General features: G+C 45.6%; 2 protein-coding genes across 5 annotated transcripts; both read right to left on the bottom strand.

Moving 5' to 3' along the window:
• Window positions 1-24748: 24748 nt before the first annotated feature.
• On the bottom strand, window positions 24749-38665 carry RNF122 (ring finger protein 122). The gene is made up of 6 exons (XM_047857440.1): window positions 38202-38665; window positions 33344-33500; window positions 28075-28120; window positions 27517-27558; window positions 26224-26306; window positions 24749-25948 (listed from the first exon to the last, which is right to left on the bottom strand). The coding sequence occupies exons 1-6, from the start codon at window positions 38224-38226 to the stop codon at window positions 25834-25836; spliced, it is 468 nt and encodes a 155-aa protein (XP_047713396.1). The 5' UTR covers window positions 38227-38665; the 3' UTR covers window positions 24749-25833.
• Window positions 38666-51049: 12384 nt separating this feature from the next.
• DUSP26 (dual specificity phosphatase 26) lies at window positions 51050-56715 on the bottom strand. 4 transcript variants are annotated; one of them, XM_047856198.1, is made up of 4 exons: window positions 56415-56715; window positions 54071-54368; window positions 52398-52612; window positions 51050-51896 (listed from the first exon to the last, which is right to left on the bottom strand). In XM_047856198.1, the coding sequence occupies exons 2-4, from the start codon at window positions 54289-54291 to the stop codon at window positions 51697-51699; spliced, it is 636 nt and encodes a 211-aa protein (XP_047712154.1). In that variant the 5' UTR covers window positions 54292-54368; window positions 56415-56715; the 3' UTR covers window positions 51050-51696. The 4 variants fall into 4 exon arrangements, with proteins under 4 accessions (XP_047712154.1, XP_047712155.1, XP_047712156.1 ...); XM_047856199.1 differs by having other exon boundaries at window positions 54071-54365; XM_047856200.1 differs by lacking the exon at window positions 56415-56715 and adding an exon at window positions 55742-56075.
• Window positions 56716-71167: the final 14452 nt, after the last annotated feature.

Below are 71167 nucleotides of genomic sequence, written 5' to 3'. Positions count from 1 at the left end.
ATATTACACATTATATAAAATATTATATATGAAGACATAACATGTAAGTTATTCAGTTATATTTCTGTTGTATACCTATCCTTAGGTATACAAACAACAGCGACCACAAAATACGAGGAGACAATGTAGATGCATGTTTTCACAGACAGAATGGTTTGCCCAAAGTTAGATTCTCATGCATTTTCTCTTCCTCTCTTTACCTACCCTGTGTTCTGTTTTCATCTAATCCCACAGTTTAAAAACCATATTTAGTTGCATGTCTTCTGAATCATCTATATCAGGTCTTTCTAACTCCCCTGAGCTACAGACTCTAGATGGACACTGTCACTCTTAGATCTTACTGGACAGTGCATCCTAGACATATCCTCACACCAATCCCCAAGGTCGGTGGCCCTTTTCTTTCCTCCTGATATCTCTGTAGCTCTCACAGAAAGAGATAACAATGAGATTAAAGCCCAAGTCTTCATGGAAAGCCTTCTACGCCCTTCTCTATATCCTATGACCTGCATGTGCTCCCGATGCCAGAGGTCCTGAACCAATGACAGGAAAGGAAATCATATATATACTATGAAAAATATTATATATCATATGAAATATTATAGGTGATAGAAAATATTACAGAGGTTATGAAATATTATAGATGATATGAAATATTAGAGATGACATGAAACAATATAGATGATATGAAATATTGCAGATTATATGAAATATTGTAGATGATATGAGATATTACATATAATATGAAATATTACAGATGATATGAAATATTATATATGAAGATGTAACACATAAGTTATTCAGTTATATTTCAGTTGTATACGTCCTTAAGTATACAAACAACAGCGACCACAAAATAAGAGGAGACAATGTAGATGTATGTTTTCTCAGACAGGGTGTTTTGCCCAAAGCTAGATTTTCACGCATTTTTCTTCCTCTCTTTACCTACCCTGTGTTCTGTTTTCATCTAATCCCACAGTTTAAAAACCGTATTTAGTTGCATGTCTTCTGAGTCATCTATATCAGGTCTTTCTAACTCCCCTGAGCTACAGACTCTAGACGGACACTGTCACTCTTACTTAGATCTTACTGGACACCGCATCCTAGACGTATCCTCAAACCAGTGCCCAAGACCGGTGGCCCTTTGCTTTCCTCCTGATTTCTCTGTAGCTCTCACAGAAAGAGACAACGACATTAAAGCCCAAATCTTCATGGAGAACTTTCAACGCCCTTCTCTGTATCCTATGACCTGCATGTACTCCTGATGCCAGAGGTCCTGAACCAATGCCAGGATATGAAATATTACATATCATGAAATATTATATATCATGTGAAATATTACATATAATATGAAATATTACATACAATATGAAACATTATATATCATATGAAATATTACATATAACATGATATATTATGTATAATATGAAATATTACAGATAATATGAAATATTACTTATAATATGAAATATTATAGACACTATTAATATTACATATAGTGAAATATTACAGATGATATGAAATATTATATATGATATGTAATATTATATATGATATGAAATATTATGTGTAATATGAAGTAGTGTTTTTTCTACCATGAAAAAAAAATATTACATTGATGGTAGTCCTACAATCTTTGTCATCATGAAATCCTAAGAATTAACCATGCATGAAAATGATAAAGGCAGTAGTCATAATAGGATGTTTTATTTCATGAGGAGCCCTCCTAACCTGAAAAGAATAAAGGACATAATGAGTGTTTAGTCTGGATTAAGGGTATTGAGTAAGGAAGTGGGCAGTCAGAAAAAAGTAGGCTTCCCCAGGAAGAACCTAACAAAGATTTGTCTTGTTGGAGTCAAAAACAGTATGTTTAAAATTTTTTGATATTTATTTATGTTTGAGACAGAGAGAGAGAGTAAGAGCAGGGGAGGGGCAGAGAGAGGGGGACAGTGGATCTGAAGCAGGCTCTGTGCTGATAGAGATGGTGATGCAGGGCTTCAACTCCTGAACCAAACCATGAGATCACGACCTGACTCGAAGTCGGGTGCTCAACCGACAGAAACACCCAGGTGCCCCCAAAACAGTATGTTTAGCTTAACATCACAGAGAGCAGATGTAGGAGAGTCAAGTGTACCAAGTTCAGTGACATCAAAGCTAAGTATTAAAATTGAAGTCACATAGTTAAGAATTCAGAAACTGAATTATTTAATACCAAGCAAAGCAAAACAAGAGGCACAGAGAGTGGGGTGTTTGAAGCCATGTTTTCAAATGCCAGTTAACATTTAAACTATTCCATGGATGTCCTCAGCAATAAGAAAGGGCTGGGCCAGTCCTAAATGGCTTACCTATGTTAGGGAGTAACCTCACGGGACCCCTCTTCTGAGCCTTCCTAGCTCTTGCTGGTCCCCATGAGATACTTCTAAAGCATCCGCTCTGCTCTGGGAATTATTCTATATCTGTTTCCTGCCCTTTACACTCAAACCTCTCTCTGTTGGCAGCAGGTTTTACAATCTTCATCCTTTTTCTTGGATAGAGACTAACCCTGCAAATTGACCACCTAGATAGGTCTGCTTTCTTTTTTTCCCCTCCGAAAGTGTCTGCATGTGGGGTTAGCTTAGTATTTTTTAATCAAGATTTATTTAGTCAAACACATTGGTCTTATACACAGAGTAAATTCAACCCTTGGTATCAGAGATAAATGTTGAGTTCCAATTATCATGTATGTATGTAATGTATGTAATCATCTTGTCCCAATTGTGGGACTTCCTAGTAAAACCCTTACTCAAATTCACGTTATGGGTGTTTTTCCACAGCAACAAATGAAATACAAGTCTTATACTACCTAGAAAGTAAAGGAAACAGTTTACTCATGAAATTTACTATCAAATAAATTACACTTCTAAAACACTATCTTAAGAATTATAATTCTATCCAATTTCCATCTGAGTATGATCACTTGACTGCAGCAGCAAAACCAAATGAAAGACAATTCAAAATTACTGTAGAGGAGAAACAAAAAATTGGCAGTGTTTCTGGAACAACAGAAGAGATTTGTGAAGTAGCAATGACACGTCTAGACTCCCTAGAAATCAAATTAGGAGGATATAATTTAGTAGCAGGATTCACATTTATATAAATGTACATTTATAAAACACTATCCTAGGATTTAGAATTCTTTCAGACTACCATTAGAGCTATTGTAGAGTCACTTTGAAAATAGCAATACAACCAAAGGGGAAAAAGAAATCAAAATTACTGTACCAAGTCCAAGAAGAAAGACAAAAAAAAATTCTTTGGTCATCCTGGATTATTCAAATGGGTTTGTTAACAATAACAAAAACATTAAAACAAGAGCATACTTACAAATAGAATCAAAAGAAAGCAATTTATAAGATTGACATTTAAATCATCTACAATTATAAAACATTACCCTAAAAATTATAATCCTACCAAGCTTCCAGTGAGCCAAAAGACAGCCTTCATTTTTGAATATGAATATTATATACAATATGAAATATTGTATATAATGTGAAATATTGTATATAATATGAAATTGGGGAAATTTGAACATAGACTCGTTATTAGGGTGTTCATATAAGTTGTCATATGAACAGGGCGTGTTGAAAATGAAAGGGTCCGAAGGTATAAACTGGGTCTGTCCGGCAGACTTGGTTGCCCTGGTATTACTCATTTGTGTGGAATTGTTGGTAATTTTTAGGCTGACCATGTTATTCTATTTATTTTTTTGAGCTCTGTGCTAGAAAAGCAGTTCTTTTTTTTTAACTTGTTTTATTTTTTATTTTTAAAAATTTACATCCAGGGGCGCCTGGGTGGCGCAGTCGGTTAAGCGTCCGACTTCAGCCAGGTCACGATCTCACGGTCTGTGAGTTCGAGTCCCGCGTCAGGCTCTGGGCTGATGGCTCAGAGCCTGGAGCCTGTTTCCCATTCTGTGTCTCCCTCTCTCTCTGCCCCTCCCCTGTTCATGCTCTGTCTCTCTCTGTCCCAAAAATAAATAAACGTTGAAAAAAAAATTAAAAAAAAATTTACATCCAAATTAATTAGCATATAGTGCAACAATGATTTCAGGAGTAGATTCCTTAGTGCCCCTCCCCCATTTAGCCCATCCCCCCTCCCACAACCTCTCCAGTAGCCCTCAGTTTGGTCTCCATATTTATGAGTCTCTTCTGTTTTGTCCCCCTCCCCGTTTTTATATATTTTTTGCTTCCCTTCCCTTATGTTCATCTGTTTTGTCTCTTAAAGTCCTCATATGAGTGAAGTCATATGATTTTTGTCTTTCTCTGACTAATTTCACTTAGCATAATACCCTCCAGTTCCATCCACGTAGTTGCAAATTGTAGTTTCATTCTTTTTGACGGCCGAGTAATACTCCAGTGTGTGTGTGTGTGTGTGTGTGTGTGTGTGTGTGTGTATCACATCTTCTTTATCCATTCATCCATCAATGGACATTGGGCTCTTTCCATACTTTGGCCATTGTTGATAGTGCTGCTATAAACATGGGGGTGCATGTGTCCCTTCGAAACAGCACCCCTGTATCCCTTGGATAAATGCCTAGTAGTGCAATTGCTGGGTTGCAGGGCAGTTCTATTTTTAGTTTTTTGAGGAACCTCCATACAGTTTTCCAGAATGGCTGCACCAGCTTGCATTCCCAACTAGAAAAGCAATTCTTAAAACTTTCAGTCTCGGGGCACCTGGGTGGCTCAGTCGGTTAAGTGTCTGACTTTGGCTCAGGTTATGATCTCACAGTTTGTGGGTTTGAGCCCTGCATTGGGCTCTGTGCTGATGGCTTGGAGCCTGGAGCCTTCTTTGGATTCCGTGTCTTGCTCTCTCTCTCTGTCCCACCCCTGCTTATGTTCTTTCTTTCTCTGTCTCAAAAATAAATAAAAAACATTAAAAAATTAAAAAAAATTTCAGTCTCAGGACTCTTTACAGTTCTAAAAATGAGAGTCATACTCACAAAGATGTCTAGAATCAAGAATGCTGGAAATAACAAATTTGGGGAAACCTGTGGAGAATTGGAACGCCTATACATTGGTGGTTGACACATAAAATGATGCAGCTGCTGTGGAAAGCAGTTTGACAGTTTTTCAGAAAGTTAAGTGTAGAGTTAACACAGAGTTCAACACATGACTCAGCAATCCTGTTCCTGGGTGTAGAGCCCGGAGAACTAACAACAAGGATTCTTACAAGAACTTGGACACAGATGCTCATGGTGGCATTATTATTCCTGATATCCAGAAGAGGAAACAACCCTAAAGTCCATAAACTGATAAATAAATGAACAAAATGTGGTATATACGTGCAGTGGAATATTATTCAGGTATAAAAAGGAATGAGGTTCTCACCCATGCTACAATATGGATGAACCTTGAAGACGTGCTAAGTGAAATTAGCCAGACACAAAAGATTCCATTTATATCAAATGTCTAGAAGAAACAAGTTGGAGTCAGAAAGGGGATGATGGGGAGAGGGGACAATGGAGGCTCACTGGTAACAGTTAATGGAGTTTCTTTACAGCATGGTAAGAATGTCCTAGAATTAGCTAGTGGTGACCATTGCCTAACCTCATAAATACACTAAAACCTACTGAATTATATACTTTAAAAAGGTGAATCTTTTGGTATGTGGATTAAATCTCAATTAAAACATTAAAAAAGCATTGAGGACCCCCCCCAGAGCTTTTCTTTATGTGAAATAGATGTTTCTCTATAGTAGAAATTAAAACTGAAAAGATTTTTAAATCACTTTTTTATGTTTACTTATTTTTGAGAGAGAGAGAGAGAGCACATGAGCAGAGAGAGGCAGAGAGAGGTTAGAGGATCCAAAACGGGCTCCGCGCTGACAGCAGAGAGCCCGATGTGGGGCTCAAACTCACGAACCGTGAGATCATGACCTGAGCCAAAGTCAGACACTTAACTGACTGAGCCACCCAGGTGCCCCCAAACTGACAAATTTTTAAAATATCCATTTGATTCTTTTAAGAAAGCAACAACATAAGCATACATGTTTAAATAAATATGTTTCCAAACTTATTTTTATAGAAAAGAAGTATATATTCAAAGACAAAAAAAATAGAGTGGCATTGTCTTATATTTTTATGAGCAGATTCATCAAAATTTGCAACTCTCATGTGGGTTTAGTTTAAGACAGCTGGCTTGTCAGATCTGCCACTGCGTTCAGTCTGTGTCAGAAAACTCCAATGTACCTTCGTGAGGAAACGAGAATGAAAAGACGAACAGCATATTAATATTATTATAATAATAGTTTTGACCTGGTAAGAAAACCCTCCTGATAAGAAAACCCTCAGGGGTCTCCAGATCACACTTGGAGAACTGCTATTGGGAGGATACACAAATATTCGCAGTTGACACAATACGATATCTGGGATTCACTTTAACATTCACTCCCTGGAGGGGGTGGAGAGAATGAGTGATTGAGAGATGGATGGCCAAAGGTTATCGTGGCCGTGGTGACAACGTTGAATTTTGATGGTGGACCACGGGCATTCGTTCTGTTAGTCTTCCTACTTTGGCGTGAGCCCGTAATTCTCCATAGTAACAAATTGTCATTGCTCTTACTTTTCATCAGTGCTGGTTCAACTGTGCAAAAGGCCTTGTGGTCATTGGTAGGAAGGAAAACCAAGGTAGGGGTTAGATATGTAAAGATGCAAAGGTGAGTCCAATACAGTCCCTGCTTCAGGAGGCTTTCATCCGCGGGGGCACACATGGAGAGGGGGCTGCGGGGAAGGCATTTGAGAAACAGTGTCACCTACACCGAGCATCAGGCACTCTGCTCGGGGCCTTCTAGATGTTTCCTCCTCACAGCCACCATCCGAGGCTGACACCATTATTTCCATTCTGCAGAGAGGGAACTAAAGCTGAGAAGTCGGGTAACTTGCTCAAGATCCCACAGTGGAAAGGCATAAAGTGGGGACTTGAGGTGAGGTCGGTTTGATCCCCGAGCCTGTACTCTTCACGGCTCTGACCTTCCTTTCTAAACCCCCAGGTGCACAATCATGGAGGATCATTTTGCACACCTTGTGAATAGAGTCCCTCCACAGAGGCCCAGACAGTCACCTGGGGTGCCTCCAGTCCTTAGAAGAAGTAATAATAATATAAACTGGGTTGGTCATTACCCTGTACCTGTGCTCTCATTCAATCCACACAATTTATTTTATTTTATTTTATTTTATTTTATTTTATTTTACATCCAAGTTAGTTAGCAGATAGTGCAACAATGATTTCAGAGGTAGATTCCTTAATGCCCCTTCCCCATTTAGCCCATCCAACCTCCCACATCCCCTCCAGTAACCCTGTGTTTGTTCTCCATATTTAAGAGTCTCCTGTTTTGTCCCCCTCCCTGTTTGTATATTATTTTTGCTTCCCTTCCCTTGTGTTCATCTGTTCTGTGTCTTAAAGTCCTCATGTGAGTGAAGTCATATTTGTCTGTCTCTAATTTCACTTAGCATAATACCCTCTAGTTCCATCCATGTAGTTGCCAATGGCAAGATTTCATTCTTTTTGATTGCCGAGTAATACTCCATTGTGTGTGTATACTACATCTTCTTTATCCATTCATCCATCGATGGACATTTGGGTTCTTTCCATACTTTGGCTATTGTTGATAGTGCTGCTATAAACATTGGGGTGCATGAGTCCCTTTGAAACAGCACACCTGTATCCCGTGGATAAATGCCTAGTAGTGTAATTGCTGGGTCATAGGGTAGTTCTATTTTTAATTTTTTGAGGAACCTCCATACTGTTTTCCAGAGTGGCTGTACCAGTTTGCATTCCCAACAGCAGTGCAAAAGAGATCCTCTTTCTCTGCATCCTCACCAACATCAGTTGTTGTTTGAGTTGTTAATGTTAGCCATTCTGACAGGTGTGACATGATATCTTATTGTGGTCTTGATTTGTATTTCCCTGATGATGAGTGATGTTGAGCATTTTTTTTCATGTGTCAGTTGGCCATCTGGATGTCTTCTTTGGAGAAGTGTCTATTCATGTCTTTTGCCCATTTCCTCACTGGATTATTTGTTTTTTTCGGTGTTGAGTTTGATAAGTTCTTTATAGATTTTGGATACTGGCCCTTTATCTGATATGTCGTTTGCAAATATCTTCTCCCATTCCATCAGTTGCCTTTTAGTTTTGCTGATTGTTTCCTTCACTGTGCAGAAGCTTTTTGTTTTGATGAGGTCCCAACAATCCACACAATTTAAATTCACAGGGTAAGCATCTTGTCCACACTTGCTGTCCTCTCCTTGACTCTTCCTTCCTCTTCCAGTTTTTTGGAAAGCAATCTGGCAACACCTCTTAAAAGAATGAATGAGTAGGGAAACCTGGGTGGCTCAATTAAGCATCCTACTTTGGGTTAGGTCATGATCTCACGTTTTGTGGGTTCGAGCCCCACGTCGGACTCTGTGCTGACAGCTTGGAGCCTGGAGCCTGCTTCAGATTCTGTGTCCCCCTCTCTCTCTGCCCCTCCTTTGCTTATGTTTTCTCTCTCTCTCTCTCTCTCAAAAATAAATAAACATTAAAAGAAATTAAAAAAAAAGAATGAATGAATTCACTGGTAGCTGGACTTCTGAGACCCTGTCAGGTACAGACATCCATATGTAAGGATATGGGTTCAAGACCACAAGGGTAAACAAGTAGGTTCATTGTGTGACTTCACAGGGCAAAAAGCTGAACACAAAGTGAAGGCTCATCAGTGGCACCTCTGCACTGGGGAATTCTTCCACCATTTACTAAAAGAATGAAGTGGAGCTCAACCAGACTACTGGGAGGGTTCTCCATAAGGTGTTGTGCAGTGGTGATCACAGGATGCAAGAGAGATGCTATGACCACCGTTTTATAAAACAGTGCTTTTAAAAATGCATGCTTCTGCAGGAAAAGACCTCTCTGACCTCAGGCGCAGCAATTTCTTACTTGACACATCCCCAAAGGCAAGGGAATTAAAAGCAAAAATGAACTATTGGGACCTCATGAAGATAAAAAGCTTCTGCACAGCAAAGGAAACAATCAACAAAACTAAAAGGCAACTGATGTAATGGGAAAAGATATTTGCAAATGACATATCAGACAAAGGGCTAGTATCCAAAATCTATAAAGAGCTCACCAAACTCCACACCCGAAAAACAAATAATCCAGTGAAGAAATGCGCAGAAAACATGAATAGACACTTCTCTAAAGAAGACATCCGGATGGCCAACAGGCACATGAAAAGATGCTCAATGTCGCTCCTCATCGGGGAAATACAAATCAAAACCACACTCAGATATCACCTCACGCCAGTCAGAGTGGCCAAAATGAACAAATCAGGAGAGGATGTGGAGAAATGGGAGCCCTCTTGCACTGTTGGTGGGAATGCAAACTGGTGCAGCCACTCTGGAAAACAGTGTGGAGGTTCCTCAAAAAATTAAAAATAGACCTACCCTATGACCCAGCAGTAGCACTGCTAGGAATTTACCCAAGGGATACAGGAGTACTGATGCATAGGGGCACTTGTACCCCAATGTTTATAGCTATTCAACAATAGCCAAATTGTGGAAAGAGCCTAAATGTCCATCAACTGATGAATGGATAAAGAAATTGTGGTTTATATACACAATGGAGTACTACATGGCAATGAGAAAGAATGAAATATGGCCCTTTGTAACAACATGGATGGAACTGGAGAGTGTGATGCTAAGTGAAATAAGCCATACAGAGAAAGACAGATACTATGTTTTCACTTTTATGTGGATCCTGAGAAACTTAACAGAAACCCATGGGGGAGGGGAAGGAAAAAAAAAATAGAGGTTAGAGTGGAAGAGAGCCAAAGCATAAGAGACTCTTAAAAACTGAGAACAAACTGAGGGTTGATGGGGGGTGGGAGGGAGGGGAGGGTAGGTGATAGGTATTGAAGAGGGCATCTTTTGGGATGAACACTGGGTGTTGTATGGAAACCAATTTGACAATAAATTTCATGTATTAAAAAATAAAAAATAAAAAAATAAAACTGAGTATAACCTAAAAAAAAAAAAAATGCATGCTTCTGTAAGTAAGATACATGAATATGTGTCAGGGTCAAAGAATACCCAGGTGAGGAGAAAACACAGAAGGATACATCCCAGGTTCTCAGCACAGATGGCCTTGGACATTCTGGTAGGGCAAAGGAGGAAGACAGGAAGCTGCTAGAGCAACAGCAAGCCAAAAACACGGAGAGGAAAGACTGGCCACACCGCTTCACAAAGCATATAGGTGACTTCCGGAAAATTACGTATGGATGTGGTTATATGTAAAGGGATTAAATTGTTAAATATTTCCTTTAAGGAGACATGGAAGAATGCAATAAATTCCAGAGATTTGGTGGCTGAACATTTAGCAGTGCCTCTCAGTTTCTCCGAGGCCATATAATTAACGATTTGACGAGAAGACTTCTTCCTAAGGAGAAACAAAAATGAGAGAAAGTCAAACAGACAAGGGTCCGCTCCCCTGCATGCTACGAAGAGTAAAAGCTGATGTGTTCAGAGCGTGACAGCATTGCAGCTACGCCTCTCAGGGTTCCCGCGGTCTCAGCGTGGTTAATAATAGGGTTTGGAACACACTGAAGGTCATTACTGCTCGTGGCAGAGCCACTTTTCTGATTGCCAGCCAAATGGGAAAAGGAGAGGACAATTTACAGCCCTTGAATGCCTGTGGAGAGCGAGGCGGCCACTGTATCGTTTTGCATATGAGGCTACAAAATTTTTAACCTAATGAAGGCTGGTTTGGGCGAAAAGAGTATACGAATTATTTGGAAGGTTCACACGTGCATAAGATTTGTAGGGTAAGCACCAAATGGCTTTTAATGAGCCAGAATTCTTTGAAACAGTGTCAAGAGAGCTATAAAACAAAAGAATCCCGTAAACACTGAATATCCACCAGAATAACAAAAGCCATACCTGTGTTGAAAATTTGACTACATGAGCCCACTTTGGCTGTGCTATAAATCTACTGCATCTCCACTATGCCTTTCTCCCTCCTAAATGCTAGGTTTGCTTAGCTCCTTTTTCAGATCCGTGCCGTCAGCTTAATATTTCTACACGTTTCTTATTAAGGTAGCGTAGGCTCTAAGAACACCTTACCCAGGGGCTGCTCCTTCTACGGGGGCTGGGATCCTGCTCACTTGTGTTTCCTTGAGGACTTCATTCCAATGGCATTCCCTTCCTGTGTTCTAATCATTCCCCTTAGTGCCCCAAAGGGCTCCCTCCATTCCACCGTTCAAATGTTCTTCCTGATGCCAAGCCCCTCTGCGGCCACCACCCTATTTGTCTGCTCAGCAAAACGTCTCAAAACAGAAAACAAAATAGCAAACCCACTCCCCATCTCTGTCATTCGCTTAGAAAATTTTTTTTCGAATGTTTATTTATTCTAAGAGAGAGAAAGAGGGAGAGATTTAGAGCCAGAGCAGGGGAGGGGCAGAGAGAGAGGGAGAGAGAATCCCAAGCAGGCCCCACATTGTCAGTGCAGAGCCTGATGTGGGGCTTGAACCCACAAACCTGAGCTGAAACCAAGAGTCAGATGACCAACTGACTGAGCTACCCAGGCACCCCTAGAATTTTTTTTATCATGGCAAATTTCCTCCTGGTTATCTCTCTTGAGTTTTGAAATCTGTATAATAGCTTCCCTATTTTTTAAAAAGTGCCATCGAAGGGGCGCCTGGGTGGCACCGTTGGGTTAGTGTCAGACTCTTGGTCCTAGCTCAGGTCATGATGTCGCAGTACATGAGTTCGAGCCCCAAATCGGGCTCTGTGCTGATGGTGTCCAGCCTGCTTGGGATTCTGTCTCTCCTCTCTGCCCTTCAATCTGAGAGAGTGCTTTCTCTCTCTCTCAAAATAAATAATTTTTTTTAAAAATGCCATTGAAGAAACAAGGCTATTTGTCTTGTAAAAGGACTGAAACTCTGGATTTAGCAGATTGCTGCTTCTTGGTGTCATTGACTTTTCCCCTTTATCTCCCCCATTTCCTATAGAGTGATCGTTAGATCTAGAGGCACAATTAAATGCAGGGTCAGCCTCAGGGGCAGGGTTGTGTACTTCTGATTGTATCACTGGAGGCACGTGACTTCCCCTTTACATTGATGAGAGATCTATCTGGTATAAAGTTCCCCATCAACCTTTCCCTTGATATTTCAATACAGTTTGTACAGGAAAAGCATGGTAAATGCTTGGTTCTTCTCCTTTACTTACCAAGTTTAAGGATGAGTCCAGCGTCCTACCAGCCTTCAGTGCATACCTGATATTTTGCTGTTGTTAGTTTCATATGATCTCAAGGAATTTCATATATTTGATGAGTTTTATTCCATTGTCATTATTCTCTTCATACTCAAATTATCCTATCTCTTGCCAAAGGGAGTCTTGAAAATATCTTTAAAAGTACAGTAATTTTTCGAGCAGTTTTAGATTCACACCAAAACGGAGGGAAATGTACAGATTTCCTGTATACTCCTCCCCCACCCCCCCCACCCCCACACACACTTTTAAGGCCAATGGGAGTCTTTTCATGTTGGCTCCTGTGTCTTTTTGACATGACCAGAAATCTTGGATTTCTTCCTTGCTTTCTAGAATAGTAAGATTGAATTAACCATTCAGGAGCCTGGGCTCCTTCTAAAAGGAAATGTTATTTAAAGGCTATAATCCAGGGTCTCCTGCGTGGCTTAGTCAGTTGAGTGTCTGACTCTTGATTTCAGCTCAGGTCATATCTCCCGGTTTGTGAGATCGAGCCCTGCATCAGGCTCTGCACTGACAGCGCGGAACCTGCTTGGGATTCTTTCTCTCCCCCTCTCTCTCTGCCCCTCTCCCGCTTGCACACTCTCTCCCTCAAAATAAATAAGCTTTAAAATAAATAAAGGCTACAATCCAAACAGTGGGACACCATTCCTCCTGAGTTTTTATTGATTTTAGGTTTCCAGGGGATGCCTGGGTGGCTCAGTCAGCTAAGTGTCTGACACTTATTTCAACTCAGGTTATGATCTCACGGTTAGTGAGTTCCAGCCCCACGTCAGGCTCTGTGCCAACAGTGCAGAGCCTGCTTGGGATTCTCTCTCCCTCTCTCTCTTTCCCTCCCCTGCTCACTCTCTCTCTCTCTTTCTCAAAATAAAGAAATAAACATTGACTTTAGGTTTCCAGCCTCAGCAGACACATCTAGGAAATATTTCAGCATGTCTGAAATATTTCTTCTCAGAAAAAGAAAATAAATCATGAATTCATATTGATATTCCCAATTCAAATTAAGGTATTAGGTTTATACTTTCAAAGTATAAGACATATTTCTCTTTCACTGAAAATCTTATTTTCTAAAAACATTAACAATTATTTGCTTTATCCTAAATATACACATAAAGATATTTAAAAAGTGTTATCACTAAACATAAGGTTATTGAACATGACTTAAGATTTCTTTGCTGTTCTTTTTTGTGTTTAGGATATGCCAGTGAATAATCACAATCAAATGTGTGTCAAGCCACCTGAAAAATGTTTTTCCTGTCTTTATGGCTCTGGGACCAACCTGATATACATGTACTCGATTCACTTACTTTTGTTTCTTTTCAGTTTTGTAGGAATGGCTTCTTTCTCCTCATTGACTTTTCAACACCCTCAACTCCACCTTCACTACCCACCCACCCCGAATCTAGCAAAACTGCTTTCGGGCCACCGATGGTCCCCTCGTTGCCAAAGCCAGTGGCCGCTTTCATACATCTCTTGTTTGATGGCTAAGGAACATTCGACTCTTGATCTTTCTCTCTTTAAAGCCTTCTCTTCTCCAGCTTGTGCAGAGCTCACCTCTCCTGGTTCTCCTTCCCTGGATCCTCTGCCTCCTCCTGGTCTTGAAAGGCTGTAGTGCCTCAGGGCTTGTCACAGACCCCTTCCTCATTGCCAGCCTTCTCTCCTGAGGTGAGCCCATGCTTCCTGCAGCCTTCAGTCCCACCTGTAAGTTCAATCCCCACTGTGAACATGAAGCCCACTCTCACCACTGAGCTTCGGAATTGTGCATTCAGGGGACACCTGGGGGGCTCAGTCAGTTAAGTGTCCAATTGATTTTGGCTCAGGTCATGATCTCACAGTTGTGAGATCAAGTCCCGAGTGGGGCCTGCTTGGGCTTCTCTCTCGTTTTCTCTCTCTCTGTCTCCCTCTCTCAAAATAAATAAATAAACTTTAAAAAACAAACAAACAGGAGCTCCTCAGTGGTTCAGTCAGTTAAGCTTCCGACTTCAACTCAGGTCATGATTTCACGGTTTGTGAGTTTGAACCCCGTGTCGGGCTCTGTGTTGGGCTCTGTGCTGATAGCTCAGAGCCTGGAGCCTGCTTGAGATTCTGTGTCTCTTTGTCTCTCTGCCCCTGCTCACTCTCTCTCTCCAAAAAATAAACATTAAAAAAGACATAAACAAACAAAATCATGCATTCAGATTCCTATCTAGCATTTCCATTGGTATGTCTCATGAGTAAATTTAATATTTCTAAACCGAAATTAGAATCTTCCCCTCAAAAACTTTTCTTTCTATATTCTCATTCTGATTGAATGACCCTTCCATTCACCAAGTCGTTTAGCCAGAAACCTGTCACCCTTCCTATTCCCTCCCTCCCCACATGCAATCTGTTGGCAATTCTGTTGATTTTATCTCCAAAAATGTACGTTGAATTCATCAATTTTTCTTTGCTGCTTCTAGCCCCATCTCAGTCCAGGTTTACCTCACCTGATCCATTTTGGTAGCCTTCCAGTTGGCCTCTTGCTTCCATTCTTGTCCACCATCCCATCTCCTTTAAAAACTCAACTCAAGGGGCGCCTGGGTGGCACAGTCGGTTGGGCGTCCGACTTCAGCCAGGTCACGATCTCGCGGTCAGTGAGTTCGAGCCCCGCATCGGGCTCTGGGCTGATGGCTCGGAGCCTGGAGCCTGTTTCCGATTCTGTGTCTCCCTCTCTCTCTGCCCCTCCCCGTTCATGCTCTGTCTCTCTCTGTCCCAAAAATGAATAAACGTTGAAAAAAAAAAATTAAAAAAAAAAAAACTCAACTCAAATAATGTCACTTCTCTTTAAACCCTGTTATCATAACTTAAAACCCCTTACTGTCGCTGCTTGGACCTACATGATGTGCCCCAGTGTCCCTTCAATCTCATCTTGTACCTCTCTTCTTCTCTTGCTGAGCTCCAACCACACTGGATTTGTTCCCCAATCATCCGGGCTCTGTCTTGCCACCACGTTCTCACATATGCTCTCCTGTCTGGTCTTTCCTCAGTTTTTGTCATTCTTCCGGTTTCTGCTTAAATACCTCTTGCTCCAAGAGGTCTTTCCTGCCTGCGCTAACACCCACCCCATGTTTAATTTATGTAGGCGATGCATACTTTATCACGTTTGGCACATGTATACATTATATTTAGTATCTGTCTCTCCCATAAGACCATAAACATCTTGGGTGTAGGGGCCATTTGGTTTTTGTTTATCAGTTAATATGTGTTGGCCGATGAATAAATTTAAGAGTTTGGAATACATATTCCTCAATATTTGGCTCTAAGTACAAGGACCCATATCAGACTTCTCTACAAACAGCATATTCATCATCTATCAGCTATGCCCAGTCAAGTAAAGCAAATCCTGGGTGCGGCACCTGTGACATCGTAAATGCTTGATGAAGGACTACTGGACTGTTGGAGGAAATACACAAGCTTTCTTATTTCTTGCAGACTTTTCATTTAGTCCCCTTACTTGGGGGTCTAAATCCCTATTACTTTAGAAACAAAAATAGCTTATATTTGAATCTGACTTTGAGCCTGTGTTATACATTCTTTTATGTATTCTTCTTAACCACAGTCTGGAGGCGGTATGATTATCTCCATCTTACAGAGGAGAAAAGTAATGCTTAGATTACTTAGATTAGCCAGGTCTCCCAGCTAATTAGAGACAGAGCTGGGTTTAAAACCCATTTTTTGTTCCACTACACAATGTATGTAGCCTCCTAATGAGAAGCAGCACAGAAGGTGCCCCTGATCTCCTAAAAAGCCACAGTTCATCGCTGTAAACCTTTTGCTTCTCCAATACTGAGCCCTTCCCCCACTGTAAAACTATAATGAACAAAAAGCATTCATTCAAAACTTTGCACTCTTCATTTGTGCTGACTTCATGCATTTCTCTTTGCAAACCAGACTTAAGGAAATTCTGTTGCATTCTATGGGTATTCCTTGCTTTAAGAAAACCTGATTTTACATGAACATTTTAGTGTTTCAAATTTCAGGAATTAAAAAGTGAAAAAGTCCTTAAACATCTTTTTAAAGACTTTTTTTAGTCCTCAGTAGACTCAAAGGTAGAATTCCCTTAAGTAATGAAACAGGCTTGACACATTCAAGGCAACTATTCAATCCCGTGGGCACCCTCACCAGAACATACAAGATGCCTGTCATGCATTGCCTTGTTCTGAGTCTGAATGTAGAAGCTTCTGCTCTTACAGACCTGTAATGAATTTGCTGGGGTTACTGTCTGTACTCTCTCTTCAGCATATAATAAAGGAATAATCTGCTGCTTTGCAGAATAGTTTGAGGACATTATATTCTAATTCTAACCACAAAGAAATGCAGATTTCCCCCTCTTTGGCATTTTTCTTTTCAAAAAGGTTGCTTAAAGTGGTACTTAAAAGATAATTCTAGCTTGCTAAATTTAGGGTGTGGAAAAAGTCCAAAATGAGAATATTCTGGGGGTAATTGTGCAAGAAATGTTAGTATGTGCAGTAAGAGGAGGATGTCCTACACTCTGGATGTATTTCTCCCCTCCCCTGCCCCTTTTTTTTCCCTCGACACCAGCATAACGTTGAGCAGGGTTAAAAGTTACCAGAGGCAGTGAAAAATTCTTTACTCACCCCATTTTAAATATAAAATGACCTGAGTCGTTTCTAAAACCACCCTGAAGTCAGAGCTTCCCTTCAAAATTTATCTGCAAGTTATCAAAAAGTGCATCTCTTCATATTCAAGGCAGATTTCTGGTCATTCTCCATTCAGCTGGAAACAGAGAAGCTGTCAAGTGTAATATAAGAAGGGTACTGGAATCTGAAGTTTGCTTTCAAATGCATTGAAAACAATACATGGATTGTGGATAAATGGATAGATACGGGATAAAAACAAATATAACAAAATGTTGATTGTGGAATACAGGTGGTTCACACTGTAATTCTTCAACCTGAAAAGGAAAATGGTGGCAGGTCCCAAGGTTAATGGGGGCTGGCACCTTAGCCTGAGATGGTGTCAGTGGAGGAAGTTGTGTGGGTTGGGCCCTTAACGCCTCAGCAGAGGCCTCTCAGACTGCAAACTGGGCACCGGGAATGATAGATATGGAGTCTCAGAGCCCAGAAAACAGACGGATCAGTGGTTTCTTAGGGTGTACAGGGGATGGGGTTAGAGGGTTGATCTGCATAAGACTCTAAGACTCCTGAATAATTCGGGGAGGAAGACAAGCACGGTGTGTACGGAAAGATGAGGAGAAAGTTGGTGGCTCAGGGTCGAAGGCAATTTGAAGGGAAGAAAACAACGTATTTCTGGAGTGACTGAGTTTGTCATGGAGATTCATGCTTACAACATAATTTGGAAGACCACCATTAAGTTGCTTGCCCCTATGTCTTTACCCATGCATATTTAAAATATGCCAGTTTCTTCCTCATGGGACTTTTTATAGCCTGTTTTTCCGCAGACATAAAAATCTGAATAAAATTATTCAATAGAGATTTGGTGAATACTGAATAACATTGAAGAAAGTGGAGAGGATGCTGAGTATAGACATGCTATTGCATTTTGGATTTATTGGGATTTTTACTAACTTATGCCCAACTTGACATCCACTGTGCTTCCAGATCAGTTTCTATCAGCTGAAGTAAACCTGTTGTTTCCTTCTTTTGGTTTTGGGTGTAGTGGCCCCTCTCATATTGCATCATGCCTTTATTTTTTTAATTCATTTTTTAAATTTATCTTTTTTATTTGAGAGAGAGAGAGAGAGAGGGCATGAGCAGGGGAGAGGGAGAGAGAGAATCTTAAGAGAGAGAATCTTAAGCCCCCTGATGTGGGGCTCAATCTCATGACCCTGGGATTATGACCTGAGACAAAATCAAGAGTCAGATGCTCAACAGACTAAGCCACACACACACCCCTGTATCGTACATTTAAAGTCATCATAGATTCTCTTTGTGTCTTAGAGAATATCAGCCACTCAGCCACCTTCTTCTTCTTCTTCTTTTTTTTTTTTAAAGCAGGGAAAAAACCCTTCATTTCTATCAATTTAAAAAGTAGGAAACATTCTTCAAGCAAGATAATCAAAACAGTCCATAACAATTAACAGGAGAGCAGGTACAGATTAGACTACAGATTTAGATACTTTGAATTAAGCATGTATAACCAAATCAAGAGGGCTGACAACTTTTGCACTGAGGAAAAGCAGTGATTCATCATGAACACACAACTTCTGGGAAACTGGAGCTGACTTTTCGCAGGACAGCAAACCAAAGCGACAAACTGTCACTTGCTTAGAGAACAGCTTTGAACATGAAAGGGGTCACAGTGAAACATCATCATAATGCACCAGTGTCCCCAGAGATCTGTTCATCTCTAAAACAGGGGTATATATGGGGCACCTGGGTAGCTCAGTTGGTTAAGCATCCGACTTTGGCTCAGGTCGTGGTCTCACACCTTGTGAGTTTGAGCTCCGCATCAGGATCTCTGCTGAGAGCCCACTTCAGATCCTCTGTTCCCCTCTCTCCCTGCCCCTCCTCCACTTGTTCTCTCCCTCAAAAATAAATTAATAAACTTAAAAGAAAATTAAAAAAATAATAAAACAGGGATATATGAAAATCAGTACTACAAATTCTCATAAAACTAGAAAAACCCTCTAAGCCCTAGCACTTTGGAGATTACATAAAGACTGTGTTTTTTTTTTCCTTCCCTTTACTCTTCTCTAAATTAAATACAAAACAGGGGCACCTGGGCGGCTAAGTCAGTTAAGTATCCAGCTCTTGATTTCAGCTCAGATCATGATCTCATGGTTTGTGAGTTCGAGCCTGCGTCTGGTTCTCCACTGACAGTGTGGAACCTGCTTAGGATTCTCTCTTCCTTTTCCTTTCTCTGCCCCTCCCCCACTCACACACTCTTTCTAACAATAAGTAAGCTTATGGGGTGCCTGGGTGGTTCGTTCGGTTAAGTGTCCGACTTCAGCTCAGGTCATGATCTTGCAGTTTGTGAGTTCAAGCCCCGTGTTGGGCTCTGTGCTGACAGCTCAGAGCCTGGAGCCTGTTTTGGATTCTGTGTCTTCCTGTCTCTCGGCCCCTCCCCTGCTCATGCTCTGTCTCTCAGTAATAAATAAATGTTAAAAAAAAATTTTTTTTTAATAGGTAAACTTAAAAAAAATCTTCAAAAAAATAAAAAGCAAGGGGCACCTGGGTGGCTCAGGTCATGATCTCGCAGTTCATGAGTTCAAGCCCCACGTCAGGCTCTGTGCTGACAGCTCAGAGCCTGGAACCTGTTTTGGATTCTGTGTCTCCCTCTCTCTCTGCCCCTCCCCTGTTCACACTCTGTCTCTCTCTCAAAAATAAATAAACATTTAAAAAATTAAAAAAACAAAATGAATAAATTAAATACAGTTTGCTTTTATTTAGTACATTTTTTTTTTTAAGAGAGAGAGAGAGAGCAGGGGAGGGGGCAGAGGGAGTGAGAGAGAGGTTCCCAATCCCAAGCAGGCTTCATGCTCAGCACAGAGCCCAACTTGGGACTCAGTCCCACAACCCCAGGATCATGACCTGAGCCCAAATCAAGGGTCAGATGCTCAACCAACTGAGACACCCAGGCACCCCAGTATATTTCTGACTTACAACCAAAGCTTTGAAACGAAGAAATGTTTTATGAAATGGAAATAGACCCACATCAACTCTAGGGAGAATCTCAAGGATTGCTCCTTGGAAAAGTTTTAAAACAGGAAATTTTATTTCCATGATGACACTGTATTTCCTTGAATACCTAATTATTACCAGGAAGGAATGTATATCCATGCCATCCAAGGGCTCTCATTCTTTTGGAAATGTTTCACCATCTCTCCATCCCCCACCTACTCCCTCCCTACCTCTACTCCCAACACACAGACACATAGACAAACAGACACACACACACACACACACACACACTCATCAAATTGGGAGAATTTCCTGAAGCATACAGATAATGGCATTTATTTTGGCAAGAATTCTGCAATTTGTCAAAAGAAAGATAAAGTATGGCATTTATGAGCAATTGTAATTATAGTATTTCTCAACAGATGCAGGAAGTAGATTTTTCTTCAGAGTTGAAATATGGCTTCATGGTTTTCTGCATCTGGGTCTTGCAACTTTTCATCTAGAAACCAGACCAGATCAGTTATTTGTGGAAAGAGATGATAACTTATGACTGTATTTTTTAAAAAGTCACCATTGCTAGGTTCTTCTTTTGAGACACCAAATAGACAAGGGAGTTACTAAAAATGCAGGGGAATTGAAAAGAGCAATTCCTACTAAGAACATAACTTGGCCTTATGAATTGCCTCTCTGGCAAATTAACTGTGGCAAGAAAAGATACTGTCTTTTAAATGAAAAGTAATTAATGACATTCATCAGGTGGATACAAATGTCTCCAGAGATCCTATAACCCAGTGGAGTGCAGGTGAGATACATGCCCTCTGTATATACAGTGTGCAACTACCACCAGGACCACCTGAGTGCCCATTTCTTGCCTCAGCACCAGAGCACCAAAAGCAAAGACTCCAGGTACAAGCAAATAACACTGTTTTACCTATTAATTAGAATGGGGAACTCAAAGAAGGAAAAGGTACAAAAAAGGCGCTTTTGAATTTCCTGGTTGATCCCTATAGGGACACGAAAACACACGATTAAGTAAACAGGATGATTTCAGGGTTTTTTTGTTGTTGTTTATTTATTTATTTTGAAAGAGAGCGAGAGAGAGAATGGCTGGGGAGGGACAGAAAGAGGGAGAGAGGGAGAGAAGATCTCAAGCAGGCTCCATGCCGTCGGCGTGGTGCCCAATGCGGGGCTCGATCGCATGACCCTGGGATCACCACCTGAGCCAAAATCAAGAGTCAGATGCTTAACTGACTGAACTACCCCAGGTGCCTCTGATTTCAGTTTTTATACAAAGATATCAACTACCTTACTGGGACTTAATGAGCATATATAAATATTAAACATTTAGAAATTCAGAGCTGGTCCCTGGGGGACCTCACACCATCATCTTGGTATAAATCTTTAGTAATTGGTGGTATCTTTTGAACCATTCATGACAATCATGGGCCATCAGGAGGGGTCTGCAGTGGCTTTGGTGTGCTCAGTAATATCAGAGAATAGGCTGGGATGAAGAAAAAAAGGAAGAGGGAGAAAAAAGGAATGAGAGAGGAGAGAAGAAGGATAAGAAAAATGGGCTGATGGATAGCAGTGGTGGAGAGCGACGAAGACTGAGAACACCAGGAGCCGCCAAAAACGTCTTCTTGTGTTCCTGGTGCTGGCAGCTTCCCTTTTGTCTACAGAACACATACCTTGGATCGTTGTTGAGGCTGTCACATAGAGATAAGAACAGAAGCTACTTCAAAGCACAAAGGTGACATTGGCCATATCCCCCTGTTTACATAGTATTGTCAGTTTATCAAAGGAAGAATTAAATGGGCATAATTTCTTAGAGTAGGACCAGTAGGAATCCAGTGCTGTTGATGGTCTTGGGTCTGGAGGACATTGGCTATATATCAGTCCACACGACTGGTCATCATTTGACCTTCCTGTCTCTAATTTGGTCACATCAGTTGCTCTGGATCTGTCCATATGGCTTTGACAGAAGATTCACCTGTAGTGAGTAAGTGGTGTGGTCAAGGGCATCCATGATGTTATTCTGACACCCAGAGACAGAAGAAGAGGGTAGAATGGAAGATACAGGCTGTGTGTGTGTGGGGGGGGGGGGGGATGGCAAAAATGGGGAGGCAGAAAAGGCCCTAATGAGAATGGGCAAAGCCCCAGTGGGTAGAGGGTGACTTTGAGTTGGAATAGAAGACTTGAAGGGAGAGAAACAGGAACAGTAAGCCTCCATTCTTCAAGGCAGCCATTGTCCCAATCTGTCAAAGTCTGGGATATTCAAATTCTGCTCTGAGTTTCTCTTTCCTATTTCAATTACCCATTTTGTGAATGGTGGATCGACGTATGATTCCTTAAAAGAAGTAATCTACCGTGGAGTTTAAAAAAAAATCCAGTCCTAGATAATGGTAATCACACAAATCACTTGACAGTAATCTGGGGTTTGTGTCTTCCATGAGGGCGTCTGTCCAGGAGCTCATAGCACCTGCTACTTTCAGAATCTTCATGGAGAGCAGTCTGCCTCCAAAGCTGTTGTTGGTCAGCAAATCCAATGTTGAATTTAGCTGTGCACAATCTGTGTAAGTATGAGTAGGCTACTTAGGTGCTTTTCTCGACACTCTTTTCCTAATCCCAAACTCAGAGGGGTATATACAGAAAGGAAAGCAAAATGTATTTTATAAAAGAACACACTGAGGGGTAAGTGCTCGTTATCTTTCAATTGATTGGTGTTTGCTTTGCCACAGATCATTGGAGTTGGGATCCTGGTATATATGATTATCGCTCAGCTTCCTTCAGTTTTTTACTTTGTTTTTTGTTTGTTTGGGTCCCTATGCCCAACGTGGGGCTCGAATTTATAACCCCAAAATCAAGAGTTGCATGCTCTATCAACTGAGTCAGCCAGGCGCCCCATGGTTTTTACTTTCTTTCCCTTCCTTCCTTCCTTCCCTCCCTCCCTCCCTCCTTCCTTCCTTTCTTTAGAGAGCGCAAGCCTGCTAAAATCAAGTGTCAGATGCTCAACCGACTGAGCCACCCAGGCACCCCTTTTTGCTCTTTGAAACACGCTTAAGATTCAAATTCTTTTTCAGCAGTGGGAGCAGTGCTATCTACACTGTAGTTGCCTGTGAACATTTTGTGCAAGGAAGAAAAGCATTGGCTTAGCTTCCAAATGGTGCTCTGATCTTTTAAAAGCCTGATCCAAGGAACTTTGGGATTCTTTATCAAGTCTCAGGTTCCAGTCCCACCTGGGACTGTCTCTCTCCCAGCCTTTCCCCACCTCAGCTTCACACTGACTCGCGTGCACTCTCTGACCCCCACGAGGCTGGTTAGTCCCTGGGGTGCTTTTATCCAGGATACTCCCTCAGGATTCAGCTCAGGTATTCCCTCCCCACGGGTGAGCTTGCTCACCCAAAACACACCGTTGCTTTCCCAATGCAAGGAATGTCTTGCCTTCCAGCACGTGGCAGTGTCTAGCCCAGGTGATCTGGACACATTGCACTGAGAAACAAGACCACACTAATGGGTCATGAATTTGGGGCTGGGACTGTGACTCGTTACTGCCATTCCCGTCTGATCAGTGAGAACATTGTGCCTGTTCGCCACTGTGCACCATAGTACCACCTACCTAGCTCCGAGGCATTTTTACCCCGTCATTTTGACGTCAGGACAATGCCATTCAAGTTTGTAAACACATTTTAGTCCCAACATTCTAATCAGAATATGCCAGCACTGGTAAATTCTCCCTAAGAGGAGGGGAGACGTCAAGGTAGGAGCATGTAGATGGTGAAGCCAACCTGTTAGACCACCTTTCCCCCCTCGTCCCAGACCTGCCTCCACCATAAGGCTGCAGCAGGAGCTAGAGGGAGGGTCTGTTTTGCTAAGGAAATACATTTATTCTGCACACTGAAACTGGCAGGACTCGAACGGGTGCCCGGTGAGGAAAAGACCAGACTTTGTAGGGTTGGCAACAGCAAGGAGGGGGCAGAGGCAGGGAGCAGGGGTTATGCCCAGTGTGGAGGAGGTCCTTGGGCAAAGGAGAGGTGCTGACAACCTCATGAGGACCGCCTCGGGTCTGTCAAGCACGAGCACCCGGTGTGCCGACAGCCTCCATGGCACAACTGCGGGGGAGGGAGGGGGTCATGCCTGCCCTTTAGGCCTGGCTCCTCTGGGTGCACGGGTGGCTCTTGCACATCCATGACCCACGGCTACATTAGACTTCGCTCAACAAATATTCCTACTGTGCCCAGGGCCTGCTCCCCTGGGACGACCATTGGCCACTGCCGTGTTCCACCGACAAGGGTCAACCGCAGCCCACCGGCTCCATGCTGTGATGCCCAAGAACATTGTTCCCGGCCCTCATAATCTATTTTGCATATCTGTTATTGGTTCCACGCTCCCTTAAGACACTGAGAACAAAGCTGGAGGGTGTGGGTACAAGATCTGAGCGCACAGAGGGGCATACGTTCGTTAATGCCAACACTTCTAGATGTGGGTTCAGGGGGTAGCATGTGTCCATGATGGTCAGCAAGTAGGCAAGAGAAAAGCTTAATAAGGGAAAGAGATCAAGCCTCTATGGTAGCAACCTTGACCTTTAGTTGTGCTAAGAGCACAATTGCTTGAATTAAACATGGGACGCTATTCATTTCAAGTCTTCGGAATTTCAGTATCCTGTCACACACTTGGGTGACATACATCAACTTTCTTTAAGCCCGCCTTTAGAATATTTTTAGTCTGGTCTTAAAGTACACTGATGTGAGCCCTATGTTATATGGGTAATAACCTGATATCAGTGTTTTGTTTTTTTTTTTGTTTTTTTTTTTTTTTTAAGAATTAGGAACCTTTGTGAGCATAGTGTGCCCTGAGTATGGAGAAGCGAGAGGCGGGTAGAGAACTTGTTTTCTCTGCTGGCAGAAAAGGGCCAAGAGACACAGGCCACAACCACAGGCAAAAAGAGAAACTTGTTATTAAATTTAATTTTCTTTAAATACATACCTTTCTCCCACCCTCACCTATTCTGGGGGGGGGGGGGAGGAGAGAGGAAACCCTACCCCCTCCATTCAGGGGATTCCATGTATAAAGCCTGAGATGGTGAGGATGAAGTATAAAAATACTATTTACAAAGGGGAAGAAGGTATCTGTTGCCACCTTAACCTTCAGACACCCCCATCCCCAGGCCCCTTTTGCTCCTTTAGAAAAAGCCCCTGGGAATTCATTTGAGTGTAAAATAAGCCCTTCCTCTGGAGGGGTACTATAACCCCAAAACGGAATAGGACGCTCTGAGATCAGCTGAGGAAGACAGTGAATGGATAGCACCTCAGATCCTAGCAGAGGGAAGGCATCCGCCCCCCATTACCCTGTGGTCAGCAGGCCTACAGGCCAAGCCTTTATTTCCATAGGCCCCATGTAAACATTGACTTTCCTTTTTCCATGTCCCTGTTCTTCCTGATTTCCTACAGAGCCTCCCTCGCTTGCACTGGAGGCACTTGGTTCCTTGATGGTTCCTTCCTCCCCTTCTCCCCTTCCTGTGGAAGGAGCGACGAGGGGAGGCAGGTTACAGGTGGGGCAGGGCCCATCTCCTCCCTTCTAGGTCAGGGCAGCCAGTCCTCCTAAGGGGTGAACTCCAAGTTCTCGGCCAGATAGGGGTGGATTGCCTTCCCCAGCTTCCCCCACAGGGACAGGCAGGTAGACAGTCCGAACCAGGATACAGCGTTCTTGATGGGTGACACCGCCAGTGCTGAGTAGCAGGTGCTGAGTAGCTGAAGAAGGCTTCAGGAGGCAGAAAGGTGGGGCGACTCAGGCCTCCCCCTGATTGTGGGAGCCCAGCCCTGCATTACTGCCCCTTCAGGTAAGCACATCAGTCACCACCCACCAGTCTTGTTCACCCGTAGCTGTGTGGAAGGGCCAGGCACCCATGAGGCAAGCGGTCTTCTCCAGGCCTTGGTGTAGAGGCAGCATTCACACCAGCTCGTCCAATAGGATTCCAATGCTCTGAGTGGCCTCTGAGGGCCCAGCAATGGGCTTGTTACACATAGGGCAGACACAGCGTACTTCTAGCCACTTCACCAGACACCTGTGGGTGGAAGAAGACCAGTTTTCCCCTAAGACCCCCAACCTGTTCCACCTGTCTCTCACTCAGAGAGCCCAGCTGCTCCTCCGAACAGCAACACTTCCATCCTTGCCCCGGTCCAACCCCTCCGGCTTGCCTGGTGTCCAGACAGGATGTCAGGCATCGCTGGCAAGGGGCAGATGGGAGGGGGTAGGGATTACAGGTTCTCGAAGACGCTCCCTACTTATTCCTTTCAAAAGGTATCCCCTGGACACACGTCCCCCACGGTGGATACTTACTTCCGGTGAAAGGCATGTTGGCATGGGAGCACACCTAGCTCGTCCTTCCCCTTGAAGTCTTCCAGACAGACTGCACAGGTCTGCTGTGGGAAGAAAGGGAAGGTGTGAGAGGAGATTGGGGAAGAACCGCATTCACCCATCGGCTCATCCCCATCCAAGAAAACAAAGCTCTAGCCCAGTTTCCTGATTAGCCACGGAAACTTGAGTCATAGGCTAGCCACTAACCACACCAGACTGTTCACAAGACCAAAGGAAGATGAAATTAAAGGTTTAGTTCCTCAGTTGCACTAGGTACATTTCAGCGGCTCGGTAACCACAATGTGGCCATGGTGGCTCCCATACTGGACAGGGCAGATATAGAACATTTCTATCATCACAGAAATTTCCATTGACCGTAAGTGTTCTAGAGGAGTATTTTTTAATCCTTTCTAGCCTAGTACATTTTGCAAGGAGGCATGCATCTATATCTAAAGGTAAAAATGGGGGTATAATGTTCAGTTCATATTCTTGGACTCTAGCTTTCTGTAATTCTGGACTAACTTCTTGATCACAGCTGAATTCTCCCTCTCAAAGAGGGCTCAGGGAACACTGAATTTGCTGAGATGTGATAGCATACATCAAAGAGGGATAAAATGAAGCATTCCTAGGCTGTCTCATGTCTCGCGATCCCCGTGGGTCCGCCCGGTGCCCAACCACCACAAACACCCTGTGCACAAGTGTCTGTGGTTATGGACAGAAGTCTTGAGAAAGTTAGATGATCTCATGGGCACAAGTAGGGAAGGAAGAGGCAACAGCCCACTCCTAAAGAGTCTGTGTTGATGGGACCCAAGGAGTGGCAGTATTGCTTGGGGGAGGGGACTGGAGAGCAAACAGGCGAGAATGGCAGGGCTAGATGCACTGGTCAGGTCCACAGTCTGCCAGGACTGAGTATATGTGTAAGGGTAAAAAGGGCCTTCTTTAGTGAAAAACCAAGACGGGAGACCTAGAAGCAGGGAAGGGTAGCTGGGATCTGGTGTGGAGAGGTAGACCCATCCTCCCCTTAAACATGATGCACAGCAGCCTTTCCGGGGCCACGTGTCCTCGCTCATTCCAACCCTTCCACGATCCCGTTATGTTTTCTGCCTGCGCCGGTTCCAGACATAATGAATTCCATACACGGATTACCTACTGGAATGAGTCACATTTATTTGGCCCAAGGAGATAAGTTCCTGAAAGGCCCTGGCTGAGAGCTGGAGAGGGTGCTGTCTGCCTTGCCAGCCAGGGCCCTCCTGCACCCTGGCCGAGGACACTTACCCCATATAACTGCAACTTCTTGGCATCACCTTTAAGCACCACCTGAAAAGGAGAGAGGAGGCATGGTGTCAGAAGAAGCCAAGCACAGGGGCCAGGTGCTATCATCCAGCCAAGGGAGTCCCCAGCCCCGCACAGGCGTGTCTTCCTCTTCCTCTGGTGAAGGGGGAGGGCTTGGCCACTGCCTGGGCCGGGCCAGGCCAGACTCGAGGATGGTACAAAGCACTGGCCAGGGGGAGCCAGCAGGGAGGCCGAGGGGGTTCAGCTTGCTTGCTGCCTGTCCTCTCTCTAGCAGGGCTGGTAGCAGAGAGGAAGTGTCACAGGAAGATGTAGCACTTGGGGCGCCTGGGTGGCTCAGTCGGTTAAGCGTCTGACTTCATCTCACGTCATAATCTCACGGTCCGTGGGTTCAAGCCCCGCGTTGGGCTCTATGCTGACAGCTGGGAGCCTGGAGCCTGCTTCGGATTGTGTCTCCCTCCCCCAATCACCCTCTGTCTCTGTCTCTCAAAAATAAACATTGAAAAAAATGTTTTTAAAAGAAAGAAAGATGTAGCACTTTACCTCTTTATAGCCGTATCGCTCACTCTGTGCCTGGTTCCGGAGTTTGCTAGGGGAGAGAGAAAGGAGAGGTTACCATGCCTTTGTACAAATTAGAGCCATTCAGAGTGAGAGAGGCAGGCAGGCTGCATGGGCCCTCTTCTGGGGGCGGAGAGGCTGCTCCTCAGAGGGGCGTCTTGTCCCGGAGAAGCCATGGAGTATGGTGTGGTTGGACCTGTGCAGGTCGCCCAGAGTTGATTAAGGACTCAGACTCTTACTCAGCCACAACAGCCTCAAAACTTACCGTCAGGTCCCACAGATCGGGGAATTCTGGCAGAGCACATTCTGGCAGAATTATTCATTCGTACTCCCTGCTGTTTCCTAGAAAGTCAGTCTCCTCAGGCCCCCCAAGTCGAGAGGTCAGTACTCCGCTTCCTGAGTATACAGAAGTTAGATATTCTTACAAGGGATCTTGCCATTAAGCCAGGGTAGCAGTGTAAGTGAGTCTCTGTTGACTCTGGGGAATTTTCCACCCAGGGGAACACTAATATTCTGAACCAAAGCACACTCTCCCCTTCACGGCACCCAGGCAAACACCGAGGATGCCCTCTTTGTTTTCTTCTCTTCAGTTTCCAGCTGGTGGCCTGCACACAACCTAACTCAACAGCCAAAACCCAGTGTGTTGTTACTAACAGCAATAACGCAGCCGTTATATCGAGGTTGTATCGAGGACTTGCTTGCCCCCATCCCTGTGTTACCATATTCACATACTTTGCGAGAAACCCTCCTTTTTACAGATGAGGCAAATGGAGTCCAAAGAAGTAACTCGCCCAAACCTCCCGGCTAGTCGGCAGCAAGAGGCGGATTTGAATCAGTCTATCAGAGCATAGGGCCTGAGCGCTTTAACAGTGTGGCTTGTTTTCGCCTATTAGGTGGGACACACCATCGTCCTGAGAAGGAGACCAGATCCCTTGGGAAACACCCGATCTTCATCAACAAGCCTACAGCGAACGGCTAGGATCACGATTACGCAGTATTGCTGCTTCTTTATTTGCAGGGAGAGAAACCGTCCAAATCAAGCAGGTGGCTCTGTGTCCTCCTATACTTGGGAGCCACATGGGGCTTTCTCTCCACTGAGCACTTCTGCCAGATCTGCGTTATTGGAAGGAAACATCAGAAACCCGTCAAGTTAGAATAGATGTGGCGGACGATGGCCTAAGGGCCACTTGTTCAATAGAGCCTATGAGCTAAGACTGATTTTTATTAACTTTTTAAATGTTTATTTTTGAGAGAGAGAGAGAGAGAGAGAGAGAGAGAGAGAGCGCGCATGTGTGCACATGATAATAATTAAACATTACATATTATCTGTGGCGGCTTTTGCACAGTAGAGTGGGGGTAGTTAAGAAAGAGACTGTGTGACTTCCAAAGCCCCAAATGTTTGTCCTTTTGCAGAACAAGAAGGCTGACAGGAGTCAGAGGAAGAGAATCTCAAATCAGGAACCTCAACGAGAAGGTAAGAAGGTTCCTGCACCACAGGCACTGTGGAGAAACTGAATAGAACCGCGGAAGGTGTGGAATGAGGGGCAGAGCAGAGCCATGCCCCAGGCACAGTCGGGGGGCAGATCTGGATCTAGCTCCCAGCTATCTCCACTGTTCCTAGCACAAGTCAGGGCCCTGGGAGGCCGGGTGCCTGGAGACTCTTAAGAACTCCAGTCCAGGGGCACCTGGCTGGCTCAGTGGTGGAGCATGTGACTCTTGATCTCAGGATTGGGAGTTTGAGCCCCATGTTGCATGTAGAGAGGACTTGAAAAAAATCTTAAGGGGCCTCTGGGTGGCTCAGTCCATTAAGCGTCTGACTCTTGGTTTCAGCTCAGGTCATGATCACGGTTTGGTTAGTTTGAGCCCCTCATTGGGCTCTGTGCTGACAGTGTGGAGCCTGCTTGGGATTCTCTCTCTCCCTCTCTCTCTCTGCCCCTCCCCCGCTCATGCTGTCTCTGTCTTCCTCAAAATAAATAAACTTAAAAAAAAATAATAAAATCTTAAAAAAGAACTCCAGTCCAGGTTGACTCCTGCACCATAGGGCTAAGTCCCAGGGCAGCACATCCACTGGAGGGTCTCTGGTCATTGGAGGGTTGGGCCAAAGACCTAGCCAGGACTCCCACTGTTCCGTCCTGTACTCAGAGAACGCCTCAGTCCAGGAAAGCTTTTCAGATGCATGCATCTCTGTGCCCGCTTCCAAACAAGATGGGCGGGGCAGGGTGCATGCAAGGCTTCAATGAACAACTGTCACCTGGCTGACACCGAATGAAGCTGGGGAAGCAAAAAAGTGTTCTCACAGTCAAAGCGCTCACAGCCACATTCTCAGGCAGTCACCGTCGCTGTCGCGGGGATGCCGAAGAGTAAATAAGGAAGTGGTGAGGGGCCTGCTTTTTAACTGCGAGAATGAGAGGATGCCACACATCCTTGGGGTCTCAACCACCTCACCTGCAACACGGCTCTACGCAGGTAGGGTGTGCCGTGCCTTTCTGCTCGCTGTGTCCTGGGATGCGCAGGGCGCCCCCTGCCCACCCTCACCCCCTGTGTCTGCCTGGCTCCATTTGATGGTTGCAGTCAAGGATCCTCCAGCAGCCTGGGTCTTAGAGCCCAGTACCACCAGAAGAGTGAAAGGCTGCAGACCCACCCCCTTCGCCCTGCATGCAGACTTTCCAGAACAGGAAGGTATACATTGTGATGAGACCCAAAAAGGTCGCAAGGGAAACAAAGCAGAAAAGCAAAGACCCTGGGACATCCCAGCAGAGGAGGTAGTGCCAGCTACTTTGGACAGGTGGCCCTCTCAGCTGTTGGGTGAGCAAAGCTACTAAAAATACTCCGATTTCAATGAGACCATTTCTAGCCACTGCCAGCGGGCTCTCCCTCACTGCTTTTCCCTTTTGGAGCAAACAATGCCACCAGGTCCTGAAAATAATTGCTCCTTTCCTGCCTATTTGTACTTCACTGGCCCCTCCATCCTGTGTAGGGCAGAGGTCAGCTCCTGGGGAACAGGGAAGAACGGGTGAGGGGAGCAGGGGAGAGGAGGCTGGCATTGGCCAATGAGCTCACCAGGTGGAGAGTAGGGGTCATGGGCCTATTTTGGCTATGGAGGAAACTGAGAAGCGGGGAGAGGAAGTGGCTTCTGTGCCTGTGTGTCTTTCTATATATAGACACCCACAGGCTGCCACACAGCAGCGAGCCTCTGGAACCATGAAAGTCCGGGGTCAGCTGACTCTGGGCAGGCTGTAGGACAGAAGGTGGGGGTGACAGAAGGGGCAGATTACTGCGGAAGGGACAGGTGGCGCCAAGCGGCCCGCAGTCAGGAAAGCTTTTGGTATCATGTGGTTAAGGCTCTGTTCTTCCACTCCAGCCAGACAAAAATAAATCAGCCCTATCTAGCTCCCCAGCCTGTCCTTCTGCAGGACCCCCATCTCCGGCCGTATGGGGGTGCTAAGGGATGCTGCAGCTGTTCCTTTTATTTCCATTCAAGGAATGGGAACCCGACAGGGAAGGTGAACATACGGAATCTGAAAGACTCTAGCTAATGACCACTGGGCTAGCCCACCCCTGGATCTTCCTCGATATAGGACCTTGGGCAAATTCTTAACTGCCAGAGCATGAATTTCCTCATTTACAACGTGGGCTAATATAGAAACTGGAGGGGTGTTTCACAAAATGCCAACTATAGTGTGGCAAAAGAAGGCACTTGGTAAAGAAGAACTAAAACCCAAGGTCGCACGTATTAGTGGCAGAGTTAGGAAATGAACCCTGGTCACCCACATCCTGGCCCAGAGTGATTTTCTAGATTTTTCTTCACTTGACTGCCTTTGCAGCTTGTGTGTGTGTGTGTGTGTGTGTGTGTGTGTGTGTGTGTGTACACCAGAGCTGCTTTTGCAGACCCCTCTCCCAGTATCATATATATACCTTTGGTATTTGGTATGTCTCCATCTTTAGTCCCTGGGGAACTGCATGAATTGCTCGGTATGGGGAGATGGGGGTGGCTGGTGGTCAGGAAGGCAGAATGTTTGAGGAAGAAAACGTAGGCTTGGAGAAAGGGGAAGGGGTGGGGAGATGCTAGAAAACTGCCCTCACTCCCACTTATGCAAATGTTAGGCTCGGTTGTACAAGAGGGAAAATACACCACGATCTTCTCTGCATCAACTTTTAAGTGGAAAACTCCAGTCCCAGGAACTTTTTTAAAGTTCTGAGAAAGAAGAGGTCTAAAGTAGCTGACTGGGGGCACTGAGGGCCCTTCCCCTTTTTTAGAGGAAACTCTTGCTAGCCTTAGGAATAGAGACTGAGTGTCTGCCTCCCCCTTGCCCCTTCTCTGGGCAAAGCATTCAGACCCACCAAGACATCTCAGGAGGAAGCCAGAACTCCTCTGTCCCTCCTTTTAATTTAAAGGATTTAAGACTCCAGCTGCTGGCTACCTAGGTATTTCGTAAGGTGTGGTGGGGGTAGGGGGTGGTTATCACAATGGCCCTAAAGACCATTAGCATGTTCAGGGATGCTCAACATTCCCCAGTGTGCAGGACAGTCCCATACAATGAGGAACTGGTGATCCCAACAGCATGCCCTTGCCAGAAACACTACTTTCATTTCCACTCTAAATGCCAGTCATGCCCTAAATTTTTGATAGAAAACCAGCCACCAATTCCTACGTCTTTCAACGGGAGGTGAAGAAACACCTCCCTGGCTAGCCCCGCCATGCTCAAGTCCTCCCCTGGATCTCCACGCAGTAAGAATAAGGGGCGTTTTTAGGGTTTTTCTCACTATCAAAAAAGAAGAGCTTACGAGGCAGACCAAGCGGCTCTCCAGACATCAGCTTGCTAATATTAGCATCTGGATGGCTGACGGCAGGATTTCCCAGGAGGGCAGAGGAACATGCCGTTGGTGTAACCGATGCCCACCTATCCCCGGCCACCCAGAGGTTACGCGTGGGGAGTGGAGACATGGTTAAGGGATGACCAATGATATCACTTGGTCAGATAGTAATTCTAGGCCACCCTAGAATAACTGGCCAAGAGATGCGATGTAGCCCAACGAATGGTGACCTTATATGCTCTGGGACAACTCCAGAGGCTGCTGAAAATAGAAACACCAGGCCTCAGGGGCCCAAGGAAGGACAGGCTGAGCCCTGTCCTCAAAGCAGGGGCCCCAGTGGGAAGTTAGGGACTGCTGTGCGAATCTCACTTGGCCCACCCTACCCCCCGGCCTCCTCCTCCTGGACTCCCTGCCCCAGGTCACCCAGGGTGCCACCCACCTGATAAAATAGCAGCAGAAGATGAGACTGAGCATGAAGACGAAGATGCCTGTGCCAAAGATGACCATGTAGATGTTGAGGGGAAGGTCTTGGAAACTGATGGGTGGCATTGAGCAGGACTTGTTGGTGCTAACCAGTCCCAGGCCACAAAAACACCCTGAAAAGAAAGGGAGAGGGAAAGCATTATAGTTGGAAATTGACCACTGGGGCTGATGGTACTCAGGTCAGGCAGGACGGAGAGAGAAATGGCAGGCTCCGGGGTCCTAAACCTCTCTGATGCTGACACTTAAGTTTATAACCCAGTTCTGATACTGACTAGCTACATTATCTTGGGTCACTCAGCGATCTGTGAAATGGGATACTACACACAGTACTTAAAACTGCATCCCCATCCAGGGGATCAAGGATTCAGCAAATGGGAAACTCGACTCCATCGTGTAGAAGTTCATTTAGTGCAGCAGCAGAATGAAGAGCCGTAGGTGAGAAAATGGGTACTGGGTTCCAACACTGCCTCTCCCTAGAGAGGTGACCTTTAAAAACTTACTTATCTAAGCTTCACTTTGTCATTTAAAAACAAGCAAAATGCAGAGAGGACCCAAACTGGTGTGAGACATGTACTTTGTAAATTGCCGAGGTGCAGTTGCAAAGGTCATCTGTCATTATTAAGCCACCTGCTCCAGGAGACAGGCTGCACCAGGACCAGAATAGAAACTGTTCACCCTGAGGCTGGGCCAGTGTTCCAGAAAGAGATGGGGGGGGGGGGTGCAGCTTACTTTGGGCACTCTTCCCTTTCCTACTCAAAGCAGTGCCATACTAGTACTGGCAACCCCTGGAGCTTGTTAGAAATGCAAAATCTCCGGCCCACCCTGGACAAAATGAATCAGAATCTACATTTTAACAAGGTCCTCATCAGATTCCTATACCTGCAGCGGGGGAAGCACTGACCAGCCACCAGATGCTTCCCCTTCTCACGTGACTCAGAGGGTAAATCCTGATTGGCTGACCAAGCATCCTCAGAGGGTAAATCCTGATTAGCTTATCAATCATCGTTGTCACCTGCCTCTTGCCAGAGTTTGGTGTTGAGGTAAATATGTGACAGGGTTCTGGCCAAGGAAACAAAGACAAGTTCTGCCGGAGCAGGAAAGATTGGAATGGTGGCAGCCAAGTTAGAGCTGGAAAGAAAGCAGTTCAATATAAAGCCAATGGCCGAGGGTGGCGGAAGGGAGAGGGAAAGAAATGATTTATGTCCGTGAAATTGCTGGATTAACCAGTCCTGGGGCCACTCTCTATTTTGGGAGTACTCGTTCTGAGAATTAGTAAATGTTCTGTACTGTTTAACAGTAAGAAAAAAATATAGGATAGAAACAATAAGCTGGTGGAGTGTTTAGTCCTGCAACCAAGACAAAATATTATCATGATCCAAAAGGCAAGAATAAAATTCTTAGATTTCAGAAAGTGAGGAGACGAGAAAACTAGAATCTTGCAATACCCCAAGCACATTCTCACGCTACCAATTTAATCTTTGTAATGCCACTGAGAAATTTACTTACCCCTTCTACAGGAAAAAAAAAAAAAGACTCAATCATTAAATAAATTGTCTAACATCAAACAGCTAAGAAGGCTTGTTTCCAAAGACCTCTGTACCCAAGTCTTCAACATGGGTTTTAAGTACCTGCCTGACAGCTTGGTTAGAAGCCAGGACCCATTAATATACTTGAGAATTCTAGATTAAAATTACCAGTGCTACAATTCAGCAGAAGACTGGCTGAAAGGACCGGAAGTCGATTTTGACATCCTACATCTCATGCCTCAGTCATCCCCTAGATCAATCTAGTGACCATATAATGAGCCTCCCTTCAAACCTCTTTCAGATGTCGGGACCAGTTCTATTCCAAGTCCCCACCCCAGACCCTCACTGATGTCAAGTCCTTCCTCTACTTTAGCCCATGTGTGTGACATATCCTCCCACTCAGTTTCCATTATGTATTTCCCAGGCTCATGACTGGTTTTAAGTCCTGCTAAACATGCACGCACTGGGTCGCCTCAACCTCCACTGCTCATAGTTTTCCAGCATCCCCCAACATAGACCAGTCTCCTATTTCTTGTCCAACCTGTCCTCACCTGCCTCCATACCTTTGTTCATGCAACTTTCCCTGCCTGAAACTCCCCCTCCCTTCTGGACGCCCACCAAGCCTGGTCCTCATGATATTCCAGGGACCCCTCTCTTCCCTGAATTCTACAGTACTCACAGCCTCTACCACACATTCTGGCTCTTGAATACTTAATATTGTGTTATGTTGCCCAAATATTCCAAGCATCAACTTAATTTAACTGGAACATCGATTATATGACAAGTACCATGATAGACATGTAAGATAAAAAAAATTAAAAAAGGAATCACGGGGTGATTTTACAGTGTAGGGATGAAGAGAAAACAAAGGCTTCTGCCATACAAAGGGAGGCACGGCAATAGAGATAGAACTAGAATACTGGAATCAGAAATGAAAAAGTCCTAATAAGCTCGAATACTCCCAAGTCTCAGGACAGCAACTTGGACTTTTGTAGCTCCTCCAGTGCCTAGCCTGGTGTTTGGCTTGCTTTCACTTAATTAGTTAGCAGATAAGTAACTCCTGATTCTTCAAGACAACCTGGTACCCTTGGCAAAAGCTCCCATCCCAAAGTAAGGAGAGTGATATTTGGGAAAGTTGCCCAGAAACTGCCCTCAGCTAATGAATGGCCAGCCAACCAACAAGTATTAATCGAGGGCTGATTTATGCACTGACCTAGACATTGTGGGAAAACAAAAAGGAGAAGTAGTTCTTGTCCTGAAAGACTTTGTTGAAAAAATTAAATAATTAGCTCCTACCCTTATTATTCTCAACAAGAAGCCCTTGCTTCTGGGCTCCCTACCTCACTAACAACTGATACACTAAGGTCTAACCTCCGATCTGTCTTGGCTCTCCATGCACCTTTTAGGAGATGAATCCTGGTTACCTTTAGGGTCCCAGAGAACCCCATTTGGTTTCCTGTCCTGGGAAATTGTAGAGCACTGGCTATTATAGAAGATATGTATCTGCACTCTGGTCTCAAGTGGTCCTCTGATCAGTTTACCTTGACCATCTTACCTCTCCTAACAGACTTTCCCTGGGCTTCCAGGATGGAGTCGGTGAGCTTGGAACTTTATGTGAGAAAGAGTTGTAGGTGAGAAACACTTGTAAGGGCAGAATACCAACCCCAGAAAAGAGAGCCTCCAGATATTTTTCCACAAAGGGGCTGGGGGAAGGGATGGCTTCCTCACTGGAGTCAAAACAGAGGATCTATCAGCCACTTTAAGAAGTGAAAAGAAAAAGAGCAAGTCTTCTGCTGGTCTAAAAACCCGATATGAAAATAGGAGCGCCAGAATAAAGTGCCAGCCACCTTGGTTCTTGCTAAGTCTCTGTTCCATTGTCTCAGCTGACCTATGAAAGCCCTGACATCAGAATGTCTCATCTCGGTGGTGTGCAGGCTGGGAGTTGGAATGACGTCAAGAGAAGGCTGGCCAAGGAAGATCGGTGGGTCTGGGAAATGCTTCCCCCTCCCAGCCGCCGGGAATCTTTCCCAGATGCCGGGATGCACCGTCCTTCCCCACCCCCCTGTCCCTCAATGCCTGCCTATCACACACAGCTTGGTTCATTTTCAGGAAATTAGATCCTACCAGCAAGAGGAAGAGGGGGTTGGGGGACGCTCATACACATGCTGTCCAAACCCTGCCTTAAAACAAAAGCCGCTTGAAATAATTAATCCAAGATCTGGCTGGGGTCTGCCCTCAAGAATGGATTTTTCTTTTTTCTTTTTGTAACTACCCAGCCTACCATACTCAGAGATAAGGTCCCCGGCCCCCACACACCTCCTCCAGAAACTCCAAGCCTTGGGACTTCGCAGTCAAAACACCAAAACCATTGGAACGTTAGTATCTAACACCAATACCTTTTAACTGAGTCGCTCAGAAAGACCCTCCTTTAAGATAGCTTGGGTGAGGAGTCAGAACCAACCTGTATCACCTGAAATACCAAAAAAAAAAAAAAAAAAAAAAAAAAAAAAGAAGAAGAAGAAGAAAAAAGCCTCAGGTGAGATGAATTTAGCATCATTCCAGGGCGGGTGGGTAGGGAATGGGGTGGAGGGATGATTTAGGTAAGGGGGTGCGGCCACCACCACAGCTCAGAAGCTAGTACCACAGTGTGGCCTTGGGGACAGAGCAGGACTCCTGCTGGCCTAACTCTGCACCCAAAGGTACCCGGGCGCTGAGACATCTGCAAGGCTTTATCAATCCAATAAAGGCACGCTCTTTAATCCGGCATCTTCCTCAAGCACAAAGCCCCCTAGCAGCCAGTGAGAAGCCAACAAAGGCACAGAGGAAGCCGCCTCCGCGCCCGGTCCCGCACGCTGCATTGTATACATATTTAAAATAGCCTGCAAAGTTCCAGGCCGGGAACTTGAGCTCCCTCTAGGAGATCCCAGCCCGAGCGCGGATTTAATTCTCCTCCGACAACCACAACAAAGACCAGAGTTTGAGCGCACAAAGGCAAGGGAAGGGGGTAGAAGAGCGAAGCCGCCACACAAAGGCCGCGAACCCCTCGGCTCCCACGCCCCCCGCACGTTCAGAGACGTTCCGGCCCTGGAATTAAACCTGATTTTTTTGTTTCAAATTCCGCGCTGTGCAGAGCCTCGTTGGGCGCCAGGACGCCTGCTCGCCCGTCCCATTTCATGACAAACTTAGCTGAAGAGGAAGAACGAGCTCTCCGTCTGATCTTAAGCCTTGCGCCCCTCCGCGTCTGCGGCCGGCCGGGCGTCCGCTCGCCCTCCCGCCCCGGGAACTCACCGTTACACCACTGGAATGGGTGCATCAATGAATTCTCGGCTGGCTTCCTCCGGCGAACGAACGCAGGCGGCCGGCGGGTAGGGCAGACGGGGTGGGCGCACCGGCTTTCGGGTCCGCAGGAGGGGCCGGTGCTGTCCGCGGCAGCCGCCTTTCTTCACAAGTCGAACGCCCTCCGGGGTGGTGGTGGTGGGGGGGGGGGGTTCGGCTTGAATGGTTTCGGAGCAACAAAGAGGGAAAAGGGGAAAACAAACAAACAGAAAGTCCCCAGGATCAACGCACCGCCGAGGAAATGCAGGAAGGGCCCCCGAGCTGGGGGAGATGCAGGGCGCTACAGAACAGGGTGGAGGGCCCGGTTCGCAGAGGAGGGAAAAGCTTCACCGGGAGCCTCGGCTCAGAATCCTTGGCGCGAAGGTGAGCCGCCAGGACTCCGAAACTGACACGGGCTGCGCACACCCCCCTCCCTTTTACTCCCCCCACCCCGCAAACTCCGCCCCCCGCCCGTCACCCGCCCTCGGGCCAATGAGAGTCTTCCTGCTGGCCCCGGGTATTATTTGCAGGCCCTCCCCCCCTCCAAGGGGAGATCATCTTTGCACAGTGGGCGCCTCCCCTTTCGCCTTCCCGGTCCTCGGGAAACTTAACTCTAAAGACAAGCAAGCTGCGCGGTGCGAAGCTTGGCGCAGGCGGGGGCCAGCCTCCTCCGCCGGGACCTGGAGGAAACCGAAGGATTAGTACCACATTGTTTTCCGCCTCCAGAGCTGTTACTGTTTAGTATTTCTATAGCTCTTTGAGAAGCCAGTTCTAGGGAGGGGTTACATTTCTGCTCCGAGGTCCAGGACTCGGTCCTGGGTGGTGGCTAGCAGCACGTTCCTTCGCTCACTGCTAAAGGGGGAACTGAAGCAAGAGGATAAAGCAGATGAATTGCAAAAATGAGATCTGGAAAGAGGTCAGGTTGTCCTCTCATGTTTGGTCAGCCCCTCATTTTACAAACAAGGAGCCAAAGAGTAAGCTTAAGGTAGATCTGTCAAGGCCTCCATGCTCCAGAGTAGCAGAATCAAATCCAGAAATCCACGTGGGCAATACCTTAAGGGCAGTATCTTCAGCATTTAGAACCACCTAGGTGTTGAATAGCACTTGGAAGAGAGACTGTTTTAATTCCCCGTCCAAAATAATTTCTTTTTATCTGACATTGCATCGCTTGTTTTTTTCCGTCTGTCATTCTGTCTTTCATTTATACAGAATGTGTTCACCGTGAACCTACTTCGTGCCCAGCGCTGTTTACACCGGAGACCCATCTAGGTCCCTGGCGACGGAAGGATTCTACTCTTCCTGAGATTCTTAGTGCCTGAGGAGACAGACAGCAAACACGCAAGCAAACAAATAAGAATGACTCAATCTCATCTTCCAATTAAGCTTAATCTGTTAATTGAAGGTGATAAACACTTTCCCTAACGCTTGGGAATTTGTGACACTCAAATAAGATTATGCATATGAGTGCTTTGTCATTTAAAAGCATGATGGTTAAGGTATTAAATAACTTGGCTGAGATCACACAGCAGTATGCAACAAACAGTTTAGCACTTAATTACGTAATTGTCTTATAACAATTGTTTTTCTTTAAGAGCTGGTCTGGGGGATTGGAATCATGTACCGATCCAACTCATTTCATCTCTTAATTGGGCAATTGCAAAAGCTTCCTAACTGACCTCTTTGACTCCAGTCTCTACCCCAGACTTTAGAGCCCACAGGAATCACTTATGTTAGAGATGTTACATATACAGACTCCCAGGCCTGGAGCCCAGAGATTCTGATTCAGTAGTTAAAGGGTGGGCTCCAGAATGCTTTGTCTCCACCTTCCCCCACCCCTCCTCAGCCAAATTCTCAAGCAATTATGCTGAAAGAAATAATGCTCTGATCTCACTCTCAAATCTGTCCTCTCTGCTGGGCCCAGAGTTATCTTCCTAAAATGTAAATCTGCTCCTTTACTTCTCTTGCTTGATAACCTTTATTGGTTCCCATTACTTGCTGGGTAAAGTCAAATTGTAGAGTATGGCATTCAGATGGTTTCAGTCCGGCCTTTGCCTGTCTTCCTAATGCCAAATACTCTCTTGCTCACATGCTATTCATCAGCCACAAAGCTATTGCTGTTGTCCCCTAAACATAGGACATTCTTTCTTGACTGTGATTTCGTACACGGCATCACTTATGTTTGAATGCCCTTTTTCTTTCTGTGCCTGACATTTTGTAAGATTCAGCTGAAAATACATCTCTTCGGTGGCTCACCACTGTCATTGTCCCTCTCTGCATTTCTTTCACCTCATGTAAAATGTGGTCTACTGTGGGATTATCGGGATAATTCCAGTGATTTCCTAAATTTGAGCCCTTCACAGGAGCCCTCCTTGAAAGAGATTTTTCTTTTTTTTTTTTTAATTTTTTTTAACATTTATTTATTTTTGAGACAGAGAGAGACAGAGCATGAACGGGGGAGGGGCAGAGAGAGAGGGAGACACAGAATCGGAAGCAGGCTCCAGGCTCTGAGCCATCAGCCCAAAGCCCGACGCGGGGCTCGAACTCACGGACTGTGAGATCGTGACCTGAGCCAAAGTCGGACACTTAACCGACTGAGCCACCCAGGCGCCCCGAAAGAGATTTTTCAAGGGCAGGAACCACTTTTGTAGGACCAGTGTCTGGTTCACTAAGTACTTTTGGAATAGATGTATGTGCGAGCATGTGTATCAATTACCATACAATTTAAGCTATGTTCCAGACAGTGTTGATGATTTAAAAATGTGTATAATTATTATGCAAGAATTCTTTCTATACATTGGCTCAAGGGGAAGGCGTCAATAGGTGAGCCTGATTGCATTAAGTTCCTGCTATGTGTTGGTCCCTGTAGGGCATAGATTTTCCAACTTTGACGGAAAAATTGACAAGAAGTGAGGAATGTCTCCTCTCCCCACCCTTCTTAAAGAGCCCCAAAGTGGGAAGACACCTTGAAGGTAGGAACAGCACAAGTTCTCATGGGGAAAGACCTGGTCTATCAGGACAGTGACCATCTGAGGTCACACCTATAAGGGCCATGATTACAGTCATCAGAATGTTCTATAACAACTTATGTTTTAAGCGTGATATTTTAAGCATTCAGTAAGATCTCCCGAGGCACTAAAGGACTCTAATTTGGGAAGCCCAATGCATCCCTTCCCAGTCTCCTCTCACCCTCACCCCTCCTGGGGATGGCCAGGAGGGCTGTGCCTCGGATGATGGCTTAGATTGAGAGATACAGGTTGAAAGGCTTTGGTCTTACACATCCTTGAAAAGATTAGTTCAGTCTCCCAGCATTTTCTAGACTGAAGGTCTTACCAAAGACAAGCTGATTTCCCACATCATGTGAATACAATTTAGGTAACTTACCCCCGCTTCCCCATCCAGAGCGTTCAGACCCCTAGCCTCTTGTGAGTCAGGAAGATATATATCTGGTTACTTTATGGAGGAAGACACTGAAACAGTAAAGAAGATGATGGATTATATATTCAAAGTTACTTGAGAAAGCTGAAGTAGAATTATGTTTCTAAATCTCCCGTGGAAAGAGGGAAAGGTAATACCAAGCCTCCAGGAAAACATTTAAGGAGCCGGAGATTCTCTTCATCCCTACCTCCCCACCCCAGCATCCTCTTAGACACCCCATGTGCCCCTATTTTAAGGCCTTGCAAGCATTAGAGAACCACTTCGGGGAGAGACAGCTCATTCTGTGGAGGAGCATGGGGCCAGAAAACTTGACCGTCCCATTTCGCCTTCAGTAAGGGAGTCTCTCTTCTGTGGTCCTCCTGATCCAGCCCTAAGGTCTGGAAGAGAACACTAACCATGCTGATAATTAAAAAGTGATCATTGGGTCACCTGTGTGGCTTGGTGGGTTGGGCACCTGACTCTTGATTTCGGCTCAGGTCGTGATCTCTCAGTTCATGAGATTGAGCCCTGTGTCAGGCTCTGCACTGACGATGCAAAGCCTGCTTGAGATTTTCTCTCTCCGTCTCTCTCTGCCCCTCCCCTGTGCTCTCACTCACTCTCTTTCTCTCTCAAAATACATAAATAAAAATTTAAAAAGTGATAATTCAGCCCAAATGAACATAACACACTTCAAAATTAGACAAATTTAGACATTTCCCCCAATTTTTCTTTTCTTGAGAGACAGTGGGAGAGAGAGTGGGAGAGGGAGAGAGAGAATCCTAAGCAGCCTCCATGCCTAGCTCAGAGCCTGACTCAGGGCCCCAGGCAGGGCTCCATCCCACAACTGTGAGATTATGACCTGAGTGAAAATTAAGAGTTTGTTGCTCAACCGATTGAGCCACCCAGGCACCCCACATTTCCCCAAACTTTTATTTCTTTTAAAAAATTTTGTTTAATGTTGGGGCGCCTGGGTGGCTCAGTCGGTTAAGCGCCCGACTTCGGCTCAGGTCATGATCTCGAGGTTTGGGAGTTCGAGCCCCACGTCGGGCTCTGTGCTGACAGCTCAGAGCCTGGAGCCTGCTTCGGATTCTGTGTCCCCCTCTCTCTCTGCCCTTCCCGTGCTCATGCTCTGTCTGTCTGTCTCAATAATAAACGTTACAAAAATTTAAAAATTTTTTTTTAATGTTTATTGTTGAGAGAGAGGGAGAGAGAGAGAGCAGGTTTAGCTCTCACCTCAGTTCCTCACCTTGTAGCAGAATCTACCATAGAGGGTCACATGAGGAACAACATTCGATAAATGCTTGGCATATGACAGAACAAAATAACTCCAGAGACTAGCAGGGAGAGGCCTCTTCCCTCAATTCTCAAGCCCCGGGTAAATGCTCATTCTTATCACCACCAAACTACATCATGAAGTATCATGGCTGAGGAGCAGCATTGGACCAAACAGCCAGTACGTCTCGTGTATTAATTAGGACGCACGCTGGGTCTTTGTGGTGGTTTCGAAAGTATGTCCCCAAATTCTTGAATGCTCCTCCCCGGAAGAGGTGGGGCCTGGTTACCACTCTCTTGAGACGGAGCTGGGCTTGTGGACCTTCTAACAAGTAGAATGAAGCACAAGTGACCACCCTTGACTTTGGAGATTGGGTCGTAAAAGTGTACTGCAGTTTCCTTCAAAGACACTCAGGGCGCCTGGGTGGCCCGGTCGGTTAAGTGTCCCACTTGGGCTCAGGTCATGATCTCACGGTTTGTGAGTTTGAGCCCCGTGTCTGACAGTGCAGAGTCTGCTTGGGATTCTCTCTCTTTCCCCCCCACCCCACACTTTCTTTCAAAATAAATAAACTAAAACAAACAAACAAAAAGACAGTCACCTATGCAAAAGCGGTGTGGTAAGGAATGAAGGTCTCTGATAACAACCATGGGAATGAACTTGGAAGGAGATATTTTTGCTTTAGTCAAACGTCAAGTGACTGCAGAGCTTGCCAGCACCCTGGCTGCAAACCGCAGGAGAGACCCTGGGACAAAACCACACAGTTAAACTGCTCCTGAATTCCTGACCCGCAGAAATGATGAGACAACAAACGTTTGTTGTTTGAAGCCACTGAGTTTGGGGGAGGTAACGTGCTATTTAACAAAAGATAAATCAGGCAGCTATTGTAACAATGAGACATAAAAATGCAGAGCCTCAAAAGACTCTAGTTTATTTCTGTCTTGTAAATATTCCAAGAAAAGGAGGTACAAGGCAAGGAGGTAGTTCTGCTTCACAAAGCCATCCAGAGACTCAAGCTCTTTTCTCTTGCTACTTGGCTCATCTGAGATGTGTTCCTTGTTCATACATTAGAGGCTGGCTTGCCAGCTGCGTGTCTTATGTTTCAACCCCAAGGGAAGGTATGATAGAGTGGGGGGACGCGTCTTCTCTGTAAGAAATGGAGCATTACTCTTGTTCTCATTTCATTGGTGAGAACTTAGTCACATGGTTCCAGCTATCTGCAAAGGATGTTGGGAAATGGAGTCTCTAGATGGACAGTCATGAGTCCTGCTGAAGCTCAGGATGGTTCTGTTAATAACAGGAAGAGGTGGAGAATGGTCTGTGAATAGTCTCTCCCTACCCAAGTCCTGGTGTTTGTGTCCTCTCTGAGACTTCGGTTAGTTACCTCTCCAGGGCTGCTTTCTCCTTTATAAAATGAAGAATCAGTTGGTTAAGCATCTGACTTCGACTCAGATCATGATCTCCTGGTTTGTGAATCTGAGCCTGGGGTCAGGCTCTGTGCTGACAGCTCAGAGCCTGGAGCCTGGAGCCTGGAGCCTGCTTTGGATTCTGTGTCTCCCTCTCCCTCTGCCCCTCCCCTGCTTGCACTCTGTCTCTCAAAAATAACTAGACATCAAAAAATAAAAACAAAAAATAAAGTGATTGGTGGATTACAAACCTGTTTTTTGAGCAGAATCTTTTTATTACATATATGTGTGTGTGTGTGTATATATATATATATATATATATAGTTTTTTTTTTTTTCAAGAGAGAGAGAAAGATCGTGAAAGCAGGGAAGAGGAGCAGAGAGAGAATCTTAAGCAGGCTTCATGCTCAGCATGGAGCCCCATGCAAGGCTAGATCCCGTCATCTTGGGATCATGACCCAAGCAGAAATCAAGAGTCGGACATTCAACTGATCGAGCCACCCAGACAGCTCTATTAAATAATATTTAAAAATGGAAACTGCATACATAAGGAAATAAAAACAGATCTGCTCTGTTTGAATCACCATAGGGTTTCTCTTCCTGTACCTGCTCCCCATCGGTGGCCCCATGGAAAACTATTTGAAATGCCAGGGCTCTGTGAGGCAGGGTCAGTAAAGTCACTGAATGAGAGATTCTCCTGGATTCCCGCCACTTCTGGTATTTTTGAGGTTGTGATCATTCACCTGTGTGTCCTGAGCTGGGCCGGATCGCACAGCCTTGTCTTGTTTGGCAGCTGGGAGTTTGCTGTACACGCATGTGTTTTTGGCAGAGGTTACCTGAGCCTTTGCTCCAGGTGTCCGGCCTCTCCTCACTTCCTTTTAACCCTTTCCTGATCTCGTGGTGCATCTCTCCTTTCTCCTAATGCAAGTGAGCATCCTCCCATCCCTGGGCCGGGGGCCAAGGTGCTGTGCAGCTGGGAAGGAGTGCTGTAAGTTGCCAGTACACCTTACCCTTGTGTTCAGTCCCACAGGTGGGGATGTGGAAATTCTTGAAGCTGACCCTGTCTTCCTCCCAGGTTAATATTTCTACCACCCCTCTGGCCTCGGCCTTTTTTGGGCTATTTTTGGCTTCAACTGGGATTAAGAACTCAGGCTCTGCCAAGGTCATAGGTGGTGAATGTGGACTTGCCCAGCCCTGACCGAGTTTGTGAGGGAACTCCAGAGACTAGCAGGGAGAGGCCTCTCCCCTCAATTCTCAGCTGTACAAACTGCCTCCAGGAAAGTCGCCTAGGGGGACGAGAGTCCTTTTCTTTTAGTCTGCAGACCATCAGAACGTGGCTGATAAACATTCCTCTCCTTGCTTCCCGAGGTCACTTTCCAGTTCTCCCCACTGGCTTCCAAGGGATCTTCCTGAGGGATGGGCTGTACTAGCCACGTTCTCCCAGGCTGCTTCCAGACGCTTAAAGGAGAGTTTGGCAGAGGACTTAAATGTCTGCCAAATTGAGGGAACAATCCTAGGCCATTTCGCAGGCTAGTGACCACTGCCCATGAGCAGAACAGTCCAAGAATGGCAGGGGTCGAGGTGGAGATTGGGAAAAAATGAGGCAAAATGGACTTCTCTGGGCTTCTTAGGATAAGGAATATCTTACATTTCTTGGTAAGATGTTAATACACCGTGATAGGGTTGATTTACCACAGGGACTGTAGGCAAATGATCTTTTTAAAAAAAAAATGATTTATTATCAAGTTAGCTAACGTGCTCTTGGCTTTAGGAGTAGATTCCCATGATTCATCGCTTACACACAACAGCCGGTGCCCATCCCAACAAGTGCCCTCCTCAATGCCCATCACCCGTTTTCTTCTCTCCCCCACCTGCCCCCATCAACGCTCAGTTTGTTCCCTGTATAACAGTCCCTTATGGTTTGCCTCCCTCTCTGTTTGAAACTATTTTTTCCCCTTCCCTTCCCCCATGGTCTTCTGTTAAGTTTCTCAAATTCCACATATGAGTGAAAACATATGATATCTGTGTTTCTCTGACTTATTTCACTTGGCATAACATCCTCCAGTTCCATCCACGTTGTTGCAAACAGCCAAGATTTCATTCTTTTTGATTGCCGAGTAATATACCACTTCTTCTTTATCCATTCCTCAGTTGATGGACATTTGGGCTCTTTCCATAATTTGGTTATTGTTGAAAGCGCTGCTCTAAATATTGGGGGTGCATGTGTGTAGGCAAATGATCTTGAATGAAGCAGGCTCAGTGTAAGAACATAGTGATGGGGAGTGAGGACCTGGAGAGCAGGTATTACTTCATCCCAACGGGACAGCCCCTACTCACCATTGTCATGTGAAAGTGTAGGCTCACTCTTCCTTTCAAAAGTTTAGGAGGAACTAGAAATCCACATCTTGTGGGACATTTCCCAGGCGTGGAACCATTGCACAGATCATGAGATACCCTCTGCTGGTAAATTTAGGTGTCAGGCAGCCAGTTTGCTACCCCTGATGTAAAGGCCTTCCCAAATGAATCTTTCTCCCCCTACTGTGTGTTACCAGCTCTCAGTTGAAACAAAACAAAACAACAACAAAAAAAACATGCTGGAGATTAGTCTCAGCATTTGGAACCAGTGGTTAGATGCTCACGTGGAAAGGTCTTCATGGAGATTCGAGGGGCTGATATTCGTTTCTCATTGCTGTTGTAACAAATCACCACAAAGTGAATGGCTTAACCAATGGGAATTTATTATCTTACAGTTTTGTACATCAGAAGTCTGACATGGGTCTCGCTGGGCTAAAATCAAGCCCTGTCAGCAGGGCGGTGTTCTGGAGGATCAGGGGAGAATCTGTTTTCTTGCCTTTTCCCACTTCTAGAAGCCAGCTGCCTTCCTTTGTTCACAGCCTCCTTCCTTGTCTTCTAAGCCAGCAATGAAGGTTCAGCCCCCATGTCAAATCTCTCACCACAGTGTGAAGAGGTTCTCTGATTTTCAGGGTTCATGGGGCCCACCAGACAGTCCAGTGTTATTTCCCCATGCAAGGTTATAGTTTAAAGTTTTGGGTTTTTTTTTTAATTTATTTAAGTAATTTCTACACCCGACATGGGGATCAAACTCACCACCCCAAGGGCAAGAGTTGCGTCCTCCATCAACTGAGCCAGGCACCCCAAAGTTGTATTTTAATCACCCTGCAAAATCCCTTTTGCCACATGAGGTAACATTTTCATAGGATCCAGGGATTAGGGTATGAACATGGCTCTTCCCTAAACGTTTGGATCTTTGCTCCATCTTCAAAAAAAGCTCTAGGGAGAGGAATCTATGATGAACTGGATCCTTCCTTCCTTCCTTCCTTCCTTTCCTCTCTCTTTCTCCCTTCCTTCCCTTTTGTTTTATTTATTTATTTATTTATTTATTTATTTATTTCTAAAACAATCTTTTTTAATTCCAGTATAGTTTACAGTATTGTATTAGTTTCAGGTATGCAGTATAGTGATTCAGCAATTCCAAACATCACCCGGTGCTCATCACAAGTGTACTCTTAACTCTTAATCTCCTTCACCTGTTTCACCAATCCCCTCTCCCCACCCCCGCCTGCCTCCCCCCTGGTAACCACCAGTTAGGGTTTATCTTTCTTCTTCTTCTTCTTTTTTTTAAATGTTTATTTATTTATTTATTATTATTTTTTTACCGTTTATTCAGTTTTGAGAGAGAGAGAGAGACAGAGCATGAGCAGGAGAGGGGCAGAGAGAGAGGGACAACACAGAATCCGATGCAGGCTCCAGGCTCTGAGCTATTAGCACAGAGCTCAACACGGGGCTCGAACCCACAAACTGTGAGATCATGACCTGAGCCGAAGTTGGATGCCTAAGGGACTGAGCCACCCAGGTGCCTTGGGTTTGTCTTTCTTCTCAACCAGATTCGTTCTCCCCGGCCAGGCTTCCTTCTATGTAAGACACTGTTCTGGCGGAGGCCTTTCTGCGCAGCCAGCCGGGCCCAGCCCTCTCCATGCGGCAGGCACAGTTCTCAGCCGCCTGTCTGGTTGCAGATCCATCTGCTACGTCGGGGCTCAGAGCAGCCGTTCTCTCTTAGCTCCTCTCCCTGTGGAGCTTCTCAGCTGGGATTAGTTACAGGGGTGACGGACTGGGCAAACATTCCTCCTTCTCTCCAGAGGCAGCCCAGGCTCTGGGGCTCGCCACAAGGGCTTGAGTCAACATCGCACAGGCCAAGGCTGGAGGCGGCAAGGGCAGGAGCGCAGCAGGATTACATGATTGACTGGGGCCGCAGCTCCCGAGGGGCAAGGCCCAGCCGGCTGGAAGCACAGGCTGAATCTAACAAGGGCTCACTTATTCCTGTGCATTTCCCCTTTGCTTGGGTTCAAATGGTCAACTTCTTCCAAGAAGAGGATTAGGGAGACTGGACGTTCAACATCGGTTCCGGCAGGTGGCACAAGACCCAGCTGTGACAGCAGACAACGCCAGCCCCTTGGGAAGAGAGCACTGATTCTATCTGTGTAACAGCCAGGCTGTGGCCAGCCTCTTCTCTCCCTGCAACCATATAGGCCCACACCACACACACACACACACACACACACACACACACACACACTTACAACCTTAAATGGTGGAGTTAGGGACCAAAGGCGTAGAAGCAGGACGATCACACACACAGCTTCTGGGGCCAGAGCGCCAGGTTTGAATCCTAATGCTTACATTTACTACTTGTGTGTCCTTGGGAACAGTATTTCACCTCAATTTCCCTGTTCTTCAGCAATGCCAATGACACCTTTTGCAGGGGTTTTATGGGGATTAAATGAGCTGGTGTCTTATTATCTGCAAAGGCAGAAGACTCCCTAAGCAAAGCAAAGCATGGCTTTGTTAAATGATAAAAATATGCAACCTCCTCTCTGAGGATCATCTTTGGTCAAATACGCTTTAGTAACTATCCTTTCCTACCAGAAGTTAGAAATAAATTCTCAAGTTGTTCAGCTTGAAAAAATTCCAGGGGATTTACGGGAGGCAGATTCAGCCTGCAGGAATACAGCCGAGGCTGCGGTTACCTCAAGAGTAATCTATCTACTAGACTAAAACAGGGGGGGGGGGGTGTCCCAGCTCTACCGTACTTTGTACTGGTCAGGTCACACTGACAGTCCTTCTGAGAGCCTGCGTTACTTCTGGGTTATTTGTACTTACTCTTGAGTCCTCCTGCCCCTAGTTCTGACAGGGAATCGATGCATTTGGATTAGAATCCACATTCCTAAGGAAGACCTCACTCTGCCCCTTAGAATAATTTGACCCTCAATGGTAATAGAAATTTGAGGTCCCAGCTACTAGGTCCTGCTGGTCTCCTGTCATCTAGGTGTAGCTTCACGCACAGAGACCAGTGCTGGTTGCCACAATCAGATGCCTCCGGTGGCAAGGCTGGGGAGGAAACTCATGACAAATGCACTCTTGGAAACAATCAGAGCTGCTAGGCGGAAAGTAAGAGGACACAGGAGAGCCAGAGAGCTGGCTTCAAATCACAGGGAGGGACTGAGCAAGAGAAGGAACACTTATTAAATGCTGACTGGGCTCCAAGCTTTGTATTGCATATCTAATCAAATGCCCGGAGCAACTCCGTGGAAGCAGACAGAACTATGGCATGTGAGTAGGTGGGGAAGAGACAAAGCGACTTGCCCAAAGGCCCTACGAGCCATGGAGCCCAGGCTGCCAGATCTTTTGGCTTCATCTCACTACCACTGTAGCAGGACTGTGTGATGCAGGCACAGTATCAGAGCCTTTTCATGTCGAGAGCTAGTAAAATGGGGTGGAAGCTATCAAAGGTGTCCAAGGTGTCTAAGCGAGTGCCTGATGATGATCACGAAAGACTTTAAACAGGCGATTTATTTATGCCTTGTTGGAGGCTGGAAATGGAGTATTTAGGAAGGTACCTTCCAGCTTTGAGATTCTGTTTCTATACTTTGGGGTAAGATACGCTCTTCAGGCATATTGAGCGATTTCTCTTCCCTGTATTTTTCACTTTCTCTTCTGTCTCCTTCTACTCCTGCAGATATTCTGCTCTGGGACCTTGTCTTTTTTAAAAGGAGGGACGTGGGAGCTGGCAGTTTGGCAGCTGGGAGAACAGAAAGACCATACTATTCTCTCTGGTGGGTGAGTCTAAATTTTTATCAGTTTACTAAGGAGACGTTGTTACACTCTAATGAGGCAAACCTGGAAAGATTACAAGAAGAAGCAATCACATCAAGCCTCCTTCCCTCTCCTCCAACTCCTTGGTAACCAGGCAAAACCCGAACCCCTGAATGTAGGATTTAAGGCTGGGGTTGATTTAACATGGATATTCGATCCCATCACGATGGGGACTTGATAGAGAAATGAGAAATTTTTGAAAACGAAGGTATTATTTCCTATACCCCTGAGTTTGGGAATAGAGACCTATGTTAAGCTTGGCAGACAGAGGAGGGCATGCCCGGCCAGGAGCTACACCAACTGGTCGCAAGCCTGAAGTTTTTGGTCCTCTGCTGCCCCTGTGTGGACATGGAGGGAAATAACAATTCAAGATTTTGCTTGTGGCCCACGTAAAATGGGACTTGAGAGAAAAGAAACCATCCCTAAGAACTACTGGGGGTTTATGACCACTGTGAGGGAGTCAGGAACTGTGGCTATCTCCAGCAAGACGGGGGTTCCCAGAAGGGAGGTGGGGAACACCTACGAGCTGTCAATGACTTCACAAGGCTCTTCTCTTGTCCACCGTCTTTATTTCTCCTGGAGACACCTGCAGCCAGCCAAGTGAGCGACCCTCTAAAGACTCCCAGCCATGCCCTTCTGCAGCTTCTGGCCGCAGCCAGCGCCCACGGGCACAGCGCCAATCCTCCCACACTTCCTCTTCCTGTGCTTGGAGTAACACGTCTGTGGGTTTCTCCCTCTGGTCTCACAGCTTTTCACACCCTCTCTGCACCGTCTGTCTCTACACCACCATCTACACACAAGGGGACACCATCACGTTCGTGCCTGCGGCATCCCCGATTCCCTGCGCAGGCATGGGACAGAGATGGCACTTTTGTTTCGATAAGGGAGTGAGGGGGGACACTTGGGCACAATGGGGGGAAGGGGCTCTGGGTCACTGTGAGCAGCCTGGCTGGAATCCAGGGTGTCTGAATCCCAGGACTGCCGTCTACCTACACCATAGCTGCTTCCTTCTCTGGTCAGCTCCCTCCTGGGCACCCAGCACATCACCCGACCTCAATCCCCATCCCCTCCCAGCAAATAGCAGCAGTGGTGGCAGCCTCAGCCCTGTCGCTCTCCCGCCTACGGAAGACGGTGGGACATCTGGGCCTCCTCCCTCCAGCCGGAAGCCAGGGACCCTTGCACCTGGCCTGACTTCCTTTCCTCTCCCCTCATGCCTCCAGACCCTGCCGCAGCCTGCGGTCCAGGGCCAGGAGCTGCCTCAAAAAGCCCCGGTTGGGGATGATGCCTCGGTGGTCCTTGACTTTCTTGATGGCCTCCACGAGGGTCAGGTGGTGGTACAGCATGAGGTAGGCCAGGACCAGTGTGGCGGACCGGCTCACGCCCACGGCACAGTGCACCAGGATCCTCCCTGCGAGGACAGACACACGAGGCAGCTGTGGGGCTGTTGGTGGGGGGTGGAGAAGGCTAGGGAGAGAGTTGTAGGGACAGGTGAGGAGGAAGACAGGTAAGGAGGGGTGCGGGGAGACGGGATGGGGTGCAGACTAGCGGTGGGAAGAACGAAGACCCCCCCGGGAGGCCCAGACAGAATAAGATGAACAACACAGCAGCTCAGCTCAGCAACTCACAGGGAGACACTCATCACCGACAGAAGCCTGGGTCTAGCCCAGAATGGGGACCCAGGGGATATTTCCCGAGTGCGTTATCATCGCCACTCTGTTAACATTTTGGATTATCTCCTTCCTTCCTTTTCATGCATTGCCTTTTGCAAACAGTTGAGGGCATTTTTCTTTCCTTGATACTATACGCGGAGCATTTGGTCATATCATTAAAATCTCTTCCATACTTGAACCCTCGGGCTTTCCCCTAACTTAATGTCCATTGTTTCTTTCTCCCTTCTCTTCCTTCCTACCTCCCGGCTGGTTCAGTGCCCGGTGGATGAAATCGGCAGCCGTCTGGAAGTGGATGCTCATGTCAAAGGCTGGCGAGTCGTGGGCCTCGACACCCAGGTAGCGGATGCCCAGCCCCTCGTAGGCCTCCGGCGTCCCTCGCCACCTGCTGTGCGAGGCATTGAGGACGTGGGTGATGCCCAGGCGGCGGAGCTCCCGGCGGTTGTTAGCTATGTCCCTGCATTGGGTAGAGGTTAAAGGGAGGGTGGGGAAGCGAGGCTCTGGGGCGAGGAGCCCTCGTCTCCCCCCTGGCTGCTGCCTAGCTAATGTCATTGGCTCCATGCGTCTGCCTTACTTACTGATGACCCAGAGCGGGGACCCAAGATGGGCAATGACCCGGAGTCTCGTCCTTGAGCAAGGGTTGAGAGCACTGGGGAGGTTCTGCCTGGGGAAGAGAAGACTACGGGGTGGGTGAACAACAAACATGATAAAATATTGAGCGCTCTGAGGCGGCGGGGTTTGACTTGATCTATGGGAAGAATTCACCGGATCTGTACTTTGTGTAAGGAAGTCTGTCCCAGCCATGGAATCACGCTGAAGAAAGATTGAATGGTTTTCAATCATTGGCAGAGAATGATTTTCCTGCCACCGGGGTATTCAAGCAGAGGGAGGAGGTCAGTGTGGAGGCATGGATGTGGCAGAGGGAATTTGGACATCAGGTGGGCTGTTGGGCCAGCTCACATTTAACCTCCCTGGTAACCTTGAGGTGCTGTGATTCTGGCCCTTGCTCCCACACCTAGCTCCCCTGTTACCTTACGCTCTCTTTGACACCCAGAACCTTCTCATGTTTCACCAGTTACTCCACGCCCACATTTACCGTTTTATGATGTCACCTTCAGGTGTCCGTCTGGCCCACACCCCTCAGCTCAGTGGTAGACACCTCTCAGGCACCATGGCCATATCTCAGGACAAATGCCCTGTCCAGTGCAAACTCCTCAAGTAGAAAGAGCACTGAACTTGAACCTGCAAGTCCTGGCTCTGCTACTTACGCCCCGTGTGACCTTGGGCCAGTCACCACTTCTCTGAGCTTCAGTTTCCTCATCTGTAACCTGGGGATAGTGGTACCTACCTCACAAGGCTGTTGTGAAGATCAAGAGAGAAAATGCATGTGAAAAACTCCTTGTACACTGTAACGCCCTTGAGAGAGAGAGGGGAGGACTACTCTTTCCGTGATGCTCTTCTCTCCATGGCCCCCATCTTCCAGAACCTCTGCACACATCGTGGCTTTGCCTGGTCAACCCTTCAGCTTACTACCCACTTCCTGGCTCCCACTGCCTGCCTTTTTTTTCCCCCCCAGAATCACAGCACAATAGATGGAAGGTCAGAGAAGTCATCTATTATGTCCGGTTTGTAGCACTGGCACTCAATAATTAATTTTGCTAAATCAATGACATTATTACATGAACAGAGACTTTCTGTCCAGAGTTGGGTATCTTCATAATCCTCCACTCTCTGTCCATGCACCCCTACCCCTCAGTCCTCAACCTGGAACCCACAACACGAGTCAGCGCCTCCCCTCCACCCTTCTCCTTCCTTCTTGCATGCATATGTGCGCGCGCGTGCACACACACACACACACACACACACACACACACACACACGCTCGGCAGTGACCCCGGGGCTGCCAGGTACATACTGGTCTCCGAGGTAGAGGCCTGGCCAGACCTCATCGGCATGGTTACAGGCTGTCTTGCCTGTGTAGAGGAGCCTCTCCAACTCAAAGACATTGAGGAAGGGATGTTGAACAGCCGGCATCTCTTCCAGGACTCCTCTAGTGCGAACAGGAGACCTTGAGCTACTCCGGGAGAAGCGGGCCATAAAAGTCATAGACGCCCAGAGCCAGTTACCGGGGCACATCTTAGAGGTGGCGGAAACCGTGCGGCAGCTGCAGGGGCGGCTGCCGTGAGGATGCGTCCGTCTCCAGGTGGCTGCTGCTGGAGGAGGAACGGATGGGAGGCACACCTGAGTGAGCCTAGGGCAGAGGCTCCCCTTCTTGCCAACTGGGCTGGGCCCCGGGGAGAGGATCCTCAGGGAGGGAAGGGAAGCCTGGCCCTAGCAGGGGGACCTCCACAATTATTCTCTCCTTCAAGCTGCCGCAGCTCCTTTCTGCTCTTTGGCTCAGCCGCGCAAGGAGGTGGGAGAGTCACATGTCCTTGTTTACGGGGAAAGGGAGATGCCCAGCTGCTGGCTTTCTGCTCCGCCACTCCACCCCCACGCCTGACACACGTACACAAACACACACACACACACACACACACACACACACAAACACACACACACACATTTGATATTTGGGTGGCCGTGCCCACTGCTGGAGCTCCTGCCAGCCTGAATCTGGGTCTCATCTGCCTGGGGCCACAGGCAGAGAGCTTAGGGAGCTGGGATGGGAATGAGGGGTGGCTTTGGACCCACCCAGAGAGAATTAGCAGGAAGACAGCAGCAGCTGGGGCCATGACATATGCCAAGCCTGTCTCCTCAGCGCCAGAGAGATGGGCTGCTTTAACCCACTGCTGCCCTATCACTGCCTCAGAGCTAACTAAGCGTGCTATGGGAAGTGTCTGTTGGGGGACGGGGTGAGTGGGGATTAGCAAAGAAGAGGAAGTGTACATTTTTGAAAAACACTTGCTGGATGCATGCGCTAATGGAAGAAGGCGCCGATCTATGTGCACGACAGACAAACCACCCTCCTTCGATCGGCGTACAGAAATTATTGATTAAACCTCATCTCTAATGTGAGGATTTCTGAGTCAAGCGAGGCTGGAGTAGTGTGTCTGGGTGTGTTGGGGAGAGGTGGAGGCTGGGGGGTTGAAGAAGGGGGAGGCAGGGAAAGGATGAGGGATCCTGCCAGGCCCAGGAGCTCAGAGGCTGCAGTGACCATCTGTGTTGCTGTTGGAGTCAAGTGACCCCTAGGAAGGGCATGGGATTGGCAGTGAGGGGCTTAGCATGTGTGCCTCGGGCTCTGTCCCTTCTGAAAGGGCCCTTCTGGCCAGCTGGCCCTTCTGAAAGGGGAAGCCTGCGCAGCGTGGGGGAGAGAGCCAGCCTTGGAGACTCTTTCTGGGCCCTTCAGGCAGAGAGACCACTTGGCAAAACCCCCTGTCTCCTCTTCCTCCTCCTTCTCTCCCACCGTGATGGTGGGCTGGTCCCAAGGGTCCCCCTTCCTGATCTTCTGCCCCCTACACCTCAACCAAAAGTCTGGTAGGGAGAGGCCATCTTTGACCTGCACACACTCTGGGAACCCATCCTTCATGGCCAGCCAGCCCCCCCCCCCCCAGCTCTCCTTTCCCCCAGGCCATGGAAGACCATGTACCTACAGGCCTCAAGAAGCAGGGGCATTAGGATCACGACCGCTGAGGGGAGCCTGGATCTTAGGGTGTTCAGGGAGAGAGAATTTTGCAATGGCTGGGGCTGAAGAAGCACAGAAATACGGGACTATAGCCACAACCACCGCCACCACCATCATCATCATCTGCCTTGTCTCCTTAGGCCTAAAGACCCCATCAATTTATTCCCAAACCACGGTTTCTCGGTTTCTCCAAACAGGTTCTGCTGCCTGTGTGATGCTGAATGGCAAAAAGGAAGCGGGAAGGAGACCAGGTGTAGGCAAGAGCTCGGTGGGACTCGAATTCTCCCCGGGGCTGGAGAAGCCCTGTTCCGTCCCGGGGAGGGGGGGACGCCCCTCGGCCTTCTCCAATCCCATCAGCCGCTTCCAGGGGCCCTGGCCCGCGGCACCCCTCCCCCCACGTCCGCTGTGGCGGTTGTAACAGGTTCATGGCTGTCGCCCGAGCCCCGGCCAGCCCAGACAGCCAGGCGCTGAGGGAGCAGGGAGGCAGCCCGGGGTGGGGGGTAGGGTGGGGGGTTGCTTAGCCAGCTCGGCTCCCGCGTCCCCTGCCTGGGCGCTCCCTGCCCCGCACCCCGCCCCCAGCCTCGAGCCGTTAGCCTCTCGGCGCCGGGGAGGCGACCACCCCCCCGCAGTCCGGTACCTCGGTGCGAGCGCGGCGCGGGGTCTCAGTCCCGGAGGCAGATCGCAGGCGCAGCCAGCCCCACGGCCATGACTCTCCCGCCGCCGCCGCCGCCGCCGCCCCCGCCACCGCTGCGAGACCGGCTGACGGATTAGCCTCTATTTTTAAGCCATGACACGCACGTCGAAGCAGGGCTCATATCAGCGTGTGTGTGTGTGTGTGTGTGTGTCGGTGACACGCAGAGACACAGCCTCACACCCAGCGGTCCGAGTGGACGCGCAGCGTGGGCTCGCCCGCGGGTGTTTGCAGACCAGACACGGACCACAGCCCCGCCCGGTGTGCACGCCCCAGCAGACGTGTATTTTCGGAGCTGCGCCAATTACAAGGCATTTTGCTTGAAGATGACATTATACAAGTCGTCCCAGACAGCGCCTGAAACACACCCGCTCCTCCCCTGGCAGCATTAACTAATTACACAGACATGATGGTGCACCTCGCTCGTCCATTTCGTATCAAGAGCACCATGTCATAAATGACACCGATCCGTAGCCCTTATTAGCATTTACTATAGACCTCGTGTTTCACGTAACTCCGTTTGTCCTTACCACCAGTCTGTGAGATACAGAGTATTATCAGGGTCCCCATGCTAGAGAAGAGGAGACTGAGGCTCCGGGAGGCCAAGTAATTTGCCCAGGCCACATGCTAGTTATGGGCTGAGCTGAGCTTCAAATCCTGGCAGTGGCACTCAAAGGTCATGTCCTTAACTGTTCTAGATAGTGACCCCACACCATGGAGAAGGGCAGGGTGGATTTCTATCAGCTAGCCACTCCCACCAGCTCAGTTCCTGACTCTGGAAGAAACTGACACCCAAACCGCTTCATTTGTGCTTTTAGTGAGGTTTACCTCGACTTGCTTTTCTACTCTAATCACCTCATCAGTTACAAGATTGTCAACACGTGGAAGGCAAGGGCGGTGTTGGGGTCCCCAGTCTCTAGTTCACTGTGTGATGGTGGAGATGGGGGAGGTAATGAATGGCATCAGATGATGCTGTTGAAAACCAGGTAGATGGCAGACTCCAGGAGAGCTGTCTGCAGGAGGGAGGCAGGAAGTAGATAAGATCACTCTGGACCTGGTTTTAGATGAGAAGACATTAGCAACTGTAGCTGAAATCAAGATTGACTGTGTTCCCTGTGGGGGTGGGAGATGAGGCTTTGATCTCTGGGTTAGGTCAGTTCTGTGCTAAAGGGGAAGTTCCAGCACAGACCAATTTCAGTCTTCTTGGCCTTTTCCTTCTGGAGAAGCAAACTCAATTCCTTTCCATGCCTTCTTGGCTCTGGAGTTTACGTGAAGAAATGAAATCCTCATCATTTAAAACAAAGGCTTGGCCTGGGAGCGTTGAAAATGTACTCTGTCGTTCCAGGAAAAAATCAGTAAAAAATTGCCATAAGTCAAATTGTGAAAGACCACATATTACTGGACAAATCTCATTTTAAATGACAGAGTCTTTAGGGTTGGTAGGTTGAGAAGATGTCGTAGATGAGCTTGATCTCAACCTCTGGCAAGGCCTTCATTTCAACCCTGCATTTCACTTTTCTCAAAAAGCTGGAAAAATATGTTTTAAAGCATGCTATAGACCTCATGGGCAGATGTTTATGGGCTATTATAGAGATTGTCCATGGATCAACATCTTCATGAAAACCATTAAATTACTAGGAATCAACCCACAACTCAAGGGGCTTTATGTTTTTCTTTGTAACTAGGAGGTTTATTATGTTTCCAGGTGACACCAAACTAAGGACAAGAGGGGGAGGGAGGCTGGAAGAAAGAGTTAATGGGGAGAAGGTAATGGAGAAGGTAGGACAGGAGAGGGGACGAAACTAATAGACGCAGCATGTATCGATAATTTATTATCTGTCAATTCCTTGGGCTTTCACATTTATCAGCTCATTTAATCCCACCCAATTTTTAGGTGGGTGTTATTACCTTCACTGAATACATGAGGAGACTGACGCTCGACTAGATGAGTTTACTCATCCACAGCTAGTAAATGGCAGAGCACAGGTGGAAACCCAAGGCTATCTGATTCCAAACGTGTATATTTCAAGATGAGGCTGACGAATCACTTCCTTTAAAAAGCCTTCTAGATTCACTCTCTTTTTGTCTGTTTCCTTCTTTGTGTTGATACAGACATCTATCAAAGGACCTATGAATTATATTTTACTTCTATATTTCTTTAAATCTCTGCTCTCAGTACTAGAAGTCATGAATGGACACACTATATGGGGATGAACTAAGATGGAAAAATGAGGCTACTAAAAAATAGGAATAGGTCTCCAAACGGTTTCAAAAGAAATGCCTCCCTCGCCCAAAAATATTTAAATAAGAGAGAGAGGGAGAAGAAGGAGAGTGGGGGGTGGGGAAGGAAGGAAGACCAACAACCATGTGTTAAATGGTAATTCCAACTGCTACCATTAACTGTGCGCTGGGCACTACGCTAAGTGCTCTACATAGATTAGCTAATTTAATCCCATGAAGTGGATGTTATTAATTCCATTTTACGGTTGAGGAAATGGGTTTAGAGTTGTGGTAAATCTACCCTGCAGCAGCCAAGTAGCTAATACGTGGGATTTGAGCATGGATTTAAACCCATGACTGTTTTAAACCAAAGCCTGTGCCTCAAATCACTGTAGCCAGTACGCATACCTAAAGAAAAAGAATAGCAATGGCTAAAACGTACCAAGCCCTACTGCGTGTCAGGCACGTAGTGTAAGTTACATGAAGGAAGGCATTCTCAAGCCTTGAGCCCTGGGCCCTTAGGGGGCGTGGCTCTCCCCCCCGCAGGATCCGCCAGGTGCGCGTTGACGCTGGAGCGGTTGGGGACGCCGGCTGCTGCACCGCATGGCTTTCGGCTACACAAGACAAAGCAGAAGCGGCACTTGGCTTCCCGCCAACCACGCCCAAAGTGCCGCCACGCCCACCGCTCCTGGGCTCGTCCACCGGGCTCTGCTGCCAGTTTAGATGGCCTTTTCACCCGAAGGCTGCGGTAGCAAGCAGAGGACAGACAGTGGCGACTTTATTTAGCTGTGGGCGTGTGGTGTGGTGAGGGGAGGCGGGGCAGAAGACTCGAGGCGCCCCGTGTTGATTCTGACTTACTCTTCTAGTTCTCCATTCTCCCAATTCTCCCAGTGCCCGTCCTTCGGCTTCTTCCTGGGCCCCTAGTTAGCACCTTCTCTCCCCCCAGGTCCCCACGTGGGATAGGTGGGCCTGTCCTCTCCGGCGTCAGCCAGCCGGGTGTCCGGATTTCCTCTGCTGGGCTCCTGCTGGGTCTGAATTGGGGGTAACAGTCTGGGAGGTACTGGGAGGTACGCAGTCCTTTTGGTAGAGTGACAGTCTGGTTTTTGCTTCAACTCTAACGCCATCCTTCTCCACCTCTCCATCCAATGCATTCGGTAGCCCCTTTCCTTCTGGTTTACCTCAAGGTGAGCACATCTGACCACTGTGAATATTCCTTCTCTTCTAAGAGCCACACGTTATGGCAATTAGCCTGGCTTTGGAATGAAAATAAACTCTAGAGAGGCTAGAGCTCTTCTAGCAGAAATGAACCAGGACATTATTCGCAAATAAAGCAAGAATCAAAAGGGAAAATGCAGCAAATGTCCCTATTTAAAAAAGAAGAAAATAAAAAAGAAGAGCAGCTATAAATACACATTTTGAAGAAGACTGAGAAGAAATACGCCGAATATTAAAAGAGGTAATCTCTAGCCAAAGGGGAATGACAGATAATTTCTATCTTGTGCTTTAAAAACATCTACACTTCTCAACTTTTCAGCAATCCATATGAATTAATTTTCAATGTCCGTTCTATGAAATTGGTTGAGATTTTCTTTTTAGTGGCTTCCTGTGTGGCCAATTTTAGCAAATGTCCTGCACATGCTTGCAGAGAATAGTTAATCTCTGTTTTGGAATGGAAATTTCTATTTTTATTTTCATCCTATATAACGTTTTAAAATAGTCTATATCCTTATTTCTTTAATCTTGATTTATCAGCTTTTGAGAGATGGATTAAAATCTCCCAGGTTTGGGGCGCCTGGGTGGCTCGGTTGGTTGAGCGTCTGACTTCGGCTCAGGTCATGATCTCTTGGTGGTGGGTTCAAGCCCTGTGTAGGACTTGGTGCTGACAGCTCAGAGCCTGGAGCCTGCTTCAGATTCTGTTGTCTCCCTCTCTCTCTGCCCCTCTCATGCTCTGTCTCTGTCTCTCAAAAACAAGTAAATATTTAAAAAAATTTTTTTTCCCAGGTTTATGGACTTGTTAATCCCTTGGTCTAATTCTGCCCTTTTTTGTGGTCCTATATACATAACATTCACAAGTTTACAAAAAAATGATTATTTATAACTTAAAAAAATGTTTATTTTGAGAGAGAAAGAGAGAGAGCATGCCAGGGAGGGGCAGAGAGAGAGAGAGAGAGAGAGAGAGAGAGAGAGAGAGAGATCCCCAAGAAGGCTCTGTGCTGTCCGTGCAGAGCCCAACTCGGGGCTCTATCTCATGAACTGTGAGATCATGACCTGAGTGGAAATCGAGGTCTGCTCGGTCCACTTAACCGACTGAACCACCCAGGCTCCCCTATAACTTTTTTTAGTTGGTGAGTTGTCTAAAACTTTAAAAAAAAATCTTTGGAATACATGTATATACGCTTCATTTTATTTTAAGTGTAACTCGTATAAACTATTTATAACTAGGTTTAAAAAATCGCTGTTTTAATAGTGATTCTCGTTTTGTATTTATCGTGATTACTGATGTATTGAAAGTAATTTCTGCCATCTTATTTTGTGTCTTTTTCAATTTATCATGCTTTCTCTCTCTCTCTCTCACTTTTTTCCCTCCTTTCTTTGGTTGGGTTTACCTAGGTTTTTTGTTCTCTGTCAATTTTTAAGTTAAACAAAGTCTACGTCTAATTGGTACTTTCACCCTCTACGTGAAGATTTTTATTTTAATTTCCTTCAGAAATACTTTTTCTCCCATCTTTTTTGTCATTATTATCCAGTACTTTGAGTCCAGCCTTAGAAACATTTCTTTGGTAGTAGCTTGGTTGGTTGAACACCCGAGTTTTGATTTTGGCTCAGGTCATGATCCTAGGGGTCCTGGGAGACCTGCTTAAGATTCTCTCTCTCTCCCCCACTTACCCTCTCCCCCGCTCATGCTCTCTCTCTCAAAAAAAAATTCTTTGTTTTCATGGTCATCAGTCCCATAACACGCATAAAGATTGATGTTCTCTGCAGGGGCGCCTGGGGGGCTCAGTCGGTTGAACATCCGACTTGGGCTCAGGTCATGATCTCACGGTTTGTGGGTTCAAGCCCCACCTCGGGCTCTGTGCTGCCAGCTCAGAGCCTGGAGCCTCCTTCAGATTCTGTGTCTCCCTCTTTCTCTGCCTCTCCCCCACTCATGCTCTGTCTCTGTCTCTCAAAAATAAATAAACGTTAAAAAAACTAAAAGAAAAAAAATCTATGTTTTCTGCAATACTTGTAAAACAATAGCAACCCTCTGCTTACAGCTCTCCATCTGGGTCTTCCCTCTTCACCCTTGCTTCTCATCCTGGTTCCCTACTGCCTGGAAGCAAACATATTGAAAAACGCCAGGTATTTCTTTAATCTTATCTCTCTCAATAATATGTTTATATTGCTGTTTTTTGAGTTTTCAGTTTTAGACATTCCCTACTGATTTCTCACTATGAACATTGAGGATTTTTTTCTCTTTCTTCCGTCCCCCACCAAAATAGAGACAAACATCCCTCTCTTTGCATTTGTCTTTTTTTTTTTTAATTAATTTATTTATTTTGGGGGAGGGAGGGGCAGAGGGAGAGGGAGAGGGACGAGGGAGAGGGAGAGGGAGAGGGAGAGGGAGAGAAACCCCAGCAGGGTCTGCGCTATCAGCACGAGCCCAGTGCAGGGCTTGAATGCACAAACTGTGAGATCATGACCTGAGCTGAAATCAAGAGTCAGATTCAGGGCAGGTGGGTGGCTCAGTCAGTTAAGCGTCCTACTCTGGGTTTTGGCTCAGGTCCGGATCGATCTCACAGTTTTGGGAGTTTGAGCCTCGCATCGGGCTCTGTGCTGGCAGTGCGGAATCTGCTTGGGATTCTCTCTCTCTCCCTCTCTCTCCTTCCCCCACTCATGCAGTCTCTGTCTCTCTCAAAATAAATAATAAATAAATAAACTTAAAAAAAATAAAGAGTCAGATGCTTAACCAACTGAGCCACCCAGGTGCCCTCTATGCATTTGCTTTCAACAGTTATATCATAATTTTGTTTGTAAGTAGCCAGTGTGAATATAATTGTTATTCACAGTTGAACCATGTTGTTTGCTATTACTTTTCCTCTCTTGCATAACTTTGTTTTCCGTTCAGTTAAGAATTATTGTTTGCTTAATTTCCAGCAGATGTCTCACTAATTCAGCCTCACACTTTCCCCTAATTGCCTAAATCTCCTCTTGGCAAATACATCAATTACTTTCTCAGTGTCATTTGTTTTTTTGTTTTTTTTTCCCATAAGTCTTTTCTGGACCTTTCTGACCTATCCTCATCTCTACACTAGTGTAGAGCCGTTGCCCTGGGATCTCCTCTTATTCTCATTCTGGGAATTCCTTTGGCTTCTGGAAGCCCGGTTTCCTGGGCATCCTCCTGTTTTTAGTAGGATACCAGCGTGCTCAAACACCCCTGATATTCCCCTCGTCAAGAGACCCTCTCTTTTATTCTTCAGAGAGTGAGCCTCCAGTTTCATGCTGGGGGAGGGGAAGAGCAGATGCCTGATGTGCAGTGATAGATCTGTCGAGTTCACCTTGAAAGATGCCCAGTGCAGTCTGTGGGTTTCGTCCGTCTTCCGCTCACCTCTACTGACAGCTAGCGTTGCCAGTTGCCTGGCCTTTTGGGTGCTCTGTCCTGTAAATCAGATCGATCGCCAATATTCCCCAACTGACTTGCCTCCTGCTTTTCGGCATCCAGCATTTTGTTGCTGCTGAAATACTTCCTGTTCTTTTCATTCTGGTGGGTTTTATGTTTGAAAAAAAAAATCTGTTGATTGTCATTTTTTGTGGGGTTTCAGGAAGAAGCAGAATCAAATGGTAGCTTTTAATATGCTATCTTTAACTGGGAGTGCCAGCTGGTTTTTGAAAACACACACAAAATGATTGATATTGTAATTTTTTTCGCATTCAGTATTTATTTAGACTTACCAGCATATTTTAACAATTCTTCTGCATACTCTTGCTTCTTTGTCCTTTTCATCCCTTCTAGGTTCATTTTTTCTTATTTAGTATTTCTTTTTGTGAGGGTCTATTAGTAGTAATTTCTAAGTGCTTAAGTGTCAAAAAATTTCTCATTTGCCTCGACTTGTAAATGATATTTTGCCTCACTTTAGAAATTTTGGTTCCAATTTTGTTTCCTCAGCACATCAAAGATATTACTTCTTTGTCTTCCAGCATTTATTTTTGCTGATGAAAAGTCTTTTTTTTTGTTTTTTTTCAGTATTCTTGCCATGACTTTATTGTAATCTGCCCTTTTCCTTTGTTGGCTATAGAGTTTTTTCTTTGTCCTTGTAGAATGCTGGCTTCCCAAATCGTACCCAAATAACCTCTTGGTAGCAAAAAACTGTCTTTGTTGCTTATTAGAGGAAGGGAGAATGACAACTCCACAGATAGCGTCTCCACAAGACCCGACTGACTGGGATGTTGAACTGTGGTTTAAGGCAGGTCTTTCAACTCAGGGACTTGGTTGCAACGAGGTAATTATCATGATATAAGAGTTTGGGATTTGCGGCAATAGCAAGGTGAGGGTTTTGAGACAAGGCATTCCAAGAGTCTTGGAATGTGAACTCTGTGTTGATGCTTTCTTGAATCGCTGGGTCTTATGATGAGTTCCTATGATGAGCTACAAAGTTATTTGCAACTTTTCCTTTCTTGGATACGAATCAACTGGGGTAGCAAAATTATGCTACTGACGGCCGTGGAATGGGAAGGGGCCGTGGAATGGGAAGGGGCGGTGGAATGGGAAGGGGCCATGGAATAGGAAGGGCGTGTTAAAGCAGACACCAAACGATGTGGGTGTAGATAGTTTTCGTTTTCATTGTTCTCCCTTGGGGCCACTTTCAGCCTGAGCTAGAGGAGAATGGGCCGCTAGTATAGGTCTTCGCTGCTCTTTGAGGTCTCACGATCTGGTACCAAGTTTCTGGGAATGTTTAGTTCAACCTCCAAGGTTCTGAGCATGTTTGTTTCGACCTCCGTCAGCATCAGATTTCTTGCTCGTTTTGCTGGATGAGTATTTGCTCCCAGCTCTTGACTTTACACCATGTCTCTGGAGGACCTGGTGCACCTGTGGGGCCAACTCTTGCTTTGCTCATTGAAAACTCAGCCCCCCTCTTTGCCTGGTCTTCACCCCGCTGCGGGACCCATGGGTTTGTCCCTCTCTTAGCACTCTTCCCATTTCTGGTGTGTAGAGGTTTTCCTTTCTATTGCTATGTATTTTTCTCATCAACATTTTATGCTAAAGAACTCCAGTCTTAAAGAGAATTTAAAAATATAGTGAAATGAATATTCTTCACCCTCTAGATTTAACAGTTGTTAATGTTTTGTCACATTTGCTCTATTTGTGTATGTATAAACATGTTTATATAAATATGTATGTGACTTATTTCTAATTTCTTGCTGAGATATATCTATATCTATCTATATACATACACACATAATTTTCTGCTGTTTTATAAATATAAATTTATAATTAATTTGTGGACCCCCAACATCCTTTTATCTCAAATACCTTAGCATGTACTTACTAAAAATAAGCACATTCTCATATATACCCCCAGTGCCATCATGAAACCTAAGGAAATTGATAGTAATTCTTCTATGTATTTTAAGAGGTATACTCAATTTTCTCCAATTGAGGATATATATTTTTAAGTTTATTTATTTATTTTTGAGAGAGACAGAGACAGAGAGAGAGAGAGAGAGAGAAGGTAAGGGGCAGAGAGAGAGAGAGAGAGAGGGGAGCAGAGAATACGAAGCAGGCTCTATGCTGACAGCAGAGAACCCCATGAAGGGCTTGAACTCACAAACCATGAGATCATGAGCCAATGTCGGAAGCTCAATCGACTGAGCCACCCAGGCGCACCCTGAGGAGAAATTTCTGTAGCGTATTTTTTTCAACAACGACCCAATCGATGTTTACGAATTACATTTGGTTGTTAGGCCTTTGAACTAAGAATACAATCCCTCCACCATGTTTCCCCTCATTACATTGGCTTATTAGACATACCAGCCCATTGCCTTAAAGGATGTCCCACATACTGGACTTATTTGACTGTTTCTTCATAGTTCAATTAAAATTTTCTTCTACCCCTGTATTTCTTGTACACTTAGAGTTATGTCAACAGCTGTGATTAGTCTTGGGGTAATCAAGTCGGCTCAAGTCAATGGAGCATGTGATGCTTGATCTTGGGGCTGTTATTTGAGCCCCATGTTGAGTGTAGAGATTATTTCATAGGTGGTACTGTGCACTTCATATTATAACACATTAAAAATGGCTATATACTTCTAAAGTATAATTTTACATTAAAAGTATTTATGTGTTTTGAGTTGAGTAGGAATGGCAACAATTCAGTATGTGCTCAAATAATCATTTATGGTAGCAATACAGTTTTCATTTGTTTGTTTGTTTTTTAAGATTTTATTTGTAAGTAATCTCTGTACCCAATATGGGGCTCAAACTCACAACTCCAAGATCAAGAGTTGCATGCTCTTCCGACTGAGCCAGCCAGGTGCCTCTGCTCCTTTTTTTTTTTTTTTTTGGCTTTTTCTTAAGAGAACAGATACCCTACAATATAAATGTTGAATGAGTGACTAAATAAATGCAAATTTAAGGAGTATGTTCAGTTCTGGGTTGCACGAAGGGGAGCGTGGTCTAGAGAGACCATGAGGAAGATCATCTTGACATTTTTTTCACCAATGGTCAAAACCTACTGGTATTTAATTTAGCATTAATTCAGCATTTAATTCAAATCAGCGTGGTGTTTAATTCAACACTAGCTTAAGCACTGAAAGTCTCTACCGTGTGCAGGACATAGTCCTTACCTGTCAATCTTTTAAAATTCATTTTAGCAACACAGATTCCAGAGATTAGAAAATACGATCATTTGCAAAAAACAAAACAAAACAAAACACCAAAAAACTTTTACTGATGAGTAATTTGGCTGCAGAAGGGAGGACTGGAGAGAAATTAAAAGACTTTTTTTTTAGTTTATAAAGTATTCTTCATCCTTGATGAAGTCAGATGTGCTTCCACATTAGAGGCCAAGAATAGATAAATAGGACTTCTGACAGTGTTAGATCTGTTACAGAATGTTCCTAGCAGGGCACCTGGGTGGCTCAGTCGGTTAAGCGTCCAACTTCGGCTCAGGTCGTGATCTCGCCATTCCCGAGTTCAAGCCCTGGGTCTGTCTCTGTGCTGTCAACTCAGCCTGGAGCCTGCTTAGATTCTGTGTCTTCCTCTCTCTCTCTGCCCCTCCCCCACTCACACTCTGTCTTTCTCTCTCAAAAATAAACATTCAAAAACAAACCAAAACCACCCCAAAATGTTCCTAGCAATAAATATGTGTAATGAATAAATATATAGTACAGCCAGAAGCTGGGATTAATTTTCTTCAATCTGAAATAGTTTAAGTTAACTTCCACAGTTCATCGGGTCAGTGGTCTCAATGATGTCTCTAGGGATTTCCATACTTCTGATTTCAGGTTGAAAATAGGTAGCAAAAATTAATTTAGCTGATTCTTAGTCATTCATGGTGGGAGGAAAAATTAGGAGATTAAATGTATACAGACTAAACAGTTCTTTTTTTTAATTTTAATTTTAATTAACTTATTTGTTTTTAATATAATTTATTGTCAAATTGGCTAATGTACAGTGTGTAAAGTGTGCTCTTGGCTTTTGGGGTAGATTCCTGTGGTTCATTGCTTACATATAGCACGCAGTGCTCATCCCAACAAGTGTCCTCCTCAATGCCCATCACCCACTTTCCCCTCTCCCCCACCCCCCATCCACCCCCGGTTTGTCCTCAGTATTTAAGAGTCTGTTATGGTTTGCCTCCCTCCCTCTCCGTTTGTAACTGTTTTTTTTTCTACTTCCTTTCCCCCATGGTCTTCTGTTAAGTTTCTCAAGATCACATATGAGTGAAAACATATAATATCTGTCCTTTTCTGACTGACTTGTTTCACTTAGCGTAATATCCTCCAGTTCCATCCATGTTGCTACGAAGGGCCATATTTTATTCTTTCTCATTGCCAAGTAGTATTCCATTGTATATATAAACCACGTCTTCTTTATCCATTCATCAGCTGATGGGCACTTGGGCTCTTTCCATAATTTGGCTATTGTTCAAAGCGCTGCTGTGAACATTGGGTACAAGTGCCCCTATGCATCAGTACTCCTGTATCCCTTGGGTAAATTCCTAGCAGTGCTATTGCTGGGTCCTAGGGTAGTTCTATTTTTAATTTTTTGAGGAACCTCCAGACTGTTTTCCAGATTGCCTGCACCAGTTTGCATTCCCACCAACAGTGCAAGAGGGTTCCCCTTTTTCTACATCCTTGCCAACATCTGTTGTTTCTTGAGTTGTTCATTCTAGCTACTCTGCCCAGTGTGAGGAGGTATCTCAGTGTAGCTTTGATTTGTATTTCCCTGATGCTGAGTGATATTGAGCATCTTTTCATGTGTTTGTTGGCCATCTTCCTTGGAGAAGTGTCTATTCATGTCTTCTGCCCGTTTCTTCACTGGACTATTTGTTTTTCAGGTGTTGAGTTTGGTAAGTTCTTTATAGATGAGACTAAACATCCTACAATGGTGACATTCTTTACTAGTGATCCTGAGAAATTATACCTCATGAACTCACTGAGATACTTCTGCCCAGAGTTAGTGAAAGGTTGGTGAAAAGTGTATGGAAGTTCCTTGTACTGTTCTTGCAACTTTTCTGTAAATTGGAAATTATTTCAACATAAAGAGTTAAAATAAAGCCTCTGGCACCTAAGAAGAATGAGACAGATCGAATATATTTCTCCCTGGGTGCCACACGTTCATGATTGTTAATATGTTTTACTTATGTGCCCTTATCAATGCATATTTACCTTTCTCTGGATAGAATTTCAACATGATTGGTTTCTCCTTCTAAATCTGTAGGAGATTAAAGGAAGCAAATCGGAAATCTAGAATGGTGATATTTTGCAACCTAATAGCAATGCCTTCAGAAAAAGGCAAAAAAAAAAAAAATCCAAGAATTAAAAAACGTAGAGGCAGATAGTCCCCATACTTCAATAGCTCCTCAAGCATTGCTGTTTTATGGGATTGCAAAAAACTGAACGATGCATGGATATTGATTAAGGAATTCATATGTGTAAAGCAATTAGAATAGTGTCTGGTGCATGGTAAGCACTAAATAAATATTCGGCTATTATTAGGTTTATCAGGATATTCTTGTGTTGTCACACAAAGGATAAATTCAGCTCTTTTTTTTCTAAGAAGGCAAGCAACTTTGCAGTATATTGTGTTGGATGGTTGAAGGTGATGATGAAAGTTTGGTGCCTCTCCTGTGCTCTAGAAAAATGTAGACCCAATTTTCCTCCCCCTCCCCCCCAACCGGCTTGCTACTCCTTATGTAGCGTGTTCTGTTAGGCAGTGGCTGTAGCAGCTATGTGGATGGGGTGGGGGCTGTAACTCACACTCCAAGGCAGCATAGACTATTCCAAATAGTTTGAAAGTAATCGAGGGAAACAGAGGAGAGGAAGGGGGATAAAGCAGGGAGGAAGGAGTGGAAATGGATGATAGGGAAGCAAGCCCTCAGCTATCTAGGAAACTCAGCTGTTCACAATGAGTCATTTCCTTCAAGTTCGGCTGGCATCTAGGACTTCTTTCCAAAGATGGAATGAAAGGTTTTGTGTCTAGTAAGGGAATTTCAGAGCCCAAGAAAACAGGAGTAAATAAAGGAACACAGTGCTTGAGTATTGGCTCTAGGCCATTTTCACTGCCTGTGGCAAACCACCTAACCTCACGGAGACTTCCCTCCTCACCTGTAGATGGAGTATTCTGATTTCTACCCGGCGCTGTTGACTTTTCAGGGCTGTTTGAGGCTCTTAGGGAGGTCATCTATGGTGACCACGTTTCCTGAACCAAGAATCGAAAATGCATGATCTGACAAAAGCAAGGGTATGTGCACAGGATATTTGTAACTGTGTTGCCTCAGAAAATCCAGGACTTGTAGGGATAAATGAACTGGGAGAAAAAAGCAAAAAAAGAAGCGGTTTGGGGTTACAAGCAAGAAAAAGAGATCTGGGAGGAATTCACCTCTCCAGCCACTGGAGGCTGCTCTGGTTTTTCTTATAAGTAGCTCCATGCAGCCAACATGCTTTATTAGCCAAGGAATCTTAACACTGAACACTGAGGAGCAGAAATAGGAAAGAAAGATGATCGAAGGAGAAAACTGTGGACAAGAGCTCTTCGTCCCTGGCAGAAGAAGGATGACTCATGAAGAGGGCATCTCCTATGAGGGCATAACTCCTTATGAAAGTCCGGTGTGTGTTGGTAGGGGAGGAGGGGCTCCTGGGTGTGTCTGAGGGTTAAGCTTCTGACTCTTGATTTTGGCTCAGGTCATGAGCTCATGGTTTGTGAGATCGAGCCCCAAGTCAGGCTCCGTGCTGAGTGTGGGGCCTGCTTGGGATTCTCTCTCTCCCTCCCCGCTCGCTCTCTCTCTCTCTCTCTCTCTCTCTCTCTCTCTCTCTCTCTGCCCCTGTCCTGCTCATGCCTTTTTTCCCCTCTCTCTAAGTAAATAAACTTAAAAAAAACAAAAACAAAAACGAAGTCTGGTGGGATAGTAGGTGGGCTCAGCTATGTGACATCTGACATTATGGAACTCAGGTTTCCTCTTAATTAGAGAACATAAGGGGACAGTAAATACCTCTGAGGGAGAGGTGTCAAATTCACACAGAGGTGCAAATGACTAACACCAGGTTCTTTCCTGATAGTGAAACTTTATGAGCCAGAGGAAGGAATGAAATCTATTTCCTCCTAAAAACCTGTTTCTAATTGTAAACCTTTCCATTATGGGGAAAAAATGCAAAAAAGTGTAAGAAAAACCTATTGCTCTTGGTCCCGCAATCCAGAGATAACTTCTGCCGATTTGGTGAATTTATTTTCGGTTTTAAAATTTGCCACTGTAGATATAGAATAAATTTATAAGGCAAACCGTTTGGAAACAATATGAATTTTTAAACCCTGGGATATTAAATATGCATCATTTTGAGTTTGGCAAATGCATAAAGACACAACAAGGAAATAAAAAATCATTTCAAATTCTCAATACTCAGAATGATATTTTGCTGTTTTTCTTTCCATTTTTTCTTCTAAGTATAGATGCACACATATTTTTCTGAAAATTAGAATCATATTGTACATACTATTTATACGTATGCACTATTTATGTATCATACCCATTCTTTTCCACTTAGGAGTACTTCACAATGATTTCCCCCATTCATTAAATATTTTTAAATACAAACCACTTTAATGGTAACACATTATATCACTGTGTGAATATATCCTAGCGTTACCAATTAGAAAGGGACATTTAAAAAAATATGCAGGAAAAGAAATTTCCCAGTACATAAAAGCACTTGGAGACAACCATTTAAATCCAAACAATTAGAGAATTCTTATATGTTCACAAAAGAAGATTCAGTAAGACAGGTCA

The sequence above is a fragment of the Prionailurus viverrinus genome, chromosome B1, assembly GCF_022837055.1.
Source record: "Prionailurus viverrinus isolate Anna chromosome B1, UM_Priviv_1.0, whole genome shotgun sequence".
NCBI lineage: Eukaryota > Metazoa > Chordata > Mammalia > Carnivora > Felidae > Prionailurus > Prionailurus viverrinus.
The sequence above is the reverse complement of the archived record's forward strand: the minus strand, read 5'-3'. Positions and strand labels throughout refer to the sequence as shown.

Excerpts from the sequence above, each read along its gene's own strand:
- DUSP26 (XM_047856197.1), bottom strand. The coding sequence starts at position 55,767 with ATGCCCCTGCTTCTTGAGGCCT. Across the intron at positions 54,369-55,745 it reads GCCCCTGCTTCTTGAGGCCT|CAGCAGCCACCTGGAGACGG; the intron begins GTAGGTACATGG and ends TTCCTCCTCCAG. Across the intron at positions 52,613-54,070 it reads GGCCTCTACCTCGGAGACCA|GGACATAGCTAACAACCGCC; the intron begins GTATGTACCTGG and ends TACCCAATGCAG.
- RNF122 (XM_047857440.1), bottom strand. The coding sequence starts at position 38,226 with ATGCACCCATTCCAGTGGTGTAACG. Across the intron at positions 33,501-38,201 it reads CCCATTCCAGTGGTGTAACG|GGTGTTTTTGTGGCCTGGGA; the intron begins GTGAGTTCCCGG and ends CTTTCTTTTCAG. Across the intron at positions 27,559-28,074 it reads AGCGATACGGCTATAAAGAG|GTGGTGCTTAAAGGTGATGC; the intron begins GTAAAGTGCTAC and ends TCTCCTTTTCAG.